At 38.6% G+C, this 72089-nt stretch overlaps 1 protein-coding gene and 1 long non-coding RNA gene across 3 annotated transcripts; one reads left to right on the plus strand and one right to left on the minus strand.

Annotated features, from left to right (window-relative positions):
* Positions 1 to 9496: 9496 nt before the first annotated feature.
* On the minus strand, positions 9497 to 21436 carry LOC143623652 (putative GABA transporter 2). Its single transcript, XM_077094504.1, has 7 exons — positions 21293 to 21436; positions 20871 to 21101; positions 19359 to 19456; positions 19081 to 19267; positions 18307 to 18437; positions 17978 to 18214; positions 9497 to 9977 (listed from the first exon to the last, which is right to left on the minus strand). The coding sequence occupies exons 1-7, from the start codon at positions 21372 to 21374 to the stop codon at positions 9588 to 9590; spliced, it is 1356 nt and encodes a 451-aa protein (XP_076950619.1). The 5' UTR covers positions 21375 to 21436; the 3' UTR covers positions 9497 to 9587.
* An 8106-nt stretch (positions 21437 to 29542) lies between these two features.
* LOC143623653 (uncharacterized) lies at positions 29543 to 30324 on the plus strand. 2 transcript variants are annotated; one of them, XR_013151935.1, is made up of 3 exons: positions 29543 to 29777; positions 29810 to 29941; positions 29975 to 30324. It is a non-coding gene; the product is annotated as an uncharacterized LOC143623653 (long non-coding RNA). The 2 variants fall into 2 exon arrangements; XR_013151936.1 differs by having other exon boundaries at positions 29810 to 29936; positions 30001 to 30324.
* Positions 30325 to 72089: the final 41765 nt, after the last annotated feature.

A 72089-nucleotide genomic window follows, 5' to 3' on the forward strand; every position in this document is an offset into this window, starting at 1 on the left:
GTTGGTCCGGACTGACGTGTGTGGTGGCCAAAATCAGGAAGAAAGGAAGTGAATGTGAGAGCAGGAGGTGGCCAATGAAACCCTATATCGTATAGTGGTAGTGGTGGTGGAAGAAAAAGGAGATGTGGATTTGAAATTCAAATGTACCGCTTCATGCTTCAAACACTTGTAACTTATGCTCAAATCATTGTAAAACTCTTATTTTTAAGAGTTTTGTGGAAATGACTCTTTTGCCCCTCTTATATGTATATGTATATATAGGGAGAGTTATGTTAAGAATACATAATTTTTTTAAAAAGCCTATGAATGGATGAGGCCCTTTAGATCAAGGTAGTTGCTAGTGTAGATCTATAATGTAATAAAAAATTGTGTAGTGTCTGATTTACATGATGTATTTTATTTCAGTCATGATATATCTTATTTTAAGGCTTCATTTTCTTTCTACAAAACTATTAATTCTTATTTAAACACTATGTTGCACGGGAACTGGAACGGGAAACGGGCACGGGTACGAGAACGGGAAACGACAAAACTCAAAAAATCAAGAAACGGGTACGGCAATAAATACATATAAAAAATAAATATATATACATAGGTAATTAATTATTAGTAACAAATAAATAAATACATAATTTTTATTTATATATAATGTCATTTAAACATTTTATGTATAAATTTATAAATTGAGGACCAAATGTAAGTTTGTAACGTCCTAAAATTTATAATGTTGAATAAAGAAAGTTATGTTAGTGATTTCGCGTTTTTAATTATTAATATCGGGTAGGAGCGGATCAGGGACTTGGATTAATTGAGATGGGTTAAATGAGAATGGGATTTAAGGGATATAAATATCCCCTAAACCCAAAAATATCTTCATTTACATCTATTCCTTCACACTTCCAAAACACACACACCCCCCCATATACAAGCCGACCGGCGGCCGAGATCCGAGGAGAGAGAGAGAGGCCGAGAGCCGTAGAGAGAGAGACCAAGATCCGAGAGAGAAGAGAGAGCGGTTGGTTGTGATTAAGCAAGGAAACAAGATCCAACAAGCTCAAAAAGGTAAGGTTCTTGAACTTTGAAGTTTAAAGATCCAAGTTTTTTAGTGTTAAGTGACCGGAAATGGTCGGGAAGCGTAGTGGGTGATATTGAACCATAGCGGGGGTGTTAAAATCGCTCGAAATGTTGGACAGAAACCAAACAGCAGGCTGTCTGGGCAACTTCGCCTTCCTCTGGGCAACTTCGCCTTCATCTGGGCAACTTCGCCTTCAGGCGATGAACTTCGCCTGCAGGCTAAGTTCGCCTGATGAACTTCGCCTGCAAGCTAAGTTCGCCTGATGACAAGTTCGCCTGAGGTTTAAGTTCGCCTGATGACAAGTTCGCCTAAGGATAACTTCGCCTGAAGCCAAGTTCGCCTAAGGATAACTTCGCCTAAAACTAAGTTCGCCTGAGGTTTAACTTCGCCTGATGACAAGTCCGCTTGAGGTTTAACTTCGCCTAAAGCCAAGTTCGTTTAGAAAATAAATTAAAAATCTAATGAAAAATGTGTTAAGACAGTTTATGGAAATAAAATTTTTCCAAGCTGACCTGGCAGCTCGACCCCAGCCAGGGGCTCTGCCCCTTGGACCCTGCTAGGGGTTGCCGCCCCTAGACCCCGCTGCCAGGGGCGCTGCCCCCGGACCCCCGTTCGTTGTGGGTCATATAAAGATAGAAATACATTATAAGTAGTGATAGTTAAATTGATATGTATACTTGTTATACAGTCAGCCGTGCACAACTGAAGAAAGGGATTACGATCAACGGAGAACGTAACCGTGTTCAGGTGAGTTTCTAGCCCCATTCCTTGTTTTGTTTTCGGGGCTGTGTGCATACTTGATGTGTTGTTAATACATTTATCCTAAGTGATAAGTGTATGCCCTATGTGATATATGTGATATGTATGAATGATTGCTTGATGGTACGTGAACGATCTTCGGATATTGCACGTACCGTCAGGTTGTAATGTTAAGTATAAGGTAAATATGATATGTATGCTCATGCGTATAAATGTGATAAAGTTAATAAAAGAAGGAAATAATGATGTATGGTTGTATGGTTACGAAAAGGGTACCGAGCCCTAATAATACTCGAGGTATGATGTATGGTTGTATGGTAACGAAGAGGGAATCGAACCCTTCTAATATTCGAAAACTAGGGACCAGACCCTTATAATATCTGTGATGATAGGGACCAGACCCTTATAATATCTGTGATGTTAGGGAATCGAACCCTTCTAATATTCGAAAACTAGGGACCAGACCCTTATAATATCTGTGATGATAGGGACCAGACCCTTATAATATCTGTGATGGTAGGGAATCGAACCCTTCTAATATTCGAAAACTAGGGACCAGACCCTTATAATATCTGTGAGGCTATAGGGCGAAAGGCTCTTTAAGAAGTATGATTATGTATGTAAGGAAAGTATGAAGGTAAGAATGAACGTATGATTATGTATGTAAAGAAAGTATGAAAGTAAAATGAAAGTAAAAGCACTTAGGTGTATATGAAAGAAAGTTAAGAGATTAAGTATGGAATATAAGAATGTATTGTATGATTATGTGATTAACTAGAACTCACTCAGCGTAGCTGACTTTTAGTATGCACGCAGGTGAGTAGGATGAGGCAACTCGCTTGAGGAGACACATGGCACTGAACAAGAATCTGGCATCTGAAGACCTATGATGTGTTAATTTTAATGCTTTAATGTGAAAGACAATAAATGTTTTGAGACAAGTTATAAATTATGTAATGTTTATTGAAAGTTTTATATTCCGCATAAATGTTTTAATTAACTCTGATATTTAGAACTGTGTTTATGAGTAAATCCAACACGAAAGTAGGGTTACCGGTAACTGGGCCTTACAAAGTTAGTCTAGATAGCGAGGGTTAAATGTTAAAATGTATAACCTAATTTAATACTCTTTATGTAAATATTAACAAAGTTTAGGGACTAAATGCAAACAGTTTAAAAATCAAGGGGTTTATTGTTTAAACCTAAACATAATTTAATACTGTTTATAAAACAGTTGCATTCTTCTTCTTCTTCTTCTTCTTCTTCTTCTTCTTCCTCCATCTTCTTCTTCTTCCTTCATCCTTTTCATTCGTTTTCCGGCGCCGAAATACTGTATGTGGCGCCGGAATTCATCGGATACGGTCTGGAAACACCCTTTAACTTCCGGAAACGTTTAATAATTGTCCCCAACGTTCAGGAAACATTTCGAAATAAGGTTTGAATTTTGGAAACGGTCAACGACCGTCCCCAAAATCACGGAAACGGTCAAGAAACGTTTCAAGGCGTCCCCGACCGCGTTTCCGTCCCCGGCGAGTTTCCGGGACGGGGTATGGCACCCTGGCGGCGTTTCCATGCATCAGAGTTTGAACATTTCTATGCACAGACACACATAAAGGGATACTAATGTGACACTCGTCAATTTCAGGTTAACTCCGTTAACTCAAACTCCGTCAATTCAAACTTAAGATCACTGGATCTATAACGCACATCTCATTACATTTAAACTAAGGTTTTAAATGACGCTTGACAACTACTACATGTGTAGTCTTTCGGGATTGCACCGAAACACAAACGAGTTGACGCAAACCATTGGTGAATAAACGAAAAACATCATAACAATAATTATGTAATAATTATGTGTTAGACTTACGTGTTATGTGATAACATTGTATGGAACGTTAACTCAAGATGCAAACAACTTAAATTAAGCTAGAAAAGTAACATTTAAAAGTTGAGGGACCTATGTGTAATATATTATTATTAATTAATATTAACAAACCCTAACTCTCTCTTCCCTCTCCCTCAAACCCGACGGCTCTCTCTCTCCCTCTCTTTGCGATCGGCAGCCAACACACACACATATATCACCTAGTTTTGATCTTGTTCTTCATAATCGGAGCATCCTACACTCGTTTCTAAGCACCTCTCACGTTTCCCTTGGTTATTTCTGCGTTTTTAAGGTATAAACATGAAACCCTAACTATTGAATATCATGTATTAAGTGTTTTATGATTGATTATTGCTAGAGGATGATTGATTATGTGTAAGTGATTGATATTGATGATCATATGTGGTTTTGAACGGTGAAAGATCATTGAATCATTGATTGTTTGTAAACCCTAGAGGTTGCTACTGATTTCTATGATTAATTATGTGTATTACATGTTTTGATTTATGTCGTATGCTTAGGATGCATGTTAGATGATTGTTTATGCTTACTGAGTTTTGACAGCAGTGATTGTTAAACTTGAACGATGTGTAACTTGTTGAATATAAAAGCAAACTGAGCTAATTATGAGTCTACAAGGTAGTACTCTGAGTCTAGTTTTCAGAAAATAATTGTTCACAACATGTAACGTATCACAAATGTGCTTGTAAGTCACACACGAGTCACAAACGAAACACGAAACGTATCTTGTGCATAGGAATTATGTGCCGGGTCTAGAGACTCGATAATAGTTTCGACTCTTAGAAAATCTCCTTGTTGTTGTAGAACGCTAGTGAGAGTTTCTGTGACGCGCATCACTTGGGTGACTTGTTTTTGGGAATTCTTCGCAAACAGTGAGTTTCACTTTCCCCTTTTAAACTTTTTAAACGCTTTTCACTTGGGGGAGATAACATACTCCGAAACGCTTTTAGATTTTGTTATGAAATTATATATCACTTGTAAAGGCTAAGTGGCAAACGAAACAATTGAAGTCCTTCACACATCGAACCGTTTAGTATTGGAAAATAGCGAGTCATTGTTGAGTAGTACTACTGGGTTTGACAAACCCCACCCAACGCTAAGCTCGATTGGAGGTCGAGTGGGTGTAATCTTGGCTAAACACATTACCATGGTCGGGATAGACCTGGTGGCAAGGCACATGATAAACAGACAGCTTCGGTGTCGAACACTTAGTAATACTTGTTGTATAGGCTAGCTACCTATTGATATATAATTGATTTAACACTATCTGGTAACGCAAAACGCTAAACGCAAAACGCTGAACGCTTTATTTTATATAAACTCGTGAACTCATCAACCTCGTGTTGACACTTTTAGTATGTTATTCTCAGGTAGCCGAGGCGGGCGCGCAGTATGGGATCATGCATTATTTGATACGCTATTGTTTATGCAAACTTGTTTTAAACTGTTATCAATTGGGTTTTAAGTCGTCCTGCGTGACGCAACATTTGTCTTATGGTTTTTACGCTTCCGCATTTATTTACACTTAAACATTTCCGTGACTTGAAAAACTTTATTTATGGTTTGATTATAACTAATGATTCCGATCCTGTTAGTTCACACCCTCTGACGGTAAAACTCCGTTAGTGGATTTGAGGGTGTGACAAATAAATAGTAACGAATCCATAAATTTATTCCAACGGGGTGACTACTTTTGCATGCCCCAACCTTAATAGAATCGGATATAAAAATTCTTGGGCAGGTTCGACGAATCGGGTCATGTTTTGGGTTGATTTGACATTCTGGTTAGGTTGAGAAATTGTCATGGAATACCCTGTTTTTCGAAATAGAAATTCAAGTTCTATCTAAAGACTTAAACCCTAAAACTATTATTTATAAAAGAGAAAATTACTGTTTGTGTCCCTGTGGTTGTAAGGAGGAGTCACAATGAGTCCCCAAAAAAATATTCAAACTGGTTGAGTTCTTGTGACTTCAAAATTAAACTATTTGAGTCCCTGCTGTTACTTAATTATGTTAGCTTCAAGGGTAGATTCGACATTTCACACACACACATATATATATATATACACATTGTCACTATGAGTCATTAAACTTTCATAATTGGTCATTTTGAGTCTCTTTCACCTTTTAACAAAAATAAATAAACTTGACCAATTTTTTTAACAAAAATAAACAAACCGAACCACATTTTCAACAAAAATTAACGAACCGAACTACTTTTTAATAAATATAAATGGACCAAACTAACTTTTTAAGGAAACTAAAGAACCGGATCATTTTTTTAGCAACTAGTTCATTTCGTTTAACAAAAATAAACGAATCAAACTTCTTTTTTTAACAAAAATAAACGAATCAAACTATCTTTCTAACAAAAATAAACGAACCAAACACGTTCGTTTAGTTTAGTAAAAATTAGTAAAAAAATTGTTCGTTTATTTACGCTAAAAGGTACTTTGATCGTTTACTTTTTTTAAAATAGTAGTCTAGTTCGTTTATTTTTATTAAAATGTAGTTCGGTTTGTAATTCTGTTAAAAAATACTTGGGTTCGTATTTATGTTAAAAAAAGTCTAGTTCGTTTTTTTTTTGTTAAAAAAATTAGTTTAGTTCCTTTTTTTTAACTTTTTTTTATTTTTGTTAAAAATAAAGTTTAATTCATTTATTTTTGGTTGATTATGATTTGGTTAGTTGATTATGGCTTGATCGATTATAGGTTGGAGGTTAATTATTTAATTTGGAGGTAATTTTTAAAGAGGGACTAAAACTGAGCAATTACTTAACCATAAGGACTCATATGGATCATAAAAAAATGGTAAATTAGTAATTTTAGATCTGACATGGACTCAAATAGTTTATTTTTGAAACTACAGAGACTCAACCAGTTCAAATATTCTTTTGGGGACTCACTGTACCTCCTCCTTAAAACCACAAGGACACAAACAGTCATTTTCTCTTTATAAAATTAACAATCAAACAAGCCTATCTAACTAATAATCCTAATTCATAGGCTAATAACCCTAAACAAATCACAAATAAAGTTACTATTAATGAACAATCAAACAGTACTTAACTACTCCCTCTGTCCCATGATAAGTGTCATATTTTGACTTTTGAAGTAATTCTTTTGCAACTTTGACCATAAATATTTTTATTCGTGTCATATAATACTTGATGAAATTATATCAATGTAAAATACATTTAAAACCCAATCCATTTATATATTTTACATCAAATATTATATAACACAAACAAAAATATTGCCGATCAAAGTTAAAAAAGAAAGACTTGAAATATCAAACTATGACACTTATAATGGGACGAAAGAAGTAATATACTAGACTAATTAACCATAAACAAATCACAATTCACAAATAAAGTAATCATTAATTGATAATGCTAATCAATTGATACTCAAATAACTATACCAACCATAAGTCCTATCCTATGCTAATCAACAGCGACAAATCACAATTGATAATTTTGAAAGAAAGTTGGTGTTTCATCAAGCAATCAAAGTATCAAACAACGAACAATTAAACGTACCCAAGGTTAGAATTTAGGAGTCTTGATCTGAGAACTCACAATAGGCAATTGCGCATGCCCCTTGAGAACTAAGTATTTTCTATTGGGCTATTAACTTGTAAGACCATGTGTAGTCATAACTCTCCATCTCCAGGCATTATGCGTCACGTGACGCCCAATCAGAGTTATGGTTTTTTACAAAAACAGGCTGTAATCATAACTCTCCACCCTCAGACATTATACGCCACGTGGCGCCCAGTCACGTTTACACTCTTTTTGCACCCACCACCGGATCCAATTATTCCGACCACCACGAAACCCATCAGATCCAATTATTCCGACCGAAATGAAAACCCACGAAACCCACTTGGAAACATTTTTTGTTTTTTTAACAATACCATCACAAAACAATCCCAATCACAAACTTCTGGTATATAAAATACTTTTATATACCCACCTCAATCACAAAACCTCAAACACAAACACAAAACAATCCCGCCGTCAACACCGTCAATCCCTCCGTCAATCCCACCCAGATCTCAATCACAAGTTCAGCGGCGATGAAGCAAATCGGAAGATCGAGAACTGAAGCAAATCGGAAGATCGAGAAACTGAAGCAAATCGGAAGATCGAGAAACAGGTTCAGCGGCGATGAAGCACAAACACAAACCACCACCGTCAATTCCACCATCGCCGGCAACCGTTAACTTCTCCGGTAATATAACGGCGACGAATCTTCTGTTCAATTCCACCATCGCCGGAAACAGGTTCAGCGGCGACGAAGCTTCTGGTCAATCTCAACGGCAATATAATGGATTTGTTTTTGATTTTTGATCCATTCTCGCGTTTTATAGAAAACGCCGGAAAAAAAAATTCCCAAAACGCCGCGGGGGGCGGTGTGCCTCCGGCGTTATAGCCCATAACGTTCGGCACAACGTGCCACTACGGACGGTCTAAGAGTTTAATGATAAACTTGTAAGTGTTTAATCAGAATTAGGCTTATAAGTTGTAGCTTATAATAGAGGTGCACAAAAAACGTGAACCTAGAACCAGACCCAAAATATAAACCCGGAATTGGTTTTTTAATACCCGAACCCTTACCCGACCCCACTTGCAAGGTACGGATAGGGTATGCATTTCGGTACTAAAACCCGAACCCGATTTGTACCTGATAATGCCCGAAAGCCCGAACCGGTTCCATACCCGCAACTGGGTTTTTCCAATACCTGAAACCGGGTACTTCAAATACCCGATGTATACCCAAAAAATACTCTTAAAAAGTGCAACATTTTAAAAAATCCAATCTATACCTGGAAAAAGCCCCAAAAACCCCACAAATAGGGTTTTTTCAATACCCGAAAATAGGGTATTCAAATACCCGGTTTTAGAGTACTCGGTTATATACTTGAACCGAACCCGATGCATATGATATGGTTTTTAGAGACAATAACCCGAACTCGACCCGGTTAATATCAATACCCGGTCATACCCGAACCCGGTTCCATACCCGAACCCGGGTATTTGAAAAACCCGATTTTTGCATCTCTAACTTATAAGGCTTTGCTTGGTTTGTGCAATTTTTAAGAATTGGAATGAATTTCAACGAAAAAATGTGTTTGGTTGGTGCAGGATTAGAATTGGAATAAATTTCAATGAACATCGTACATTCATAGGATGTCTTATCATAGATAATGAAAGGGGCGTTATGATCTTTGTTAATAAAAGGAACATCTTGGTTTCAGATGATAAGATATATGACATCATAGTACTAGATAATGAAATATAGGATGTTGTAGTCCTAGTTAATAAAACATGGAACATTGTGGTTGTAGTCATAATTAACAAAACATGGAACATTGTTGTTATATAAAAGAGTAAAAATGTAATAGACATTGATACAATTAAGCATTATACTATTTACTCAATCGTGTTCAAATGATTGTGTGCGACACTTGTAAACTTTTTTTTGAGTATATTGACGTATTTACCAACAATAATGTGTTAAGACGTATTCTTTAAGGTGTTGAAGAGTAGAACATTTAGAACAAGTAGATACTGAAGGGATGATAACTCTCTAGGTACAATAATACTCAGAATCTTATCAAAACAATAATAGACAAGTTTAATGTTATCAAAACAATAACTAATTATTAAACAAGCTAAATGATATAACTCAAAAAATCTGGTTTACTTTTATATCACATTGGTGTCGTTCTAACATATCTTGAAATCAAATTGGAATGAGTAACAAAACTTCCTACATCAAAAGGTATACAACATGCATATCCACCATGTACATAAAACATGTCTAATCTAGTTCGTCCTCAATCCACCACGTCGTCGCTAAACAACTTGAACTTACTGGCATCAAGAACCAGCTTTCTTACAGAAGAAAACGAACCCAACAAGCCTACGCCCGTGAAAACAACCATTATAAGAACATTGATCCAGTACGTGCATGAAGATCTTGATGGCTTGTAACTCATGTTGTATAGAAGCATTGGAAGGATGAAGTCCAATGGAATGAAACCTACAGCTCCGACAACACTACTAATGTCCCCAAAAAATGGTAACATCGCTGCAAAAACCCCGCAAAATATCATGTAAAGTGACCGGAGAATCATTCTTGGGATTAAGTTTCGTTTTGAGAATATCCCTTGATTCACATCTGCTGATTTTGTTTCCATGATCTCGTAAGCTACTTGAGAGTAAACCTGTTTTTACAAAACAACTTTTAAGATGTTTTAATACATAAAAACTAAAAAAAAAGTAACTAAAATCAATTTATATAAAATGAATTATATTATTATATTCTAATAATACAATAGATTAAAAGCTTAATACTTAAAAAAGAGACATTTGGCCAGGCGAATATATCAAAATAAACTTTAAATTTTAGTTTTTCAACAATAAACATGTACTTTTAATCATTTGACACGCAGACAACCTAATGATGGTTTGTAAATATATATTTGGCTGTTAAAAAAAAAAGACAATCTAGAAACGTGTCACGTGGAATCTTCAGAGAAAGAAGCCGGAGACCACAAATGTTCTGGTAAACTCTTTGCATGTACTACAAATGTTCCAACAATACGCCAACGAGTTTATAAGATAACAAAATTTCAAAATTAGAGTATACAAACATATTAGTAATCATAATTGAAGTAGCATTGAAATGTTTATATATATATGTTGTTGGAAATCAGAGATGAAAATAAACAAATAAAAGGCTTGAAATGGGACAATTTTCTGGGATTTATATTGAAACTGAAACAAGTACAATAAAGAAAATACTTGAAATGTGAAAGTGCTTTTTTACTCTACTAAAACAAATGCCTGCAACTATGCTATTTAAAGAAAACAAAATAAAACTGAATTGAGCTACTTAGTCCACGTTCCTTTCCATGTTCCCATAACTGAATACCACTTTCTTTTCCTCATTTCTCGGTCAACTCTTCTACCAGATCACACTTGGAGGCCAAGTCACATTAATTAACATATATATATCATGTACACGAACATATTGCAAATTAAGGCATCAATTAAGGGCCCAGATATCCAAGGAAAGCATGAACCATCATATATATAACATATAATATAGAAATCATTTTTTTTTCATTAACGTTAAAATCAAAGTGAAGAGGTAGGTCCCCGCAAAGCCCAGTTGGACCCACAAGACTTACCTTGAAGAGGTACGTCTACGAAAAGACCAACTGGATCCGCAGGACCCACCATGCTCAGAGAGATGAAGACCTTACACGCAGTAAGCCAGCTGTTCCCGCAGGAAAGCCTCCCTTGGTACAGTACCCTGCCTGTCCCCGCAGCTGTGGGTACAAGCCAAGAAGGAAGGCTACCCGCACTAACAGTAAGGCTACACGTATAAGACACTAACTCTTATACTTCAGTAATGTCACCTGAAAAAGGAATGAGCAGGGCGGGAATATTCCCGCCCAAAAGAGCCAGTCCGTACGTTCTAGAAGATCTTTTGTACTATACCTACCAAGGTATGGACACATAGACAAAATCTGACAAAAGCACCCCATGAACCAATCACAGGGTGACAGCTCACTGACAATAGTACGAGGAGGAGCACGCTCCTGTACAAAATGTCACTATCAGCCGCTGCCTACCCACCAACTCCCATCGTGGCACGAACGTAGCCCGTAGTTGGTGGAAAAAGAATATTATTATATACAGCTGGCCATACCTGCTTGAAAACCTACATTCGGCTATAAATACTCCAACACCTTGGAACGATATCATCATCTTCTCTCTAGCTATTTCTCTCTATATACACTTATATTCAGAGCAATCTAGTCTGATTCTCACGCCGGAGGGTGGTCACAAGGAGGAACCCCCCCTTCTCAGTGACGAGCTTACGGTGTCTGTTTTACAGGTTGAGAAGAATAGCCATCTTTGCCGGAACTAACCCTCGTGGGAAATATCTTCTTGACCCTAAGATTACCTTTAATCTGTCGGGGTCATTTAGTGTTTCTTCAATGGCGCCATCCGTGCATTAAGCTAGAACTTACTCTTCTTTTTCTTAGTTTTTTTCAAACTTCTGGAAAGATGGTTAAGGGTACTCTGATGCCAAAGCCACCGGGTAACCAAGAAACTCCGGTAACCACAACCCCAGCTACTGGGGGGAATACCGGTGAATGCACGATTGTTACGAACACTACCCCGGTTACCCAAGCCGGGGCAAGTGCAGTAAACAACCCTCTCCTGGGATTCATTGATACCCAGTTGGGGAAGCAACAGACGAGACTCCCACGACAAACACCCGAACAAATCAAAGCTTGGGCGGAGGCACGTCAGAAAAAATTCCAGGCCGAGTTGGACGAACGTTTACGTTCACTCCAACAAGCCAACGACGAATTCGGGAGTACTCGACAGAAACTCAACTTGGGTAATGAGTACGAATACCTTGATGATGAAGATTACGAAGAATCTGACAGTGATGTGAACCCACGCCATAAGGCGAAAGGGAAGCAAAACGAGTCAGACCCTCGTTCAAAGAGAACTTTCAAGGCAGCCTTTAACCCAAGGGAGAACGCGGGGGGAAACCCACGTGACTTCTCCAAAACTTTCAGACCAACTGTTGCGAATGCGGGAACGTCCAAATTTGCAAGGGACATTGCGGAAGCAATCGCTCCAAAGAGTGCCAAACAGATGTCCAACATATGCACTTACGATGGCATATCTGACCCAGATGACCACATGAACAGATTTGTAGCGGGAGCAACCGTCAGCAACTGGACGGAACCCACATGGTGCTACATGTTTCAGATGACGCTCGTCGGGGCAGCTAGAGCGTGGTTCGATCATCTACCGGTCCACCACATCTATGATTGAGCAGACTTCCAGCACAAGTTCAACCAGCACTTCAGCCAACAAAGAAAATATACTGAAGAACAATGGACGATCCTCAACTGCACCAGAGAAGAAGATGAATCTCTCCTAGACTTCATCACCCGCTTCAACTCCAAGAAACTGAGCCTCGGTACTATCAGTGAAGACCTTGTTCACGCCTCCTTCATCCAGGGCGCCGAGTACCCAGAGCTCATCCGCACATTAACGGGTAAAGACGGCATGCCACCCACATGGGATGCCATCATGACGGCAGCTAAACGCTTTGCCGAGACGGAGAAGCAACTGGGTAGAGATCTCCCTCAGAACACAAATCTCTACACTCAAAGAACAAGGGAACACAACATCCGCTCCGCCCGACAAAATAAGAAGAGGAGGGTTGGCATATGGCAGTCAAGGGTAAACTTTGACACCTTATCTAGCTCCCGCCCTCTCTTAGGCGGAAGAGACAACACACAATAGTCTAACCGAAACCCCAGGTGGACGCCACTCACCAAAAGCGTTACTGAGATATTCGCCACCGAGAAGCTACCATGGCCAAAATCTCCAATCATCCGACAGCGCCAAAACGCTGATCAAAACAAGTCCTGTGACTTTCACGGGACAAAGGGCCATACCACTGAGGAATGCACATCTTTGAAGGATGTCGTCGAGGCATTCGTCAAATATGGCAAACTCACACACCTGGTGGCATCAATCAAGAACGGGGGAAGGAAAGACAACCGATATAGAGGCAATGGGCGAAAACCAGTCGATATCAGTATTCACATGGTCCAAGGCAGCATCGGAGGAAAAAAGAGGTGGACGGTCGAGCCAAGTGCGTGGAAGGAGGCGGAAGTGCGTTTCCCACGTGTGCCAGGAGGGCCTGACAAAGAGGGTCCCATAGTCATCAAGAGCCAGTTGGGACACTACATCACTTCCCGCACTCTTGCCGATAATGGCGCCTCATCAACGGTCATGTTAGGCAGTTCTTTGACAAACTAGAAAATGAAGACAAAGAACGCCTAGAGACAGTCTACGCCTCGATGGAAGGGTTTGACGGCAGCACGAACACCCCCTGGGTATCCTATCTTTTCCCGTCACTCTCACGGATGGGAAATACTCCCGCATAGAGGAAGTGGATTTCGTCGTGATGAGGAAGCCGCACCACACGTATGACATTCTCTTTGGGAGAGATGGGATGGCAAGATTTAACGCCGTGGTGTCTTCGGTCCACGGTATGATGGGATGTCCGACAGCTGAAGGTGTCGCCATGATCACAGGCATTCCCCAGGTATGCATCGCATCTGCTTCATCTAAACCCAAACCAAAAAATGGCTAAACCAACCACCCCTGAGCCAGAAGAATGGGCCTTTAACGGCAAATATCCTGATCAAGCCGTTATCATTGGCCCAACGATCAATAACTCCACACGCACCTTACTCAAACGCTAGTTGCAAAAAAATGCCGACATCTTCGCGTGGACACCAGCTGACATGACTGGTGTACCTCGAAGTAAGGCTGAGCATAAGCTCAAGTGTGACCCGGCGTTTGCGCCGGTCATACAAAAGCGTCGCGTAATGGGTGCTGAGCAGGCTAACGCGTGTAGAACCCAAGTCAAGGAACTCCTTGACGCAGGCATCGTACTCGTTAGTAAATATCAAACATGGGTTGCAAATCCCGTCATGGTACCAAAATCCAACAAACAATGGCGCATGTGCATAGATTTTAAAGACCTAAACAAGGCATGCCCCAAGGATTGTTACCCGTTACCCGAAATTGACCTTAAGGTAGATTCATTAGCACCGTTTCGCATTAAATGCTTCCTTGATGCGTATAAAGGGTACCATCAAATCCACATGGCTGTTGGAGATCAGGATAAAACCGCTTTTCGGACGCCCGATGGCACATTTTGTTACCAAATGATGCCATTCGGACTTAAGAATGCTGGATCCACATACCAACGCCTGATGGACAAAGAGTTTCACGCCCAAATCGGGAGAAACTTGGAAGTTTACATGGATGACTTGGTCATCAAGAGCCTTGAGCCGGAGACGATGTTGAAAGACATCGAAGAAACCTTCAACACGCTCAGAAAGATAAACATGAAGCTCAATCCGAGCAAGTGTTCTTTCGGGATGGAAGAGGGGAAGTTCCTAGGAGTCATCGTTACCAAAGATGGCTTCAGAGCGAACCCCGAAAAGGTTTAAGCCATTATGAAGATGGAATCACCTACTACCATCAAACAGACTCAGACACTGAATGGACGACTAGTCGCACTTAACCGATTCTTGGCAAACCATGCGGATAGGTCGTTCCCATTCGTGTCTACATTGAGAAATTGTTTGAAGAAAACGCACTTCCGCTGGACACCAGAAGCGGAAGCAGCTTTTCAGGAGATTCGGTCACGCTTGATCGAACTCCCAACACTCACAACACCAGAAGTGGGAGAGGAATTAATCATTTACCTCTCCGCCACTGACAGAGCAACTGGGGCAGTCTTGCTAGTAGAACGAAAGGGCATCCAGATGCCCATCTACTATGTAAGCCGCGTCTTAACAGACGTTGAAACCCGGTACTCCACCCTGGAAAAATTAGTCTTAGCACTTGTACAGGCTTCACGCAGGTTAAGACGATATTTCCAAGGTCACCCAGTCACCATTCTTACCAACTTCAAACTTGCAAACGTCCTAGGCAAACCAGAGTTATCAGGGCGCCTAGCCAAATGGGCAATTGAATTGGGAGAATACGCAATAAACTACAAGCCAAGACCAGCTATAAAAGGCCAGGTCTTAGCCGACTTTATTGCAGAAGTTCCCGCTTTGCGGGAGAAAGAGTGCCAGGAAGAGGCTCAACCCTCTCCAGCACAAGACATAAACGATGTCTGGCGACTCTATACTGATGGAGCAGCCAGCATGAGGGTTCAGGCGCAGAGTTGAAACTAACTAACCCAGCAGGCCAAGAATACACTTACGCTATTCGGTTGGATTTCCCAAGTACGAATAACGAAGCGGAGTACGAAGCATTCTTGGCCGGATTAAGAATTGCGCGTAAGATGGGGGTGAAAAACTTGGAAGCCCACGTGGATTCCATGCTAGTAGCCAACCAGATAAACGAGACGTACACGGCCGTGAACGACACAATGGAAGACCAAATGGTGCGTATTAATAAACGCAAAGATATTTGTACATCATGGAGTAAAAGGTAAATGATATTGAATTTATACTTTAGTAGCAAAGCAAATATCTAAAATAAAATCTTAAGGTTGAACCAAGGGTCACAAATATTGTAATCGTGTTTCGAATTACTATTTGATTTCTTGTCTGTTAAGGTTAAACTGACAATTTCAAATCATATTTCTCAATTCTTGCTTACATATCTAATTCTTGTTAGCCATAATTTCGTTTGGACCGACACATCGAGTCTATGATAGATTGGTTTTTTGTTTATCAAGTTGAGCCAATAACTTGATTTACAATTAATAAATTACTTGATGAACAACTCGAGTCAATGATCAACTTGAAAACAAGGAATTTATTTTTTAATTAATTAGTTAGATTTGTTTTTACAGGTTAGGTTCAAATAAGAAGTTTGATTTTTCTAAAAATACTAGGAACGAGTGTATTTTAGTCTACTGTTTTAATATCAAAAACCCACTTACATTAATCTCAAAACTCACATTAATCTCAAAAACTCACTCACATCTTCACTCATCTCTTACAACCACCACCACTCCACCGTTCACCGCCACCACAACCGTCACACCCACCGGCACCACCTCACCGGAAAACAATCCCATGTGAAATTTCATCGGAAAAATCGCCGAAACATTCACCGAAAAGTCGCTAGAAATGGTCACCGTAAAAAACAAAATGGAAAACAATATGAACACACTATGAAAAAAAACACAATGGCAGAAGAACAATTGAAAACACAATTGTATAACACAATGTAAAAAACCCTATAAAAATACAATGAAAAACACAATTTGTAAAAAACCCACTAATTTTTTTTGTAGTTTTTATATAGCAATATGGTATTCATATAAAGATAAATAACACTCGTTATTATGGTGACATTGTTTATCATAAATGACGTATAAAAATTTACGGGCATTTTAAAATTATGGAGGAATTTGACATATGTCTTACATGTGGGAGAAAATAAAATCAACAAATGTGTTATTCATATTATGTCATTACCCTTGTTTCACACTTGCTTATCTCTCTAAACTAATTTCAACTATTCATGTCAAAATCAATGTACTATATTATTTTTTATCATTTTTGCAAAACCATACTTCTTATTATAACAACTATTAGTGTTTGAATATGATTGGGTTTTGTATTATATATAGTCTAACTAGGTTTTCAAGTTTAAATCTATAATATATATAAATGAAGACATAAAAATCCTACATGTCGCGATATGGTCGCTCCCCCTTTTTTGGAGTCATTAAATTTGCTTGATTTTTAAATGGAGGCTTCTCATGCATTTGATCCGAATTCATGGGTATGAGTCTTAACATACCCAGATATTCCTTAAACGGGTTATAACATCTCATTAAATAAATAATTATTCTCACCAAATTATTGATGTAAAAATCCTATAAAATAGGATATACTAAAAAATAATATATTATTTAATTAATGAAAGATATATATATGATTTAAATTAAAAAACCATATTGATAGTAAAAAAAATAAACGGGTCTTGGGTCCTATCAAACCATAAGTATATTATTAACTTTCATAAATATTATTTATAATTAAAAAACCAATTTTATAGTAAAAAAAAATAAACGGGTCTTGGGTCTCATCAAAACCATATAACTTTAAAACCGGGTTATAACATCTCATTTATTTGTGAAACAATTTATCATTAAACCATAAGTATATTATTAACTTTCATACAATATAAAAATATAAATTGGAAAAATAAATAAATATTAGAACACAAAATATTAAACAACCCCCATAATACGAGGGATACAAACTAGTTAGTATATATACCTAAACGTGGGTTATATCATAAGAATTATAATTTTAGAGTTTAGGAAAATTTATAGAGATCAAGTTTATAATCTAAATTCGTTTTTTTGTTCATCATGTTGGTTACTAAACTTCAGTTGTATTGCTTAATTTATTTTTAAGTACGGTACTATATTTATTTCCAGCTGACTAGTCAACTTTTCATGGGCCTCTATTAAATTTGGTTTTAAATAATAGCCCCCTTCTGTCACTCACTAAACAGGCCCCATGTTCCAAATTTTTGCAACCCAATTGACAGACCCACTCAATAAATACACCAAGTCAATAAACGGTAACCAATCACTTAAAACATTAAAATGGCAAGACAATTTTACCAGTCCAATGGCGAAGAGTTGAAGAAGAACGAAAATAACACCAAGCCCCAGAAGCCAAGTCGGGGCTAAGGCGGGTCCCTCGTCGGGCAATAGACTCTTGAGAATGTTTGAGCTAACTTTATTGCCAAACACGTAGTACCCCGAGACTGCAACCGTGTACAATGTTACAAAAATCACCAAGTAACACATCATAAGCCCTTTTAACATCTTCCCTGTTACGGGTGGAGCCAATGTAGCCTATATTCAAACAAATAATAATACTACTTTTACTTCAAACATATGTTGTAAACTCATAAAATGAATGTAACTTCTGAATTTGATCATCTTACTTGTATCTCAGGGACAATTCCGTTACCAAATATGGCTGCGATTATAGAGATTGATGTGAATGCACTCATAACCTCCGAAAATTTTGATGATTCTAATGAGTAATCTCTGTGAGGTGGTTTTTTCGATACCCCTGTAAATAAAATCATGTCAGAGATAGTGACGAGTTGACATAGGTTATGTTTTATATCAAACAAGTCAAAAGCCCCAAACTAATTAACAATAATATATACAAAATTCAAACAATAATTGTTTTTGGTAAAGGTGTCAATCGTGTCAGGTTGGCGGGTTGAATTGTTCAACCCAAACACGACCCGCATTTTTATTAGTGTCAAAACATCAACATTAACCCACACGCATTTAAAATCATGCAACCTGAACACGACCCTTTTAACTCATTTATCTAAACGTGTATAACGGGCGACATGTATTTTTAAGTTCTAAACTTGATAACTTGGGTTGATGGGTTGTAAAAAGATAGGTTAAATGGGTGGTCATAAATTGGTTAGTGGATTGGCCTGTTTAACTAAACAAGTTGGCGGGTTGACCTGTGTAACTAAATAGGTTGGCGGATCGACCTGTATAACTTAATGGGTTGGCAGGTCAACTTGTTTAACTAAGCGGGTTAAACATGTCAACCTGAACACAACCTCTTTTTTAAATAAGTTAAGATATGCCAGCCCAAACCCTGATTCGTTTCGTGTGATGTTGATGACCGGCCTGTTTTTGACTTGTGCCCCAACCTGCCCCTATTTGGACATGGGTGAAACTTATACCTGCAAGGATACAAGCCGAAACGACAATAATTGTGTAGGCTAAGCTCAAGAAAAGTGAAGCCAGGTTGACATGTCTAAGAGAATGAAAAGATGGTAACTGAGAAAGAACCATCATCACCACCGTCACCATTGCAATGAAGTGCCATAGACGAAGGGGCCCGTCAGGAGAAACACTTGAATACATTATCTAAACGACAATATACAAATGTCAACCAAATATTAAAAAGTGTTTTTGAGTAAGATTTAATGCTTATTTATGGGTCGAACTTTTATCATACCTGAAGGCATTCCCCTGCAAGCAAGATGGCTCCTATGCTTATGCCAGTGTTAATAGCGGTTTGAATAAAAATTACAAAATAATACATCCATCCGGCCCCTACAAAAAAACGACGAATAAACTGTCATGGTTAAACACGGCATTTCGCTTCTAGAGAAGTGGTCAACAGTCGGTTCCACAAGTCAAAATACGTAGGTTTTCGGTACAGGTCGACTAGGATTGACAACAAACAGTTTAAAATGAAGATCTTTTTTTTAAGTGAATAATTAGAATGTAAATTATGATAACAGAAATTATACAATCTTAAATAGTAAACTTTCTTTTCTGAAATAAATGATTCAAGAGAGTTTATAATTGAAAATACACTTCTTTAACTTTTAACAGATTTTCTTTTTCACTCTACCTATTTAACCTCTATAATATTGGAGAGATATAAATAACATAACCTAGATCAATGCATTCATAACTAAACAGACTGACTTGAAATTGACTCATCTAGAGTCTAACTTAACTTCTGCACCCATTAATATAGTGGGGTCGGTTACTTACTTTATTTCTTAGTTCTTACTGCTGTATGTAACATTCTTAGCAGTTCATGTAATCTTATACTATACAGTATACATAAAAAAACTGCACACATGAGAATCAAAAAAAATCGCTCCCTCCGAAATAAAGAAAAACGGTTCAAAATAGTTAGGTTTTCGTACAATTCAAATCAAATTGACCTAAAACACTTTAGACCAAAATCTTAAATTCTGTTTAGTAAACAACTTGTTACGGTACATTTAGGATTTGGGACCTTATGGTAATAGTTTAGTAGGTTCCGGTCTACGTGCAAACAGTGGCGGATCCAGAAAATTTAGCCAGGGGGTGCAAAAAAAGGTTCAACCTAGAACTCGTCAATTCAAACTACAACAAGTCAAAATAAAATGGATCGGGTCAAACCGAAACGGGTCGAGTAAAAGATTTACATTAAACAAACTATGTATAGAAACGCAAACAATTAATTTCAATAAATTTAAACAAAATACATGTTACAGGTGACTTCTACGTGATTTCATCTTTTAAAAACGGTCAATTACATATTCATTCGTAACACTTGAAAGTGCTTCTTTTCAACACTACAAATTACAAAAGCATTCAAAAAACCTTTTGGATGAGTCACTAAATTGTTTTTGGATGGGTCGCTAATTTTTTTTTTGGATGGGTCACTTGAATATTTGGATCTAATATATTACAAATTTATAAAATAAACTATCGACTTGAGTGGGTGCAAACGCTCCCCCTGGCCGAACACTGGATCCGCCCCTGCGTGCAAATAAAGAGTAACTTCCTAAACGCGTACTTAAACTTGATTACTCCTAGTCCGGGATATAACTAGCGTGTCAAATATAAATACATAAATAAAAATACTCTCTACCCGTTAGATATAAAACATAACCCAACTCAACACATTCGTAACTAAACAGATGCTACACATCTAATCACGCATAAAAAAACCGAAAGAACATACCCAATACATCCGAAGCAAGTTCCCGAAAGCGGATGTGACGTCGATCGGCCTTCTCGCAATGCTCAAGAACAAGGGACATGAGATAATAAGAGTAGAAAGTAACGACCCCCATGACCGTCAGACAAAAGAATCCAAGTCCCCATCCCAGTCCTCTGAATGCGTACGGCAGGGTCAAAATACTGGGCCCCACTATGGCAGTAGTCAGATGAAATCCAGCATGATACCATTCACCTACCGACAAAAACAAAACATATATAAAAGGTAACTAAGATTACATTAACTGAAAATTAACAGTTCCTGCTAGGAGGTCCTAGGTTCGAATCTCTGAAACGTTAAACTAATAATATACGGTGATTAGTAGGACTTACTGCGGAGTCAAAACGCCGTTAAAAAATCAAAAATTAACAGAAAGATTAATTTACCTTTTGATTCAAGGACAAAGGTGGCACCGGCATCACCCTGCCGGAATGTTTCGTTTTCCGGTGACGGAGGAGATTCCGTCATCACGAGGAAGAAGCATGTATGAACGTAATATCAAATGATAGAAGATAAAACTGATACTATAGGATGTGACATATTATTATTATTATTTTTCTTTTGTTAGTGTGAATAGGAGGACGTGTGACACCTAAAGAAAGAGACGTATTGGGCAATGAAAGCTTTGATTGAAATTTGAAAGATAGACGGCAAGTAAATTAATTCAGATCAGATTATTTAATTTCATACGATATATATGGTTGTAAAATTAAATTCCACTTTAACCTTTTCTCAAAGTCAAACCTTTTTTTTTATTATTATAATAAATATGTTGGTCAACATGCAAGATTATGATATCAACAATTTTTAATACTATTATTATAATTATTTAATGGTAAATGTTTCTCGATAATCAATACGATAAATGACCTTTTTTTTAAGGGTGAAGAACCAAAGCTAGAATTATCGGAATGAAAATGTGGTGTAAATTCAACTTCATAAACTTTTCCTAATAAGAATGTAGTTGTATGTTTTGGTTAGTTTAATTTCTTTGTAACTTTGTTTATATCGTAATCGTTGGGCTTTTTGTTACTTGTAATGTTTTGGTTACTATTTTTTGATATATTCTTTTTTTTTCCTTCTTCCTGGTTTTAATATACTAGCCTTCTAAAAAAGAGTCTGCTTTTCTTTTATTTTTTAATTTTATATTTAAAAATAATTTAGTGGTTTAATCATTTGTAAATTTGAATACAGAAATTTGTGTTTAATTTTTTTCTCTACGTTTTGAATTTTGATATATAATTTATGCAAACTAAGTTGTAATCAAATAAATTATCTTTGACTTGTAATATCCAAATGATATTTCAGGTTTGATACAACTTGGTGTTTGATAAAATTTATTTCCTAAAATAATACAAGCCAAAAACTAAAAACTACATACATATTTAAATTTCTATTTGATTTTACTAATCAATAAATAATCAATAAAAGTGAAATATATAGAAAAAAATTAAAATCAAATTTAAGTTTGTAGGAGAGAGAACCCAAAGTCCAGACCCCTACCATACTTGAAAATTAAAAGGCTACTTGGCAGACAATTGTGTAAAATCATATAATGATTTCGACCGTTATACCAAAAAAGATATATTTGGCAGACAGGTGTGAAAAATCATATAATGATTTCGTGTTAGTCAGCAAAAGGCTTTTTGGGTGGTGAAGGTAGGGACTAGCTCCAGTACCAGGCCGAACCAAACCAGTTTCGTTATCAAATTTCTTAAAAATGCAGGTGTCGGTATTGGTTAGAGTGTCAATCATATCGGGTTGACGGGTAGTTATATAGCTTTTGGGTTGACGGGTTGCGGTATTGTGATTCTTCAACCCTAACTCACCCATATTTTTACTCGTGTCGTGTTTCGGGTCAACCCATTTTACGTTCATTTACGAATATGAGTAATATCTAATGGCTTAATAATAACCTAAACAATCAATTATTCTTATTCATATAAAACATTCTAATAACTTGTGATAAATCTAATTGTTTTTGTGCATTTATCTCTTATTACCGAGTAACAAACTTAGGTTCACATACTTGGCTTTAGATAAAAACAAACAAATAGATTTAATAAGAGCATAGACGGTTGAGACTAATATAATAAAAATGTTGGGATTGAATCGTGGATAAAAATATTTTAAAAAATAATTAGTTTAACTTTTAAAAGTTAATAGATATATGAAAAATTATAAATCAAAGTATTTAACTTTAAAATTTAACACTTCTTATCTCTAAAATCGAAATATTAGATTTTCTAAAATTCTAAACGGATTAACAGGTCAACCCACTTTTTAACGGGTCGGTTCGGGTTGACCCATTTTTTAGACGGGTGGTGCCAGCTGACTCAAAACCAGTATACTTTCGTGTCGGTTTTCGAGTCGTGTCAGGAATTGACAGCCCTAGTATCGGTATAAAAAATGTTTGGTACAGTATTAGTTCGGTATGGTACCGGTACCAAAAGCAAAAATTCAGTCTAATACTAACATGATGCTATACTGTCACTATCTAGTCAAAAACAATTAAATCAAGTTCCTAATCACCTAAGCAAGTTAGGGTAAGTAGGGTATCGAACCACAAGGAGTATGTGGTGAATGTAATCGTGTAAACAATTTCTAAGATTATGAAGTATGACCGACAGTGCTGATCACTCAAGCAAATAGTTTGGTTTTTATACCGATTAAGCAATTTAACAAATTCAAGCAATTAACAAAAGCAAATCACACCCGGGTTTCAAGTAAGCAAATATATATTAATCTCATGTTCACTTAACAACTTAATTGTCAAAGATCAAATCCGATTGATTAACTAGGCAAACCTTAGGCATCAACAATCACTAACATACGACACTGGTTATCAAACAGTCTCTGCCAGTGTCACTCAACTACGGGCAATCGTATGCTTCATCATATTCAAACTAGTCAAAACAACCCTATAAGCAATTATCATAGCAACTGACAAACTAATCGTTTTAATCGAAATAAACCTAAACCGACTAAGTGCACAATAATACGAAACATCAATACTCATACATTAATCATAAACAATTACATATCATTCGTTCTTAAGACAAGAGAAAAACTGTAAAATACAACACTCTAGATCCCGGGTATGATTCGAGAAGACTAGCCGAGCATCGTCATCGATAGATCTTCAATTATGATGAGGGAGGCCCTTAGTATTGATCAATAGATTATTGATAGCCTTGGAATTCACCCATAATCGCCTAACAACTGCTGGAAGTCGTAATAACTGATTAGGGTACGTAAAATAGAAGATATAGGTCAAAACCTGATTTTTCCCGTTTTTTATGTCCATCACGATATGCGAATGACATACGCCCATCTCATCGCCTATCGAGACTATGAAAACATCATATTTGGATTCCTCTCGTCGAGAAACCCAAAATTCGTATATTTTGGGTCTCGTAACTCATTTTCTACCCCAAGATATGCTCGTTTTATTTCTTGATTGCGTTTTGTCAACCCATCTTGTTCAGTTTTAGCATCGGTTTATGATTTCTCATCCGTATTCTTCTTGAATCCTTTTAACACTTCATAAGACTTCAAATCATGCTCTGGTGTTCCCGATATATCATTTCATGCTCGTGCAGGTCTCCCATTTAGCAACTTTAACGATCAATTACCTGAAATACAAAAGTACGTATGAAGTATCAAATTTCTAACACTGTACTCAATAAAACTACATAATTAATACACTAATATATATACAAAATACCCGACCATCACAACATCGTATCGATTTCAAAAATTTAAAATGTTTATACTGAATTAATACCGAAAATAACAAATTCGATACGATTCTACAAAGACTTGGTACAATTTGCTCATCAGTGGGTGAAGAGCTAAAATTGATAGTAGGACTTAAAGTGAAATATATAACATACATTATCACCACCATCCCGTCTATGATGCCAATGGTTTTCTTTCTTTCTTTCTTACTGTAGGGGTAACACCCCCGACCGACCATCTGCAACTATGGTCAGAGCATTTTTACGAAAAGATATTAAAAGAACATCCATACTCACTAAAGACAAGATGGTCGTAGAGCAGACAAAAACTGGAAAATGGCAATTCTATCGTGCTCGGCCATTAGAGGCAATAGTACAATTGTAGATGCCATATTGTCATATATATATATTTATATATATAATATGTCTGTAACAATGCTCGAGATGTATCAATATCATCACATTTACACCTTAACTATATGTTCTTAACATCATTCTCAAATTATTCTCATAAGTCCCGCATATAATCATCCATTAAAGTTAATCTTAGTCCGATAATCAACCCGATTAAGATTTGCTTTAACATTGGCGCCATCAAGTGAACAAGCGTGAGTTTTAACTTTTACGGCAATTTTTATTGATTTTGTGGGAGAATAGAGGATCTGGTGTTATGACGTCAACAAGTGACATGCAGAACGCCGTAGTTACGATGCAGGAAGTGGAAGAAGAAATAGAGGTTGAGTGGAGGACGAAATAAGGGAAGAATTGGGAGCCGATTTTTTATGAAAGAATAAGGATTTCCTTGTAAATCTCAAAAAGCAACAAGATAGAGAAGCAACGATGTAGTATGTCCAGACGATTCTGTTCAACATGACATCGACACCGAAAAATGCTTCCATGACAAGCATGATGAAGGCAGCGGTAGCAAGAAACGAAACATCGGCGAGATCAGGTAACCCTATTCCCACAAACACTATAACCAATACTATGTTTAACACCGTTCCAACACAAACAAGCATGCAAATACCAACATTACAATAGAACATGACCTTCACACATCCAAACATCCAAATTCCCTTATCACAGTCAGCATTTCAAGCATTTTACACACCACATCCTAATTAACAATGGTCGATGGGACCACAAACAATGCATCCATTTACATGGAATTTAGGAATGAGACCAGAAACTTTCATGTCACCTTTTGCCTTCAATGAAGGTCTATTTAGTTACATAACCCCACCATCGACAACCATCCTGAGACCTCTACACATTCTAGTAACGAACGACTCAGAAACAACCATACAGTCTCTAGATCTCATAAGGCCCTATAAGTCATCATCCACTTATACCCAATCCAAGTTTATAAAGAGAATCATAGAATCCAAACTCCCAACCAAAATGAAAATGCCATCTACCATTGACAAATACGATTGCACACAAGATCTAGATGACCATATATTCTTATTTGTGGGGGAAGTAGAAGTGAAAGGTTAGTTGATGTTTGGTTGGTGCTACATGTTTACCCAAACACTAACAGGCGTGACACGAAAGTGGTTTGACAAGTTGCCAGCCGGTAGCCTAGACAACTTCAAAGACCTTCAAATAGCTAAAATGAAAATAGGTTAAACCAGTCAAGTGGGTTATATTGTTTAATCTTAAAGTTGTTTAATCATATATAACACTCACCTTATTTATAACTCTCAAGAAAAGAAAAAGTGTTTATGGTCCGCCCAATACCGTCAATATGGCTATTGCAACATTGTTTTTGAATTTTGATTCTCTTTGTAGTGAAGTAATGGTTGCAGCTATCGCGTGTGTTGCTATACTTTGGAAGTCTAGCAGTGAATTATTCAGTCCTTAACTTTGTAAGTGACGTATAACTTTATTAAACTTGTTGGCTTTTATGGGTTGAGAATATAGGCTTTAGGGTTTGGGGTTTCACAGCCAATGAAAAAACCAAAAGAAAAAATAAAAACGAAACCAAGACTAAAACCAAACCTAAACGGAACCAAAAACTGAATAAAATGAAACCGAATCGAACAAAAAAGAAACTAAAAAAACAAATAGAACTGAAACTAAGTAATCAAGTAAACTGAAATATAACTGGAAATGAAATTACAAAAAACTCAAATGACCTAAACTAGAAACAAAAGTGAAACAAAACCAACAACCAAACAAATCGAAATGAAACTATAAACCAAAGAAGACTGCAAAACAAATAAAAATTGAAACCAACCGAAACAAAACCAACAAACAAAACATTGGTACCGAAACGAGACTAAATGCTAAAAAAAACTGAAACGAAACAAAAAATCAAAACCGAATTGAAATGAAACAAAAAAAAAAAAAACTAAAACCAAAACCTAAAATAGAAAAACTGAAACCAACCCTAAACAAATTAATGTTTGTGGATGATCTTAAACAGTTTTTAAATGTTTATGAAAGTCCTGACTTTGTTGGTTACATATATGTGTCTATTTATGCATGTTGACCACAATATTTGAATTTTGATCATTAGATATAATGTTGGGATACCATACATGCCACATCCCAACCTACGACTGAATGCTGGGATGCGAATCGTTGGTTCACAACTCACAAGGTACTATCATACAATTTAATATGAAAATGTCTAATTTATTTATTAAGTTCAAAATTTCATTCAAATGCACCATGTTCAAACAAATTACAAATCCATTCAAAATAAACTAAATATCTCAAATCATAAAATTAAACACAATAGTCTTTTGTTGAATTAACTTAAGGTATCTCTAATGATTCTTTACCTTAGCTACAAACCAACTAATAACCCGCATATACGTACAAAATAATATAGGTTGTTAACATGAGGTTGAGTGAGAAAAATCACCAGTTTGATATAATAATAATATGTGAATAAAAAAGAAAAAAACGGATATTGTGAGCATAAAGTAATCAAACCATGAGCAAATAGTTGGTGTCACTTGACCATTCCTAGCGAATAGGGCTCTAGATATTATGACATTCGTATCATACTATAACGTGATTATGATGGATTTCTCCGAATGCGATAAAATAAAACAACTAAACAAACAGAAATTAGTCATTTAATCGATCAACACACAATATTCATAGTTTGCTAGTGTGTATAATATATAATATGTAAATATTAATAGGGACACATAAGTCCTCAAAACAATTTTAAACGCGCCAAAGTCAGGCGAGTTAGAGATAATAAGATTTAAACAAGAAATCAATCTCTAACGTGATGATTAAGATAACCCGAGCGAACCTAAAACTTATAGATAATGAACTAGAACTAAAACTAAGAACAACACAATTTGAATCAGGTTAATTGGATATGTAAAACTCAAGTTATGAGATTTTTAAGGTTTAAATGAGCTGGTACTGTACAGAATCTAAACTTAGATTCAGGAGTCGGGTTTTGACCAGTACACTCAAAAGTTAATGGTGAACAAAAAAGTCTTTCGGACTGAAAGCTAGTTCCGACTAGAAGATAGAGAAATTGATAAGTCAATGGTGTTTGACTAAAATACCCTTAATGGATCAGAATCAAATTGACCACCGAGACTCCCTCAATCAGAGAAATTGATTGAGGGCTTTTGTTAATTAGACGAAAACCTTCTATTTTAGTTTAGTTTTAATATTTAAGTTTTATTTATTTAGTTGATAAGTTGCTTACTTTAACTTAGCTTTAGTTGTGACTTTAGATCTTTTTACTCTCTTAGTTAGTGTGTGACCTCTATTTCTACTCCCGACCCCATTCACTACTTTCCGAACCTGAACGCCACTTTCACGAAAGAAAAAGCACTCATGCGCGTAAAGCAACCAAAACAGTTAAGGACTAACCAGAGAACCAAGAAGAACCTATGATGGCGGAGATAAACATGAGCCAATATAGCAAGCCGACACTCGACGGCTATGGAAATAGCATTTTACCACCCGAAATACTTCAATAGTTGAAATCAAATCTAGTATCATTCATATGATCGACAAGTTTGTCCAATTTCATGGACTTCTCGATGAAGATGTAAGGCCCCGTTCCCGGTAGCCCTACTTTAGCGTCGGATTTACTCATAAACACAGTTCTTACAATCAGAGTTAATTAAAACTTTCGCGGAATATAAAACTTTAACCGTTTATTACAAAACAATTAATCTTTTCTTTAAAACCATAATATAAATATCATATTTAAACATCGTCTCTTCCATCTTCAGATGCCAGTCGTTCAATCTATGTCATGTGTCATCCTCATGCTTTCTCGATAAACATATATACCTGCGTGCATACTAAAAGTCAGCTACGCTGAGTGAGTTCTAGTTAATCAGGCGACATACAATACATACACATATCTTACATACAAACATATCTTAACTTGTATAAATATCCATAAGAGGAACGTCACATAATATCAAATAAGGGAATCAGTACTACTACACGTACTAGTTTCCATAGAAGGAACAATCTATATATATATTATCCATAGAAGGAAAACTCTATATATTATCCATAAAAGGAACGCTCTATATATTATCCATAAAAGGAACACGATACTATCCATAGAAGGAACAATATACTATCCATAGAAGGAACACGATACTATCCATAGAAGGAACAATATACTATCCACAGAAGGAACATCCTATATACTTTCCATAGAAGAAACACTATACTATCCATAGAAGGAACACCCTATATACTTTTCATAGAAGGAACATTATGCATTATCCATAAAAGGAACTCTATATATTTATCCATAGGAGGAACACTGTATATAAGCTATTATTTAATATCCAAGTAAGGAACTAATCTCTCCCCTTGGCAATAAGTGCAATATCCGAAGATCGTTCACGTACCGACAAGAAACCAATCTTATCTATCACATATATCATATATGGCATACACTTACCATTTAAGGTAAGTGTATTAACTGTCACATCGAGTATGCACACAGCCCCGAAAACATAACAAGGAAGTGGGGCTAGAAACTCACCTGAATGCGGTTCCTTTCTCCGTTTATCGTGATTCCTCTCTTTAACTGTGCTCTTCTAACTGTATATAGGTTACACGTATCAATACTCGTCTTATCGTATCAGATTATTTCAACCTAGTGCTAAGTTAAACTCAGGTGAAGTTAACCTCAGGTGAAGTTAAGCTTAGGTGAAGTTAACCTCAGGTGAAGTTAAGCTTAGGTGAAGTTAACCTCAGGTGAAGTTATCAACAGGTGAAGTTAACCTTAGCGAAGTTAACCTTAGGTGAAGTTAACCTTAGGCGAAGTTAACCTTAGGTGAAGTTATCATCAGGTGAAGTTAACCTTAGGCGAAGTTAACCTTAGGTGAAGTTAAGCTTAGGTGAAGTTATCAACAGTGGCGGCGGTTTTGATTTTACTTCAGTAACACCCATGTTCAACCCGTAACCCTTAATGATGATGTTAATCAGTCTCGCGAACGTCCCCGTGGCCGTTTTAAAACAAGGTCGGCCCGAAACGCTTAAAGGTTGGACCTTTGAGTTAAAACGTTCAATACTAGTTTAAGGTTCTCTTTTAATCGAGCCACACATGATTATGGTCTCATTAGTTTCGTTTTGGTATCAATTTTACAGCTTTACGTTCCATTTACTCCCGATCTAATCTTGTTCTAAGTTTTGCGATTAAACGTTACTAAAAACATAAACTTTAAAGGGTCAAGAACATACCTTTTGTGCTCGTTTGGATCTCGTTTAACTTGTTTGCGCACTCTAGATCTTGTATATAGCTCGTGTAATAAAGATCTAATACCAACTAACGTTCGTTTGGCCTCAAGTACCTCTCGTCTCTCTCGGCCGTATATATGGTGGTGTGTGGTGTGGGTTTTGAGTGTGTAGAGATTTGTGATGGAAAATATGGATGGAAATGAAAAGGATTAGGGTTTAAGGGGTATTTATACTCCCTTAAGTCCATGGACTCAAAGCCCATCTTCCCTTTTGGTCCATAATTAATTCCCCTTAGTTAGCCTACTTATCCTTTATATTTATTATTATTATTTTCCACTAACTCAATTATTTCCGTTGACGCGATTAATTTATATAATATGATTTTAGAAATTTTGGGATGTTACAAGTCTTCCCCCCTTAAAGAGGTTTCGTCCCCAAAACCTAGCTTATTCCTTGTATATGGAAAATATCTTATATTCACGCACATCATTGAACCGTCTTTGCTTTCTGGGTTATTCTTCTTACTCCTGACTTGCAGTCATCGAGTGATGTTCATGTGCTTTAGCTATTTAAGTTAGCTTGTTCATGAGGCCCTCAATGTACTAAGTCTCGCCTTGTCCTTCGTTGTTTCCTACTTTTTAACCATATTGTCTAACATGACATTTTATTCTAACATAACAACCATGCATAGCCCAAATCATTTCGTGACTATTTCTTATCATAATTAATTTAGACAAATCTAGTGTAAACTTTAAAACAATAAAACAGATATAAAAACACATGTTAAGTCATTCATAATTCAAACATAGATTAAAACTTATGGCTATTAGCTAGCCTTCTTAAATGGTCTTTTCTAAGCAACCAGGAGAAACTGTTAATCCTCAAGCATTCCCCTCTGTCTGCGCTCCTCCCTTGGCTTCCTGCAGTCCCTTGCCAGGTGTCCCTGCCCTCCACAGTTATGACACCTATGGTGATCCTTGCATTCCCGAGAGGAATTTACTGCTTTTTCACACCTGTAGCAAACACCTAACCCCATTCAGCACTACCCCGGGCGCCTCTTTCCACATTTTTCACAAGCAGTGAACTCCTCCTGCCTTGCCTTCTTCTTAGGCGGGTTCTCTTCATCAGCTTCATTTGGTTTTAGGGCTGGGTTCCTTTTCTTCGTTTAAACTTCCTCATCTTCCACTTCCACATCATCTGCCGCCAGATCATCATAAACCACTTGTGCTAAGTCAACTGCAGAGTCAAATGTAGCAGGTTTGCTAGCCCTGACTAACGTGCGGACCTTCTAGGGTAGCCCCCTTACGTAGCACTTGATCCGTTTCGCCTCAGTGTTCACCATGTCGGGCACCAGCCTAGACATGCGGTTGAATTCAGTCGTGTACTCGCGGTGTGTCATCTTGACCGCCTTCAGATTCAGAAAGTTCATCTCGGCCCTTTCAACCTCGGCATCATCACAGAACGTTTTCATCACTAACTCCTTTAGGTCATCCCACCTCATTGACTTAATCTCATCTCGGGTCTTACTCTGTTCCACAGTTTCCCACCAGTACATAGCCTCATCTTCAAATGACTGAGTGGCCTAACCCACTGCTTGGTCGGGACCGCATTCGCTAATACGGATTTTTTTTGTCCATTGTGGTTATCCATTGGAGAGTAGCGATTGTGTCTCCCAAACCAGTCAGCTTTGGCGGGTCGCATCCTTTGAAGGACTTATAGTTGCACCCACCTCGGCCTCTTTTCCTGTCATCGACCTTCACAGACTTAACCTCACTCGAGGCCTCTCTTTCTCCTTCCCCATTCTTCCTACCATCACCACCCGCCCCTCCAGCAGATCTTTCGGGATTCAGGTTCTTCACAGCAATAACTACAGCTTGAACAATGGCTGCTTGAACTGCAGGGCTAAGTTGAACCTCTTCGTTGTTGCTTGGGTTTCTTCCAGCTGTGCTTCCTTCCTCTTCAGTGTTGGAAGCTGCTTCAACCGAAGGTTGTTGGTCACGACGAGGCCTGCCATGACGCCCGGTGCGGCCTCCTGCTCCAGCAACTGCCCTATATCCAGCCATCGTATTCTAAAAAGGAAAATACAAACGGTTTCTATTACGACGCTCATCCTACCGTTTAACACCATTGTCTAGTACGTCATTTTATCATAACATAAATATCATTTATAACCAAACTCAATATATTACATGTCATAGATAAGCATAAGTTTTAAACCCTAACACAAAACAAGTTCTTAGGCAATCATACTTAAAACGAAATTAAACTATTGTCTAAGCAATTATTCCTCCATCGAGCGTTTATCTCAGCAGTCTTCTTTGGCCTATGCTTCTATTCCTTTTGCTCCTTCCGCCTTCGTTCCTTTGCACTCTCTTGCCCTATGACCAGTTTTACCGCATTTGTAACACGCGGGCATTGCAGTGAATTCTGAAGCATAATGCCCCACCTCTCCACACTTGTAACATGCATTCGATCCAAGCCTGCACTCTCCACCATGAGCTTTACCACACTTAAGATAAGTGACGGTACCCTTACCCCATCTGCACTCACCACCGTGCATCTTTCCGCACACTTTGCATGTTTCCTTGTTTGCCCCCTTATGTGCCTTCCTTCCTGCATGCTCCCCAACATCTGCTGATCGTTTGGTTCCTTTCGCCCCTCCATTGTTACCATCAACTTTCTTACTGTCTTCCCCTGTCCCTTCAGTGGCCCTTGCATAGCTTTCCGCATACTTGTCAGGATGAAATTTCTTCGCTGCAGCAGCTACAGCGTAGGAAATAGCAAATTGAACAACATGATCCAGCTGATACCCTTCATCGCTGCTTGGTCCTTGCAGAGTTTCACTTTTCTCCCTCCTCGTGGTAGTATTTGGTTTCTTAGTAGGTTCCCGGGCAACACGTGGCCCACAAGGACGTCCAGTATGACCTCCTTTCCCAACAAACCTTCTTGCTCCAGCCATTGTATTCTAAATGGAAAACACAAACGTCATCACTCCAGGAATTATTTAGCACATGATTCGTAAGGTAAGTAGTTAATGACGTTGATCAAGTGTAATTAACTATTTGCATTACTCCTCAGGTTCTACATACTTCCCTTTATGATTTCACTTGTGCTAGTTTCTACTTTTAAACATTTAATCAATCAAACAATCAATTAATCCTATCCCTAACATACACGTATCCTCCCTTTAGCAATTTAAACTAACCTTATCATTTATTACTGCACACTTTAGCGTTACTGAGCTTGCTTGAGTGACACATGGCTATCTTGAACTGGCATCTTCTTTCGTTTATCACTTAAGTATCATTTATGTTCGAGTCTAAGCATGTAGGATGCTTAAATCTCTCGAACTTAAGCTCTGATACCAACTTGTAAGGCCCCGTTCCCGGTAGCCCTACTTTAGCGTCGGATTTACTCATAAACACAGTTCTTACAATCAGAGTTAATTAAAACTTTCGCGGAATATAAAACTTTAACCGTTTGTTACAAAACAATTACTCTTTTCTTTAAAACCATAATATAAAATATCATATTTAAACATCGTCTCTTCCATCTTCAGATGCCAGTCGTTCAATCCATGTCATGTGTCATCCTCATGCTTTCTCGATAAACATATATACCTGCGTGCATACTAAAAGTCAGCTACGCTGAGTGAGTTCTAGTTAATCAGGCGACATACAATACATACACATATCTTACATACAAACATATCTTAACTTGTACAAATATCCATAAGAGGAACGTCACATAATATCAAATAAGGGAATCGGTACTACTACCCGTACTGTATATGTTTTCCATAGAAGGAACAATCTATATATATATATTATCAATAGAAGGAACACTCTATATATTATCCATAAAAGGAACACTCTATATATTATCCATAAAAGGAACACGATACTATCCATAGAAGGAACAATATACTATCCATAGAAGGAACGCGATACTATCCATAGAAGGAACATCCTATATACTTTCCATAGAAGAAACACTATACTATCCATAGAAGGAACACCCTATATACTTTCCATAGAAGTAACATTATACATTATCCATAAAAGGAACTCTATATATTTATCCATAGGAGGAGCACTGTATATAAGCTATTATTTAATATCCAAGTAAGGAACTAATCTCTCCCCTTGGCAATACGTGCAATATTCGAAGATCGTTCACGTGCCGACAAGAAACCAATCTTATCTATCACATATATCATATATGGCATACACTGACCATTTAAGGTAAGTGTATTAACTGTCACATCGAGTATGCACACAACCCCGAAAGCATACAAGGAAGTGGGGCTAGAAACTCACCTGAATGCAGTTCCTTTCTCCGTTTATCGTGATTCCTCTCTTTAACTGTGCTCTGCTAACTGTATATAGGTTACACGTATCAATACTCGTCCTATCGTATCAGATTATTTCAACCTAGTGCTAAGTTAAACTCAGGTGAAGTTAAGCTTAGGTGAAGTTAACCTCAGGTGAAGTTAAGCTTAGGTGAAGTTAACCTCAGGTGAAGTTATCAACAGGTGAAGTTAACCTTAGCGAAGTTAACCTTAGGTGAAGTTAACCTTAGGCGAATTTAACCTTAGGTGAAGTTATCAACAGGTGAAGTTAACCTTAGGCGAAGTTAACCTTAGGTGAAGTTAAGCTTAGGTGAAGTTATCAACAGTGGCGGCGGTTTTGATTTTACTTCAGTAACACCCATGTTCAACCCGTAACCCTTAATGATGATGTTAATCAGTTTCGCGAACGTCCCCGTGGCCGTTTTTAAACAAGGTTCGGCCTGAAACGCTTAAAGGTTGGACCTTTGAGTTAAAACTGTCACACCCGTACTCAGGGCCTAGGCTTGTGACCATAAGTTGGTACCTGTTTTGTAAATATGTCAGAGTTTATGGGTTAATTTTAGCGGAAGACTTTTTGGTCGAATATAATATTAATTTACATTGAAAATTTACTCGGGAATTAAACACCCGAGTATTGGTTTACAAAAGATATGTTTTCATAATACAAGGATTCTTAGTTATCAAAAACGGAGCCATCCGATATGCGCGTCTATCTTCATTATTACTCCAATCCTTGCTAATGCTACTAGTACTAATTACCTGCAAATGGGTGTGAAAAATACGTCAGCTATATGCTGGTGAACACGTATGACCCAATAAAATATTTTGAATGACATTATAATACAAACGTAGTTTTCTTGACAATCTCAGCGGAAGCATTTCTACTTCCGGTATATGTACCACTGCCCTACACACACAACGGTATTCCCTGAGCCAAACGACCCTGATCTGAGAACTGGTCGTGACCGTTTAAAGCTCGTGGCTTCATTGCCATGGGTTGATTGATTTGAGCTTTTAACAATTATGTTTGGATCCATACACATGCATACTCGGTCTGAGTTGCTATTATTTTCTACTTTGTATATATAACGTTTTAGAGATTTCATTATCTCATATAAACATTGATTGACTCGTTAAGACAAACACATATTCGTCTCATTGAGTATAAACATATTTTGACTGATAAAAGGTTGACGTATTCACCTGTACTGTCGGTGTTGGAAAACCTTGATTGATTGATTGATTGATTGACTGTGAATGATACCTAACCTATATACAAATAGGTTCGTATGAATGTTTTGATTGATGTTAAGCTATGATTGTAAGCTTAACCTTGATATCGTTTATCTTTTATTGTGATTGAAAACATTTAGTTTTATATGACGTTTGATATAGCATATCATATTAGAGGTTACCACGTTGGGTAAGTTTCTCCAGGAAAGTAACGGGTCCCTCGGTTGATTGGGATTTATGCGAATACTTTCCTTAGGCAAGAAACAGACTAATAATGGTATTTCTCGACACGCCCGTCAAAATATATCTTTCATTTAATATTACTACATCATGAAGTAACGTTTGTGAAAACATGATTGTGATGGTAATGTTTGTAAAATATGATCAAGGTTAAAGGCCATAGCCTCGATTGATAGTCTAAGATATACTTCAAATAACTTAAACGTAACCCCTACCTTAATTCTGATGCTTAGATTGCTAATAAGAAAAAGGCAGGACTTGATCTACTTGCTTATGTGATTGCTAGCTTGATTATAACCTCGTTTCTTGCACGGAAATCAAGAAAACAACACTTCGGCTCGTCACGGCTATCGGGCACGCTTCCCTAAGTTAAGTGTGTTTTATAGAAAGTGAAAAATGGGATGAATGGGGCTTGTGCTCGTAGCCTCCCCTTTTATAGCCGAATCTGGACCCCATCGGGATACGCGATGGGTCCTTTATGGCCTGTCGCGTAGCGCGATGCCGCCACGTCAAAGCCGCCTTACCAGCGTGTGACACGTGGCCTGTCACGTTGCGCCACGTGTCATCCTGACACGACACGTGTCCGGCTGACTCAGCAACCCCATCGTGGTACGCGATGGGTTGTGTGATGCTATTGTCGCGTAGCGCGATGGGAGGATAATTTCAGAATTTACATTTTTGGTCCCTGTACTTTCTAAGTTAGTATTTTTAAGCCCAAATTGAGAGGGTTAGGTACGTGGTATAAATACCCCTTAAACCCTAATTCTTTTCATTTCCATCCATATTTTCCATCACAAATCTCTACACACTCAAAACCCACACCACACACCACCATATATACGGCCGAGAGAGACGAGAGGGACTTGAGGCCAAACGAACGTTAGTTGGTATTAGATCTTTATTACACGAGCTATATACAAGATCTAGAGTGCGCAAACAAGTTAAACGAGATCCAAATGAGCACTAAAGTTATATTCTTGACCCTTTAAAGTTTATGATTTTAGTAACGTTTAATCGCGAAACTTAGAACAAGATTAGATCGGGAGTAAATGGAACGTAAAACTGTAAACTTGATACCAAAACGAAACTAATGAGACCATAATCATGTGCGGCTCGATTAAAAGAGAACCTTAAACTAGTGTTGAACCACCTCAGGTGAGGTTATCAACAGGTGAAGTTAACCTTAGGCGAAGTTAACCTCAGGCGAAGTTAACCATAGGTGAAGTTAAGCTTAGGTGAAGTTATCAACAGTGGCGGCGGTTTTGATTTTACTTCAGTAACACCCATGTTCAACCCGTAACCCTTAATGATGATGTTAATCAGTCTCGCAACGTCCCCATGGCTGTTTTTAAACAAGGTTCGGCCCGAAACGCTTAAAGGTTGGACCTTTGAGTTAAAACGTTTAATACTAGTTTAAGGTTCTCTTTTAATCGAGCCGCACTTGATTATGGTCTCATTAGTTTCGTTTTGGTATCAAGTTTATAGCTTTACGTTCGATTTACTCCCGATCTAATCTGGTTCTAAGTTTCGCGATTAAACGTTACTAAAAACATAAACTTTAAAGGGTCAAGAACATACCTTTTGTGCTTGTTTGGATCTCGTTTAACTTGTTTGCGCACTTTAGATCTTGTATATAGCTCGTGTAATAAAGATCTAATAGCAACTAACATTCGTTTGGCCTCAAGTCCCTCTCGTCTCTCTCGGCCGTATATATGGTGGTGTGTGGTGTGGGTTTTGAGTGTGTAGAGATTTGTGATGGAAAATATGGATGGAAATGAAAAGGATTAGGGTTTAAGGGGTATTTATACTCCCTTAAGCCCATGGACTCAAAGCCCATCTTCCTTTTGGTCCATAATTAATTCCCCTTAGTTAGCCTACTTATCCTTTATATTTATTATTATTATTATTATTATTATCCACTAACTCAATTATTTCCGTTGACGCGATTAATTTATATAATATAATTTTAGAAATTTTAGGATGTTACAGAAGACCTATTGTCTCATATTTCCCGATCACTTCGAATATGTGGAACTTTCAAAATCCAAAATTGTTGAGGATCAAGTTAGAATTTGACTATTCCCTTTCTCGTTTCGAGGCAATGCCTTGGAATGGCTTGTGTCTTTACCATCCGGTGCCATCACCACTTGGGATAAGATGGTAGAGAAATTCCTTATAAAATACTTTCCACCCAACAAAACTACCAAGTATCGCGCCAACATCACCAGAATCAAATTAACTACCGAGACTCCCTCAATCAGAGAAATTGATGGAGGGCTTTTGTTAATTAGATGAAAACCTACAATTTTAGTTTAGTTTTAATATTTAAGTTTTATTTATCTAGTTGATAAGATGCTTACTTTATCTTAGCTTTAGTTGTGTCTTTAGATTTTTTTTACTCTCTTAGCTATTGTATGACCTCTATTTCTACTCCCGACCTCATTCACTACTTTTCGAACCTGAACGCCATTTTCACGAAAGAAAAATCACTCCGGCGCGTAAAGCAACCAAAACAGTTAAGGACAAACCGGAGGACGGTCGATCGACCGAGGAGAACCAAGAAGAACTTATGATGGCAGAGCTAAAAAAGAGCCAATATAGCAAGCCGACACTCGATGGCTATGGCAGTAGCGTTGTACCACCCGAAATACTTCAATAGTTGAAATCAAATCTAGTATCATTCATATGATCGAAAATTTTGTCCAATTTCATGGACTTCTCGATGACAACCCCTTGTCTCATATTTCTCGATTCCTTCGAATATGTGGAACTTTCAAAATCCAAAATTGCTGATGATCAAGTTAGAATTTGACTATTCCTTTTCTCATTTCGAGGCAAAGCCTTGGAATGGATTGTATCTTTACCATCTGGTGCCATCACCACTTGGGATAAGATGATAGAGCAATTCCTTATAAAATACTTTCCACCAAACAAAACTGCCAAGTATCGCGCCAACATCACCGGATTCTAGACAAATGAAGACGATTCACTACACGCAACATGGAAGAGATACAGGAACCTTCTTTGATGATTCCCGCACCATGAACTGACTAAGTGGCTTCAAACCCAATCCTTCTTCGACACTCAAACTAGTCAAAACAAACAAGCAATCGGTCAGGTCGCTGGTGGAGATCTCGGAACCAAATCATCGATTGAGGCATTCGAGATCTTAGAAAAAGTTTCCAGGAAAAGCGTTGCCTACAATCCACCTCGATCAACCTCATCACACAAAGGCATACACCATGACTACAATAGTACCTTTATCTATGCACAATTCAAGGCTCTCTCGAAGACATTTGAACAACTTCAGTTTGAGCTGGTCAAATCAAAGGTAAAGTTTGACAGGTGTGGGGGAGATCATAAGGTCAAATACTGCCAAAGTATGACTCTCGAAGAATGTGACTTTGTAGGCTGACAGAATAGCATGTATGGCAACACCTACAACCCTGATTGGAGAAATCATCTAAACTTTAGCTAGAGGGATGAAGCCAACAATCAAGCTTCAATCAAAACCAACGCTCTCAACCTAAACCTCCATACCATAACCAAGGTTCAAGTACAAGCCAACAACTGAATGGACGATCTAAAGTGGAGACTCTTCTGATACAACTCATAGAAAGTTCTGAAGCCTCAAACCAATTGACCGAAGAACGATTCTTAAAGATTGAAAACCAAGTAGTTCAGTTAGCCCAATTACTTTATGAGAGACAACATGGTGGACTCACTAGTAACACCATTACCAATCCCAATGCTCAAGCCAATGACATAACCCTAAGAAGTGACATAACTTCCATAAACAATTCACCAGTCACACATATCCAATCTTGAAGATGAGACTGAGGTTCTTGACAAACTCGACAACCAACCTATTCCAAAACATGTCAAAGAACCTGTGAAACCATATGTTCCACCAGTTCCATATCCAGCTTGCCTAAAGCAGGAAAAATGGAGGCACAATACGGCAAATTCGTAGAAATCTTTAAGCAATTGCATATTAATCTTCCATTTATAGAAGCCATTTCCCAAATGCCAAAATATGCAAAGTTTTTGAAAGACGTTATATCCAACAGAAGGGAGCTAAAAGAATTATCTCACGTGGTACTCAATGAAGAATTCTCCGTCATTCTCCAAAATAAGCTTTCAAAGAATATGACTGATCCAAGAAGTTACACTATCCCCTGTTTGATAGGAAACCTGTATATCAGAAATGCTTTAGCCGAACTAGGAGCTAGCATCAACTTAATGCCTTATACAGCTTTCGCCAAATTAGGACTTGAAGAACCTACTCCAACTCATATGAGCATTCAGCTAGCCCATAGATCAGTGAAATACCCAAGAGGTAAGTTGAAAACATGTAGTCAAAATCGATAAGTTTGTCTTTCCAGTTAACTTCGTTATTCTGGACATGGATGAAGACACTTTTGTACCCTTTATATTAGGAAGACCATTCTTAGCTACCGCTAGAGAACTCTTCTTAACTGCTGCTAGGAAGACCATTGTCAATCAGTTTATTGCATATCCCGTACCTGAAGTGTAGTCACAATTTTCTTAAATTGTTTTACAACCAAATTAATTTCCATACCGCTTGACATTCTCTGTCCGTTTAGTTTAATAAATAATAAGTTATGAGTCAAACTTGCATATTCCATTAATTCCATATTGATTCGATACCTTACTTGCCATTGCTAGTAAAGGTATTTTATAAATATTGTTGATTGAGTTTTCGACATTGATCAAAATGGCGCCGTTTATGAGGAATCAATGCGTAAAGTGTTAGTTTAGTGTGTTTGTTTGCTTTTAGTTTTTTGTAGTTTAATTCTTTTTATCTGTTTTACGAAGGGTGTTCATGTTTTTGTGTGTGTAGTAATATGTCAGATTTACGCATACAAGATTCAAAAAGAAAAGAGCCGCTCCAGTTTATCCAGAGACTGAGACAATAACGAAGAGAAACTGAGCATCTCAAATAACATGTTTGATCCGAAACCTAGAAGTCGAATCATCAAAACCAAAAGCCGCAAATATGAATCAACATGGTGATCAAGACCCACCCGTAAACCAACCCAAAAACCAATACCAACCACTAACTCAAGAATACCCAATCCCATAGAATGATCCACCACCACCACCCGCTCAAAACAAAAACCAAAACAAAGCAAAAAAGGGTGGTGAACATATTCAGAGACATCCTGTTAACCTCAACAATGATCCTTTGGCCTACCAGAACTTTGAGCCTCACATTACCAAGCCAAATATTTTATCAAGAGCATAACAGTAACAACCGGACAAGTCATGGGGTGATAATCACTCGGACAGATCAGCTTCGCAAAATCGGCCAGGGCCGTTGGAGTTAAGAGAAGATAGAAATTTGGGTAATCAGAATGAACGGATTGAAGACTAGAACGTTAGAATAAACGGGATGATTTTAATAGGGATGAATAGGAAGAAGAGTATGAAGATGAACATGTAGATTATTACCCATAGATTCAATAACCACAAAATAATCAAGCACATCCTCAATAAAACCAGAACCTGTACCAGTATAATCATCAGCGGCGTGCACCCAGACAACCGGTGAACAGAGTGCCACATGGCAACATTTTGATTATGATGATGGGGTCCCGCAAGCTTATACCCCAACACCAGTTCGTGGAGTTCAGAATCACTTTATTCCATAAGTGGCAGCTAACCTCCTTCCAATAATTGTCCCGGTAAGAAATGGCAGAACTTTTTCAATGAGTCAATCTAGTTTGACCGGGTTACCTACTTTTCATGGGAAAGCGAGTGAAGAACCGTATCTCCATTTGAGTGAATTTAATTAAATATGTGCCACTATTTCAAGCCAGGGGTTCACAACTGACGAGGTTATACTAGTGGTCTTTCAGTTCAGCTTAAAGGATTTAGAAAAGAAATGGTTCTTGTCATTACCATCAGCCAACATTTATACACGATACATGAACTACATAGATATAGTTCGCGAGTATTTGTTTGATTGCGATAAAAGGGGATTAATACTTGAATTGAAATAACACAAGGTTGTCACTCGATAATCATTTTTATATAGCCAATCCTAATTCCCTTCCAATAAATCTCGATTGCCTATGGCACTAAGAACTGATGGTCAAAAACACGAATTGAACTATACTAACAATTACTAATCAAACTCACATTAACCATAGCAATATAATCACAAGATCAAGCTACTATCCCACAAATAACATAAACAAAACAAACATTCAATGGAAAACCTTACGATTCGAGAGAGAACACAAAGGAAATTAGCCACACATAATCTAGTTCATCATCACATCAATTTCAAGGTTCATACGAATCAAAGACATACATCGAAAGTTAGAAATCACCCAAATATGTTTTGTGCTTCCAAAATCGCCTCTCGAGAAACCCAATAGAAAGATAGTGGTTAGATGTGACATTCGTCAATTTCGGGTCTTGTTTGCATTCGTTTTTGTAAACTTTTATTATGTAAACCGACCCGTTTTGTAAACCGAAACCTGGGATATAATCAAAATTATGGATTTTATGTTACAATATTTTTTTACACTTGTTGGGTCTTGAAAACATTCATTTCGGTCTTTAAAACGCGTAAAAATCACTTAAAACAAACTTTAGGGGCCAAAACTGCCACTTTTGAAACTTGGGTTATATCAGTCACCACACCATCGCGATACGCGGTGGGGGAGACCTCATGCCCGTCGCGTATAGCGACCACCATCAGGTGCAGGCTGCGTAATTTTGTTGTTTTGTGTTTGTTTTTTACCCTCTTTACATGAAAATACTTGATATTATCACCCATATTTAACCCAACTCATTCCCCTATATATAAACCATCATTTCCATCCATTAATCCCTGCTACAACTCCAAATTCTCAAACATCAAAGTTCCAAGGTTGTTTTCTTAGTGTTCTTGAGTGTTTGACTTCCAAAAGTCAAACTGAGTTAAATATTTCATTCTAATTTGTTTATCTAACCTTATTAATACTTGTTTATGGTGGCGCAACATATATATAATATAATACCCCTTGTTACCTTTGGTAGTTGCTTCTCCGGTTCCGATCGGTTAAGTTTCGGACCTCGTAAGGCAAGGCTTCATGGAGGAATTCGTGTCCTTGATATATATATATATATACACACTTATATAACTTGTTTATACATAATGGTCATGCTTAACTTCTGCTCATTTTAGTTTATTTACAAGTTCTACGATTAAGGGATCTAAGAGTCTATGCTTCGGTTTAATCGTAAATAGCTCTAGACCGGAAACCAAACTTTTTCTTACTAGCTTTGTTAAAATAGTTGTTTTAAACATGTTTAATGCTATATTTGAGTTTCTAAAATCATTTTTACAAGTTCTTTGATATTGGGCATGTGGAATCATTTATGAACTTATTGTGAGATGGAAACCGTACCAAAACCGAACTTTTGTTTAAAGACTTTTTTGTTAACTTTTTGGTTGTAAAACTTAAGTTTCTTCATTTATAAATTATTATACAAGTTCTTGGATACTTGGGCATGTGGAGACCATCAACGAACTATTTGAGAGATGGAAACCAAACCAAACCGAACTAAACCGATTCTTACTCGCTTAAAACACACAAGAGTGTTTTTAGCTATCAAGACTTGCATATTTCTTTAAAAGTAGCTTACAAACTGATTTTAATTATGTTCTTAAGTACTTGGAATTGTTGGATCTAACTTGATCTCATACCATAGTTTGGACCGACAAAATGAACACTCGCTTAACGTACGTTGTTAGTTCTAAAACAGTAGAACTACATACTTCATTAAGTCTTAATAAGTTTTATTGAGTTATCTCATAACATTCAATATTTTGGAAAATTGACTTTGGGTTTGACCAATTATCAAGACCCGAATCGACAACCCGAACACTCGTTAAATACCCGTTTTAGTATCTTTATCCCAAAGGAACTTGCATTTTAGCATTATTCCCACCTTATTACTTAACATAGGTTAAGTAAATATTAAGGTTAGATACTTTAACCCGGTTTCGAGCAAACTTGCATTTTAAAGGGTTATTAAATAGTTACATTTTAAACCTTGAACTTTAATTGTTTACATTTCGCAACATTATTTTATTGAAAGATCTTCAAGACAACCTTTCTAAATCCAAGACTTTCTTTTGTTTAGGTTTCATACGTTAAATTCGTCGTCCCGGCAAATCTCCAAATTATCATCTTTCATGTTTATTACTTGAACGTGAGTACTTTCATACCCCATTTTCCATCTTTTGTTTTGGGGGTTGTGACATTCGTCAAATTCGAGTCTCGCGTTGTTTTCGTTTTGTAAACTTTTATTACGTAAACCCGACTTAACATTCTTTTGAACCTTAATTAATTATTATATAATATCATTATATACCTCGATCATCAATAAATCGATGTTTGTAATATTATAGTGTCGCTAAGAAAAACACAAGGGGTTCAAAATGATTTTGGTAAAGTCGTTAAACGTTTTAAAAACCTTTAAACTCGTATTTAAACTTGATTGAAACTCAAGGGATGGTTTTCGAAAATATATAATACATATATATCCAACCCAAAACCCTAACCCTACCCATAAAAACCCAGCCTCCATCTCTTTCTCCTTCCCTCTTTCGGCGCCGATTTCCATCGACCCGATTCCGGCCGCTTCGTTATTCTCCGACCACCGTGGCTTCAACCACCGTGGCTCCGACCACCTCCTTTCCACCATAGTCGACCCCTGCTACTCCGACCTCATCCTTCTCTTCTCCGGCCCGTTTTTCCGGCAACCGACCCCAACCCAACTCCGGCCACTATATGCTTCACCTCCGACGCCGATCTCCGACAAGATCCGACATCCCCTTGTGTTTTAAACCCCTAGCCGCCCCAAACCCTTTTCCCTTTCGTTTTCATGCGTCGGCCACCAACTCCGGCCACCCACGTTTTTCCGGCCGTCTTTGGCTTCGGCGACGGCCCTTACAACCGCCGACTCCCGACTCGATCTCAGATCTACCAACCCTCCCCCATGTCCAGCCGTAAGCCTCAATAATAGGTAAACTAGTTTCAGATCTTGGTTCGTTTTGTTGTCATAATCGAGTTCACGATCTTAAATATTGTTATCCGAACCGGATTTAGTTTGATCGATTTGAGTTTTAGGGTTGGTTGAAATGAATTTGGGGAAGAATGGTTTTGTCAACAAATTTAAACAAATCTGGTTTGGTTAGTTAAGAAGGAATACACCCGGGTTACTAACCTCTTTAGAATCGGTCTTGGATTTATATATAAAAAATATAAATGTTATATTATTATTTTAGATTTAATTCATATTATTACTATTATATATTACTATTACTATTATTATCATTAGATATATATATATATATATATATATATATATATATATATATATATATATATATATATACAAGTTCTTGGATACTTGGGCATATGGAGACCATCAATGAACTATTTGAGAGATGGAAACTAAACCAAACCGAACCAACCGATTCTTACTCTCTTAAGACACATAAGTGTGTTTTTAGCTATCAAGACTTGTATATTTCTTTAGAAATAGTTTACAAACTGATTTTAATTATTTTCTTAAGTACTTGGAATTGTTGGATCCAACTTGATCTCATAACATAGTTTGGACCGGTAAACCGAACAATCGCTTAACGTACGATGTTAGTTATAAAACAATAGAACTACATACTTGGTTAAGTCTTAATAAGTTTTATTGAGTTATCTCATAACATTCAACATTTTGGAAAGTTGACTTTCGGTTTGACCAATTATCAAGACCCGAACCAACAACTCGAACACTCGTTAAAGACCCGTTTTAGTATCTTTATCCCAAAGGAACTTGCATTTTAGCGTTCTTCCCACCTTATTACTTAACATAGTTTAAGTAAATATTAAGGTTAGATATTTTAACCCGGTTTCGATCAAACTTGCATTTTAAAGGGTTATTATTTATAAATTCTTAAATAATTACATTTTAAACCTTGAACTTTAATTGTTTACATTTCGCATCATTTATTTTATTGAAAGATCTTCAAGACAACCTTTCAACTATGGGTTATCCTCTAATGCACATGTCACATCCCCACACTTAATCGTTTCTTGCCCCCAAGCAACACCTCAAAAAAATGACATCTTTTTTTCTTTTTATACACCCTCATATTCATCTCTTTTTGCCCAAAACTTATCCCGTTTTCTTTATAATCTTTTCGCATGCCTCCGGTTAGCCGCCATCCACGTAAGAACTCCAACCGACGTTTGGCTGCTTTCGTCGTCAAGAAAACAGCCGCGGAGATTCTCGAACTTATAACCGAAATCCAAGCTACCCAACCCGCACCTGCACCCGTTGAACCCAAACCTGCATCCTATTTGTACAAGCAATTTACTTGTACCAACCGTCCGAGTTCCTTGGAACAAATTGCGCGACTACCTTATTGCAATGGTTCGAATCGATTGAGAGTGTGTTTAGACATAGCGAATGCCCCGAAGAGAAAAAGACAAATTTCGCTTCAGGCATGTTTAAAAAGACCGCTCTAACATGGTGGGGTAGTGTTATGCACCTCCAAGGTTCGGATGCGGCTATGGATCTTCCATGGGCCGATCTCAAGGCGCTTATGATGAAGAAATTATGTCCCAAACACGAGCTCCAAAAGCTTGAGGAAGAATTTTGGAACCTAAAACAAGAAAGTGGTGATAACGCCGCTTATTCACTCCGTTTCCACGAGTTGAGCATTCTCGTCCCTCATTTGGTTACCCCGACCGAGCGCGAGCTTTACAAATACAATGGGGGTTTACCAATGCAAATCCGTGACTCTATTATGAGTAGCAAACCCATGAACGTTGAGGACGCCATCACATTAGCCGGTGCGCTATCGGAAAATCATGTGAAGGCGGATACTCTAACCCTCAAGAAATCAAGTGAGAAAGCCAAGCCCGAGCCCGCACTGCAAGCCAAGGTTGAGCCCCGTGTCACAAGCCATTAACTACTCCAACTCATCCCGTCACAACAACAACAACAACATCAACAACAAGAAACCTAAATCCAACTACCGAAACTTTGTCGTTACCCAACCTCAACAACAAACTCAAACTCCACCACAAAACCGAAGACCCTATACCGGTACCGCCCCGTTATGCAACACTTGCCAACTTCACCACCCATCAGACATGCCTTGTCGCCATTGTACCATTTGTAACCGACTTGGTCACCTCCACACCACATGCCGATCACCCAACGAACCCAACCTAACCAACCAAGAACCTTTCCCCAAAATGCCCAAAACCGATATGCACCCTCCCCACAAAACCAACCACAACAACCCCGAGCTTGCTTCAATTATGGAGATCTTAAACCTTAAGTGACTATATGATGTGTGTGCGCGTATGGTATAAAATATGTGATGGATGGGATGATTTGCTTTTGCACAAGATTGGGTTTTAAATTTATAAAAGTGATTTCTACAAAGACTAAACACACACAAAATAGGCAAGTGTACCTATCGTATATGTAAAATAGTATTGGTGAGAACCAAGTATTGATCCGTGGACACAAATGTTTCTAATAATAAACCGTTGTTTTACTTTAATTGGATGTTTTAATCTTCTTGGGGTTAATTTTTGAACCATTTATAAAATATAAATACTTATATATAATATATAGTTGACCAAGACAAGAGATTCTAAACGAGTTGTTCAATTATGTGAAGGTTACCATCTAAGATCAAGAATCCACTCCATTTTAGCATTAATAATTAATATTTGGACATGTGATAAACTTTCCATAACAATATATGATAGATAGCTCCTTAAACCTTAAGTGAGCATCTTTGGCACTAAGGAGATAGCATGCGCATTTTAAAGTCCATCATTTCCTTATGTCATGCTATATCAATGATGTCAATTTAAGTTGGCAAATAGTTTCGTAAAGTAGAAAGATTAGGATTGACTTCGATTCCTCAAATACCAATTCTAACAACTTCTGGTGGTTGTAGTTCATCACACAACCTCCCCTTGGTTGATTTATGTAGGTTATAATTACACATTCCGTTAACATATGATTTCTTTAACTAAAATGATATCCTAAGCAAAGCTATTTTCGGAATACCAAGACTTAGAAAAATACACCATAACTTATATCTCATCATTTCTAAGTACAATATAAGGATCCATGTTTCGTTAATGTATCAAAGTATTTCTATCTTTCAAGAACATGAATCGATCAAGAACTATTGCCAATAGAAGTGACAACCACCAACTTTGAATTAGTGATTTAAGATGGTGAAACAGTTCTCATCAAAAGATAATTGTAATATAACCATGTACTTTACTTGATTACACCACATGTCTTGATTAATTATCAAGTAAAATAAAGCTTCTTCATAGATTTTAGATGGTAAAAGGAGTTTAGCTCATAGTAAGCATCATGATAAACATTAAAATGAATGATGATAACAAATACATGATTAAACTTAGAACAATCTAACCAAATGTAGATGAATCTTCCTTCTTAATGATGGTAATGATGGTTGATGATGATGGTTGATGGTGATGATCTCCAAGCCCTCAAACTCTTCACTAGATCTTCAATATGAGTGTTAGTGTGTGTTTTTATAAGAGAGAACCGGATAGAATTCTTTTCAAGGCACACCAAATGAGTGCAACATGAGCCACTATTTATAGGCAATCTGGAGAGTGAGGCACGGCCCCGTGGTTTTTAGTGACATGTGCTAATTCTTTTTTTTGTCTTTTCTGTGTTCACGTCCACGACCCCATGGTTGGTAGGCACGGCCCCATGCTTTTGATTCCAGATTTTGTCTTTTCTTGTGTTCAGAAGCATGGGGGCGTGTTTCTTGAGGCATGGAGGCGTGTTTCTTTGTTTTCTTGTGTTTTCTTCTGTTTTTTTTCGTCTTTTTGCTTGTTTCTTCGTTTGGGGCTCGGTTTTATCTAAAATTATGTTTTATTATGATAAGTAGCTTTTTATGCTATGTTATTTGATAGAAATTGCAGTTTTTAGAGATTATTTGATGCCGAAAAGATGATAAGTAGCTTTTTATGCTATGTATATTTCTATGTACATCAAACATCCCCACATTTAAACATTGCTTGTCCTCAAGCAATCTTGTTATTAATATCCTCTAAAAATAGCAAGCTTAGATTATAACCATCTCTTAAGTGAGCTCCAAGAGAATGATAGAAAATAACCAATTTTTATGTTAGTGATAAATAAGAAGGAACTTTTGTTTTTATGAGCTTCCGTTTATGCAAAACGTCACGTTCTCACAATGTTCACTCACACTCGGTTTTATATCTGATCATACATGTGATGTAAGTATCTGAACGTGAACGCTCTAGTCAAAATGCAACATGTGATAAATAAGCTTGTAACAAGTTCAAATCTCCACCTTTTAAAGGGTTGCATAGATCAGAAGGTATAATGGATTGGTTTTGTGTGAGTAGGGATTTGGTATTTTGTGGTGGTTCAAGGGTTTAAGTTAATGAGGATGGTAAATACAATTTCCACTGATTGTCGGGAGTCTTGAGATGTCTTCAATGGTTAGCTCCTTTTCTCCGAATTTGTTTTTATATATACCTAATGACTCTTTTAAGGTCAGATCGTCAAGACTAGTTTTATCGAGGATGTGGATCAGTTCTTCCTCAATCCTGTTTTGAATATAACTTCCAACTCTAATAGATCGTTCGGCTTTGAGCCTAATAGCCCCCACCCTCATTAGTTTGGTATATTCATGCTGAGACTGAGTTTGACTTTTTCTTCATCTTCCTTCGTGGGACCAGTTGCCGCAACCTACGCATCCTTCATATTTTTTTGCTCTTCTCTTCATTGCGTTTTTGAAAATTCCACAAAATGGTGGCCTTTGTTCATCTTGGTGCCACTTTTTCCTCACCTCATTGCTAAAGAGAAAGATTCTCTCCCTAAGTTCTGGAGGCAACCTAGGTTTTGTGAATTGTATGCAGCAAAGGAAATTGAAATCGAAAGAATGCATTTCCAGTTCTTTAGGGTCTGCCGGTAAAAGACCAGTGTTGTATTTTACCGGTGAGAGGGATAAAATGATAGGTTTATGGTTAAGTAATTTTGGCAATGGGTTTGATGGAATTGTGTCAATATTGCCTTATTCCTTATACAACGCTTCGTGCGGTCTTGAAATGAATAATTGCAACAAGTTCTAAATCACACGAAACATATGGATCACTCGAAGCTTCCGATAAAATTATTTATATGGCATGAGGTTTATCTCACAGTAACAAAGGAATTAGGTATTAACGCCATATTTTGCATAAATTTATTCTCAATATCACAAAACTTCTTTTTACTTTTTCACTTTTTTGTAATGATTGGTTATTCGCAAAAATTTTCTTGGTTTTCTCTTTAGGTTTTAAAATAATCTTTATTTGCTGCAAAAATATTTGTAGATTTAGAGAATTTTTATAATTATTTGAACAAGCAATTTGGTCAAGTAATTCCCCTCCTCACACTTGAATCTCACATTGTCCTCAATGTGAAAAGATTCATGAAAAGATAAAAATTCTAATTGAGTGTTATGGGTTAAAATGGAGAGTTACTTCCCTACGGGTTAACGAAATTTCGACAGAGCGTCCCCTTTTTATCGTCCGTTTTCCTGTTTTTGTAAGTGTATAATAAACAACCACAAACAACCACAAACAACCAAGCATAAACTGCTGAAAATTGGGTATGGAATCATCCATCCCTTGCCCTATCGGGCTATATTAGTACCTACCATAATGTCTTTGGCACCCACGGCCATAAAAGTATCCAAACCAACCAACAAACAAACAAACAAGTACGACCGAAAGTAAATTGTTTAAAACACACATAATAATGTCATAAGATACTACCAACCCCATGCCCGTGCCCTACCAACCAGTGTCGCCAGTCATCAGTTACCCGTTTTTGGGTCAAATGGTCCCCACTGCATGTCCATGCGATAGCCCAATCGTTCAATCTCTCGCCTCGTTTCTTCATACTCGGCTGCTCGCTGTGCATCGAAGGTAGCCATCTGCTCTGTGATCTTGTTAAATGAGGCGCTAGTGTTAGTTGAGAATTGATCGATAAGTCCATATGTACCCTCCAAAGAGTATCGGCTGTCATGTGACGAGCTAGGGCCAGCCCCTGATGAAGATGGGCCTCCTCTCTGACGGTAAGTTTGGCGGCGGCTTTGTCTGGGTGGTGATTCTCGTCTTTCGGGCATATACTGTATCATCACCTCAGGCGGGTCTTCCGGTTCCCAAACCGGGTTGTACTTATCACAAAACCTCCACACATTCGGGCTGATTTGCTGAACCATTTGCATGCTTTCACTTTAATCAAAGTTGAAAGCTATCGGGTCTGGCCTTCGAGTTCCTTCTGTATCCACATCATAAGCCTCATAAAGGTTACGGATTCAAGGACCACCGAAGATCGGGGTATTTCCTTGAGCACTTGCATTTGTCGTGAAGAGTTTGCAGAATAGCATTGTGATATTGCATGCTATTTCGTTTTTCATGCAGTATAATGCCCAAAGATCCTTCAGGTTGACAACCCCTTCACTCTGACCTCGAGCTGTGACGGTGTGACTGAGCAAACGGTGGATGTACCTCATGAGTGGGCCACGCAGCGCTGTGCTTTTTGAAACGCTTGGTTTATACTTTGTTGTACCATAACTCAAATGTTCCCAAGCCTCTGCCCTTGTGTCACCTGCTTCAGCTTCATCATCATCACCTTCATCTGTAAATGTTGTTTTGGCGTCAAACCAGATGTCCGAGTCGGTTTCCTCGGTTGTGTAAATTCCCAGATCAATTCCTAGTTGGGTGATAGAAGATGTACGCCATGTACCCCCACATAGAAACTCGATTTCCTCTTCATCCCACATGTCAAACTTCTTCTTTTTTTATATTGAACGAGGCCAAGAATACCTTTGTCAGTTCTGTCACTGCTTCCCCCGTTTGACCAAAAACCCGTCTCCATGGTCTTCTCGCAATATTCTCATAAAGGTTCCATTGGTTGACGTGTCTCAGAGTGTTTTCACATGCATAGAGGTTAGCTTCTGGATACCTGTTGTTAAGATAAGTTAATCTAGTATTTGCTTGTCGGTCCCTTGTTTTGTGGTTTGAGAAGACTAGAAATGCATGAACATCTTCTCCATACTCGGCCATATGAAATTTACACCCGAATTAGTCAAAATTCGTAAAAAAATTTCAATTTGCTGGAACAGAGAGCAAAGCACGGCGACGTGCTTTCAGAAGCACGACCCCGTGCTGTTGCTTCTGGTTCATTTTCCTTTGATTTTTGACTTTTTTTTGACCACGATTTGTGTTGTTTTGGGAACGGCTCGTGTTTTTAATACTGATTTCTACCTTACTCAGACTCGAACCCTCGTTTCTAACCGGTTATATCAATTAGGTTTAATGGTGTGTCGGGTATTTATGCTAACACCCAAAACCCGAATTGTCTCTTTCAATTAAATCCTAACCATCACACACTCAACAATTTATTCATCTTATACTAGCAAAATAACCCATATCCTTTTCGGGTTTTGAGCGATTTTAGGGTTAAACTAAATCTAGAATGATGAATTTGAACAATGCAATTGTTAGATTAACATACCTCAGGTTTTGAATTAAAGATTTGAGGAAGAAATTAGCAAACTATTGGATGGTCGGCGGTTTTCGTAGTGAATGTTTGGGTTGGTGGTTGAAAAAAGTTACTTTATTATTTAAAACTCGTAACTGTACTGGGACCAAAAACACGGCGCCGTTTTTTTAGAAGCACGGTATGGTGCTGCGTAATGCAGACAATATTCTTTTGAATTTTTGTTTATTTTTGAGCTGGTTCGTTTTTAACAGGTTTTATTTTCTGCTTAGTTTAACATGGTAATTAGAAATCCTAAACTTCATAAAACATAAAACTAAAGACATAATTAAACATAGATAAAATGAAAAGTACAACAACAACTCTCGAATCCTAACACATAGTACTTAGCGGGAACAACTTCAACATGAAACAAATTCAGAACTTCAACGACCACTACTTCCGAACAAGTCCTGGATGTGTGGTGGTGCTCGTTTGGCTTCCAAAAGCTCGTCAAGCTTTTTGTTGAGCGTAACGATTTCTCGGTTGAGAAAGTTAAGTTTGGAAGTCACATCTTTGTGGTGGCCATCCACAACATGGAAGTTTTCGAACCTAAGTTGGTCGACTTTGTTAATTAACTTGTCTGCTCGAGCTTCGGTTTGAATGTTGCTCTCAACTTGATCTCTTATGATGCATTGGAGTCTCATGACCTCCTCCTCAAGGTATGAGGAGGATTCATGTTGTTTCCCCTTTCTCACTGGCCTCTATTCAACCCTTTTTCCTTCCATTTAGGTAAGTTGTGTTTTGTGTGAATGGAATAATGAGTTTATGCATGCATTATATAGAGACTGGAAAGTTGAACACGTCACCGTGCCTTCAGAAGCACGGCCCCATGCTGCTAGAGAAATAAATGTTTCTAAGTTAGAGAATTGTACGGAGTCAGCGCGTATCATGCTGAAGATTCTGGGGTGACCACGGCCTCGTGCTTTGGAAAGCACGGCCCGTGCTTTTTGTCACGGTGAATTTCTTTGCAATTTTCAGCAAGATGCAAGATCTGGATTTCTTAGAATGACGTTTATTATGATAATTTAGAAGTTTGGTCATCTAAAAATTACTTTTCATTAAAATTAAGAGAAAAATTCCTAGAACAATTATGGAATAAGCCCGGTTTTCCTAGAAATAGAAAATATTCGGGTTAAGCCCGAAGTCCTAACACATTGTGCTTAATGCACTTGTTTACACATAAAAACATAAAGTTAAGTTTCCTAGATTTCCCCGAAAGGCTCTCCTCCTCCGAATGGTCCTGGTGGTGGAAAATACGTGAAACCGAGAACTTGAAACTGGAGTTGTTCATTGATGTCTCGGAGTTCCATTTTCATGTTTTCCACTGATTCGATGAGTTGAACGAGACGCATCTCAGCAAGGAGATTCATTTCGGTGAGTTCTTTGACGTGTTTTTGAAGTTTCAAGATGAGCTCAGTTTTGGAAACATGGCGGGCATCGTTTCTTGGGTGTCGGGAAACGGGTATCGCTTCACTCATCTCAGTTGGCATGTTGAATTTTCAGAGGTTATTGGTTTGGTTTTGGTTGATGCAAGTAATGCAATGACACAAGGTGCCTTTTTAGCCAACCAGCAAGCCAAGCACGACCCCATGCTTTTGGAAGCACGGCCCCGTGTTTTTGCTCTGACAATTCTGTTACAAACCAGTCTAACTGAGATTTTTGCAGCGAAGATGCCGGTCCGCAATTTTTGGCACATGACCGTGCTTTTGAGATAACGTCCCTGTGGTTTTCAATAATTTATTTATTATTATTATTATAATTATTATTATTGTTATTATTATTATTATTATTATTGGTTAATTATTTACAAGGCCTAGTTTTGTAAAGGTCTTGTCCAAACATTGTTTCTTTGATTTCTTATTCAGGGAGTTGGAGGGTTAATACCTCCAGAACTTCTTCAAGTGGACCGTCGATATATGGTTTCAATCGATGTCCATTTACTTTGAACTTTTGGCCATTTGAGTTTGAAATTTCGGTTGTCCCACAATCAAAAAGTGATTCAACTATGTATGGACCTGTCCATCGAGATTTCAATTTTCCTGGGAAAAGGCGTAAACGAGCGTTGTAACAGTACACGATCGCTAGTTTGATTTTTTTTCCTTTTAAATGGGCGTCGTGTAGGCGCTTAGTCTTTTCCTTGTAAGACCTGGAATTTTCGTAGGCCAATGTCCTCAGTTCCTCGAGCTCACGAATTTGATCTTTCCGGTTTACTCCGGCGGACGTTAGATCAAAGTTCACTGCTCTGAGGGCCCAGTAGGCTTTGTGTTTTAATTCTACTGGTAGATGGCATGTCTTCCCGTAAACGAGCTTGAAGGGTGTTGTTCCTATGGGGGATTTGTAGGCCGTCCTGAGGGCCCACAAAGCGTCATCTAACTTTTCTGCCCAATTTTTGCGATTCATTCCTACAGTTCTTTCTAAAATCCTCTTAATTCCTCGATTTGAGACCTCTACTTGCCCACTAGTCTGAGGGTGATATGGCGTTGCCAGTCGGTGGTGAATCACATATCGTGCTAAGACTTTGTCCACTAGAGTGTTACAGAAGTGGGTACCTCTGTCGCTGATTAGGGCCTTTGGAGTGCCAAATCATGAAAATAACATTTTCAGAAATCTTACAACCACTTGAGTAACGTTAGTGGGAAGAGCTTGTGCTTCTACCCATTTAGATACGTAATCAACTACTACAAGGATGTATTTATTTCCGAATGAGTTAGGAAACGGGCCCATGAAATCTATTCCACATACATCAAAGATCTCACAAATTTGAATGCCCTTTTGAGCCATCTCATTTTTCGATGAGATGTTCCCGGCTCTTTGACAAGCATCGCATGCTTGGATCAAAGTATGTGTATCCTTGTATATGGTGGGCCAGAAAAATCATGCATCAAACACTTTCCTGACCGTAGTGGCGGTACCATGGTGTCCACCAGTTGGTCCTTCATGACAGTGTTTGAGAATGTCTAAGGCCTCCTTGCCTGCTACGCACCTACGAATAACTTGATCCGCTCCTATCCTAAACACGTATGGATCTTCCCAGAAATAAAACTTAAGATTGGTGAAGAATTTCTTCCGCTGTTGATGAGTAAGCCCTTTTCTTAGGATTCTACAAGCTAGGTAATTTGCGAAGTCGGCATGCCAAGGACTTTCGTCTTTTTTCTCTATGACTGCTTGAATGCGCATGAGAATTTCATGTGGGAAATTATCGTTGATAATTTCTTTGTGAAGTTCTTTAGGAGTTGGACATTCTAAGCGCGAAAGGTGGTATGCAGCGACATTCTCTGCTCCCTTTTTGTCTTGACTTCAATGTCAAATTCTTGGAGTAATAGGATCCATCGGATGAGTCTGGGTTTGGCATCTTGTTTGTTGAAGAGGTAACGTATTGCGGCATGGTCGGTGTAAACTATGGTTTTGGAAAGAACTAGATAGGATCTAAATTTTTCAAAGGCAAATACTACTGCCAGTGACTCTTTTTCTGTTGTGGTGTAGTTTTCTTGTGCATCATTCAGAGTTTTACTGGCATAGTAAATTGGGTGAAAGTGTTTTTCTTTGCGTTGTCCGAGTACGGCTCCAACTGCAAAGTCACTTGCATCGCACATGATTTCGAATGGAAGGGTCCAATCGGGTGTAGTCATGATTGGTGCGTTGACAAGTTTGTCTTTTAATGCGTTGAATGATTCAACACATTCTTCAGAGAAGATGAATGGTGCGTCTTTTTCCAGAAGTTTAGTCATAGGTCTAGAGATTTTTGAAAACTTTTATGAAACGACGGTAGAAACCTGCGTGACCTAGAAAACTTCTAATGGCTTTGACTGATATGGTTTCTATTTTGGCTCTATCAACTTCTAGTCCGTTTTGAGAAATCTTGTGACCGAGAACAATGCCTTCCTTTACCATAAAGTGGCATATTTCCCAGTTGAGCACTAGATTCACTTCTTCACACCTAGCTAACATTTTGTCTAGGTTTTTCAGACGATGATCGAAGGAGTCTCCGAAGACTGAGAAGTCGTCCATGAAGACTTCCATAGAGTTTTCGATCATTTTATGAAAGATAGCCACCATGCAACATTGGAAGGTGGCCGGAGCATTACATAGTCCAAATGGCATTCTTCGGTAGGCGAAGGTTCCGTATGGACATGTAAAAGTGGTTTTCTCCTGATCCTCAAGAGCAATGGGAATTTGGAAATATCCGGAGAATCCGTCAAGAAAACAGTAGAACATTTTCCCAGATAATTGCTCAAGCATTTGATCGATGAAGGGAAGTGGAAAATGATATTTTCTTGTGGCGTCATTAAGCTTCCAGTTATCAATGCAAACTCGCAAGCCTGTAATGGCTTTCATGGGTATTAACTCGTCATTCTCGTTCATTACAACAGTCATTCCTCCCTTCTTGGGTACTACTTGAACGGGACTAACCCAAGGTGAATCTGAGATTGGGTAGATTCATCCGGCATCAAGTAGTTTGATTACTTATTTCTTCACCACATCTTGAATGTTGGGATTGAGACGTCTATGATGTTGGACCACGAGTTTGTATTCTTCCTCCATGAGAATTTTGTGAGTACAAAAAGAAGGACTGATGCCCTTGATATCCATGATCTTCCATGCAATAGCCTTCTTATGATTTTTAAGAACCATAAGAAGTTCGTCTTTCTCTTCTTTAGAAAGGTGAGATGAAATCATTACTGGGAGTTGAGAATCTTTTTCTAGAAATGCATATTCTAGATGTTTTGGTAGTTCTTTTAACTCTAAGGCTGGTGGTTCTTCGATTGACGGTTTTGATTTTTCATTGTTTTCGGTGATTTCATATATCACTTCTGATACTTCGTGGTAGTCATTATTGAGATTTTCATTTTCTAAAATGGGTTTGTTGAGTGTTTTGTCTAAGACTTGTGTTTCTAGTGGTGTATTGATGAAGGAATCTCGCATATAGCAACTTACGATGGAATCTATGATGTCAACACAGTATATTATATCATCGTGCTGTTGCGGATATTGCATAGATTTTCCTATGTCAAAAGTGATTGCCTCGTCATTGCGGTGGCTAAAAAAGGGTCTTCCTAAAATCAGAGGTACACTTTTGTCTTCCTCCATTTCTAGAATTACAAAATCTACTGGGAAAACAAACTTGTCAATTTTGACAAGCATGTTTTCAACAATGCCCCGAGGATATTTAACATATCGGTCAGCTAATTGAATGCTCATGCGGGTGGCTTTGGTTCTCATATCCCTAGTTTTACAAAAACCGCATAAGGCATTAATATAATACTAGCTCCTAGGTCAGCCAAGGCATTGCTAACAGACAAGTTTCCTATAAGACGAGGGATAGTAAAGCTCCCTGGATCGGTCATCTTCGTTGGCAGCTTGCTTTGGAGGACGGCTGAACATTCTTCACTTAAGGTGACATGCGAGAGCTCCTCCAGCTTTCTTTTGTTTGTCAGCACTTCTTTGAGAAACTTGGCATATTTGGGCATCTGAGCGATGGCTTCGACAAAAGGGATGTTGATATGGAGTTGCTTAAAGAGTTCTAAAAACTTCCCATACTGTGCTTCCAATCGTTCCTGCTTCAGTCTTCCAGGGAATGGAATGGGTGGAACATAAGTTCGGACTGGCTCCTTGGGCTGTACTGGGCTTGTTGGGGTCAGCCTCTCATGTGTTTCATCAGGAGACTTTTTCTCCATAACTGGTTCTGAAGTTGGTGAGACAACAGTGGTCGTACCGCTTCTGAGTGTAACGGTGTTAGCTGTTGCATTCGGGTTGGTGATTGTGTTGCTTGGAACAGCGCCAGGTGGTCTTTCGGATAATTGTCGGGCAATTTGTCCGATTTGAGTTACTAGGTTCTGAAGTGATGCTTGTTGACTTTTGAGATCGGCTTCATGTTTTAGTAGTACTCAGCTGAAATCAACAGCTCTTGAGGCGGCTTTCTTCTCTGCTTCATTTGTTTTGGTCATGAGTTGGATTAGCATTTCTTCGATCTTAGAGTAGCCTAGGTTTTGATGGCTACTAGAACTTTGATCTTGAAATTTAGGTTTAGGCTAAAAGGGTTGATTCATCGGTCTCTTTTCGAATCCGGGTAAAGTTTGAATGTTACCTCCGTCTTTCCAGCTGAAATGCGGGTGGTTTCTCCATCCTGGATTGTAGTTATTTCTGAAAGCGTTGTTCTGTCGAGCGATGAAATCGACTTCTTCCATGGCCATGATGAGTTGTTTACAGTCACTCGTCTTATGATTTCCTCCACAAGTGTCACAGGTGAGTCTGGTTTTTGATAGCTCGGCTTGAAGTTGTTCGAATTTTTTAGAAAGGGCTTCAAGCTGTGCTGTGAGAAAAGGTTTGGAATCAACGTGGTGTATTCCTTTATGGGTAGGTTTAGATCTTTGTGGGTTGTAATCGAAACTCTTCTTTGTGGCCTTTTCAAGGACTTCACATGCTTCGTTAGGTGATTTGGATCCCAGGTCTCCACCAGCGATCTGGTCGATGGCCTGTTTGTTTTATCGGATTGCGCGTCAAAGAAAGGTTGAACTTGTAACCATACGCTCAGTCCATGATGTGGGCATATTCTTTGAAGACTTTTGTATCTTTCCCATGCTGCGTGTAGCGATTCATCATCATCGGTCCGGAATCCGGTAATGCTGGCTCGGTATTTCGTAGTTTTATTGGGCGGAAAATATTTGAGGAGAAATTGTTCAACGAACCAGAAAAAATAGATTCTATCCATTCTAGGGCTTGGCCCCTTATAGAGAAAGGAAAGAGTTTGAGTTTGATTTGATCGTCTGAACAGTTTTGGATTTTAAAGGTTCCGCAGATTCGTAAGAATCGAGATGATGTGTAGTGAAACACACTTACTTTCCGTATCATTTTTATCATGTTTTAATTGCTTTTTAGTGTAATTATTAAGTTTTATGGTTTGTTTATGCTTGATTTTACAAATATAATTGTTTACTTGTAGGTTGTGAAGTTTGGTGGAAAAAAGAGTTAAATTGAAGAGTTTAGGGGCCTAATTGTGCAACTTTCAAACTTATAAGTCAAGGCCCGACCCAAGCCCACTTCTTACAAGCCTTTTATAATATTATATTTAATTAATAACAAGGATAATCAGCCATTATTCAGCTACAAATCCCGAAATCCAGCTGCAAAACCCGAAAATAAAAACCCTAACTCCAACTACAACTTCCGATCGCAACCAGCAGCCAAAGAAAAGAAAGAAAAAAAGAGAAGAAGGAGGCGGCTGAGGGGCTGTGACGGCTGGAGATCAAGGAGGACATCAAGGAGGATCTTGGTACAGTAGCTAGGCTTCTTATACATCATAAATCTCAGCCATAAACCCTAAGTAATTGATCTTAAACTTTGGTTATTGTTCAAGAACCCTAACTTTTATGATTTGGTCTTTTGATTTGAATTGTTTTGCAATTGATTGATAGATTGACTTATAATTGATTGTGTTTGGATCTTGAATGAGTTTTATCATGTTTATATTGATGTTTATGATGTTTACTTTGATTGTTTGTGGCTGTCCAAAAGTGATGAGTAGCTAAACTTGTTTGTTCTACCTAGGATAGATGATTGTTGAATGGTTTTAACTTGTTTAATGGATTGTTAATGTTCAAGACTTAAATTATTGATGTAAAGTTTAACTAAACCATGAATTAGATTGTGTGTGATGGCTGTGTTTTATTTGTTATTACTTATAATCCTCTTGCATTAGTTAATTGAATTGGTTTTGATTAATTGATTGCTTGTTAAGCTCTTTACTTGGTGTTTTGGGTTTATTTGCGGGAAGTACAACCGTAGGGATAAGTGGGTAATATATCATCTAAAATCAGTTAAAATACACCTTCTTTGAGACCGAGAGGTGATAAGAAGTAATATTGTCTCATTGCTTTTACTTGTTAGAACTAAGACCGCGCGAGAGCGGGTTTTTGTCTTGTCAAGTTTGAGTGTTTATGTGCAATTAGTTGGTTTAATTTGGGTTATGTTAAATTGTTCCTCTATCCTTGGTTGCGTAGTATTCGTTTCCATTAGGCTAGTGTGTCGGTGAGACCGAGAGGTGAGTCGTCATTTGAACACGTTAATAATTGTTTTTCCGGTTTGTTCTTTAAAATCAATTAAAACAAGTTAGAGTTTGTTAGAGAGACTGAGAGGTAATTTGACTTTCTTAAACAAGTTTTGGTTGTGTCATCTTTTATAACCGGTGTCTTGAATATTTTCAATCCGTTGTCTTGTTATTTCTATCAACATGATTCATTCCTAGGTAGACGTTTTTATCACTGCAATCAAAGTTTTCTAAAAGTATTTTGTTAACAGTTTTCTTTCAATTAAGTTAAGTAGTTTAATAAATCTTAAATATTCTAAAATCATTTAAATATTATTTTGGTGAGTCTTAGTTAGAGTTTAGTGATTAAAAACGTTTTCACGTGTCTTCGAGTTCGATATCCGGACTTTCCTTATCTGTGCTATACACGATCGGTACACTTGCCGTTTGTGTGAACTAGGATAGATTGTTTGGTTTTTAAAGCTTAATTGTGATTCGTTCTTTATTTATATTATACATTTTCACACATCACGAGATATGTGAGAAAGAGGGTCTTCGTCGAGGAGACCATGAAATTGAACTGGATTTTCCACCATATGAATGGTGCTTGATTTGATTTCGAAATTTTCGGTGATTTCGGGTGGACCCACTCCATTGCCGTAGCCTTCAAGAGTTGGCTTGGCATACTGGCTCATGTTCGGCTCATTGTTCTGGTCCGCCATCATTTCTTCGGTTTGATTTTCTCCTGATGTGGTTGCGTATACTAATTCGTCTTTGATTGCTTCGGCGGTTTCTGCTGTCCGTTTACGTGCTCGTCGACGAAAGAGTCGTTCCAGTTCAGAAATTTGAGAAACAAGCTCAGGCCCAAGAGTAGAGGACATTTTCACACATCAAGTTTTTGGCGCCTTTGCCGTGGAAACGGTTAGAGGCGTATTAAGAACGACTCGAGTTAAGATTTGCCTTGTTTACTACTTGTCTTTCTTTTTTGTTTTGTTTGTTAGTTTAAAATAGTTTAGCTAATTAATATTTCTTTTATTTATATTAATAGTTGTATGCGACGTACTCGATCTCTAGGACCACCAGAAGTTGAAGGATTTCCCGAACCATAGAGAGAGCTTCTTGAGAGACGTCGTACAAAACCGTCTTCCAGTTCATCTACATCCGTTGGTAATACGTTTTCTTCACCTACTTTTTCTGAACTCGTCAATAGGGATAGAATTATGGGCGACGCGAATCCACTACCGAGGAGGACAGTTGCAGACCGGGCCCGTCCGGTCGATGCTGGCGCGAGATCCAGCATTGCTCCACCAGCTATAGGAGTTCAAACGACTTGGCAGATTCCATCTAACGTTCTGAACACGATTGCTCATTCTGCTTAGTTTCACGGGTTGCTCCACGAGAACCTGCATTCTCATCTCACTCGTATTGCACGTATCTGCGACATGTTTCATCTTGCCGGCGTATCCGAAGACGCCATAAAACTCTGAATCTTTCCGTTCTCACTCGTTGATCATGCGAGTCTGTGGCTTGAGTCCCTCCCACAGGGATCCATTGCTACTTGGGCTGCCATGCAGACCCAATTTCTTGAAAAATACGATCCTCCGGCTAAGGCCGCTCGTTTGCGTAACCAGATTCATTCTTTCCAGATGGAGGACACCGAGAGCTTCTACGAGGCGTGGGAAAGGTTCAAAAATCTACTTGCTTTATGTCCAAACCACGGCCTACAAGACTGGGCGGTTTTCGAGAAGTTCTACAACGGAGTGACGTACGCAACTCAGAGTATGCTCGACACAGCTGCAGGAGGTAACCTACTGACAACGAAGATACGGATGAGTGCATTGCCTTGTTTAACGGTTTAGCTATGAGTGGATACCAGCGACCACCAGTTAAGAGCACCAAAACCGTCGATTCCCTATCATGCGGCATGCATTCGGTCGACAACAGCACCGCATTGGCGGCACAAGTTGAAGCGTTAGCAAAGATCGTGAAGGACTTGCATGTGAAAAGTAAGTTATGCGAGATCTGCAGAGGAAGACACGATACCGTTCAGTGTCCCGTAGGTTTCCAGGAGGAGGCAGTCGACTTCGTTAATAATCCAAACCGAAATCAACATTCTTTCAATTCTTATAATTCGGGGTGGAGAGGTAACCAAAACTCAAACTGGAGGAACGGAAATCAGTCCGGCTTCCAGCAACGTCAGAGCCTATTCCAGGATTCCGGTGAGGGACCGAGTAGTGGGGAGAAGAAGCCCACGTTAGAGGAGATGATGGCACAGCAGACACAGATGCTGTCGCAACTCATGACTCGAGAGGACTCCTGTCAGAAAGAAACTCAAGAGAAATTCCGGGAGCACGAGTCATTCATGAGAAATCAAGGAGCGTCAATTCAAAATCTTGAGCGTCAGATGGGAGAGATAGCAAGTCGTCTAAATGAGAGGTCGCCAGGTACACTTCCAAGTAACACTGAACAAAATCCGAAGGCGTTTGCGAAGGCTGTGACGACAAGGAGCAGTGCGGGGGCACGTAGCGAGCCCGTGATTCAAAAGGCGACGAGAGGAGTCGTTAGCGAGCCTGCGGTAGATGTGGAGGAGCAGGTAAACGAGGAGATTCAGTTGGAGTCTCCACCGGCCGAGGTGCATCAGAGGCACAGCCCAGGAAGTACAGCACAGGCCGAGAACCAACCATCACCCAGCACACCACCGAGAGTCTACAAACCTAGACTCCCATTTCCCGGGAGAGTCCGTAGGGATAGAGACGAGGAGCAAAACTCCAAATTTCTTGATCTTCTGAAGCAACTTCATCTTAATATTCCTTTCCTTGAGGCACTTATGCAAATTCCCAAATACACAAAGTTTCTTAAGAATATTCTTTCGAACAAAGAGAAGTTAGCCGAAGTCTCTTCCATTCCTCTGAGTGCTGGTTGCTCTGCAGTCTTGTAGAGAAAGTTACCAGAAAAGATGTCCGAACCTGGGAGTTTAACAATTCCCTGCATCTTGAGTGATAAAACGGTCGTCCATGCGCTGGCAGATCTTGGTGCCGATATTAATCTCATGCCGTATTCCGTGTATCGCAAGTTGGGTCTAGGCGAACCGAGGCCTACCCGTATGAGTATCCAGCTTGCTGATCGTTCTGTGAAATACCCCCGAGGGGTGGTCGAGAACATGCTTGTTCGTGTCGACAAGTTCATCTTCCCGGTGGACTTTGTCATCCTGGACATGAACGATGACGATAGTGTCCCACTCATCTTGGGCCGACCATTCATTGCCACTGCACAGGCATTGATCGATGTCTGCGAGGGTAAATTAATCTTAAGAGTTGGGGATGAGAACGTCACTTTTGACGTTCGACAGTCACTAAAACACCCCAAGTCTGCTGATGACTCCTTATACTTCATTGATACCATCATGGAGCATGTCGGGGAGTTTTTCAGCGAAATTTGTGGAGGATCTGCCTCCGACACCCAGATTCTCGATAGGGAGATTCCGGAGATTGAAATGGTTGCCGTAACAAATCAGTCCTTAAATGACGACACCGAGTCGCATACCCCTGAATCTGGTGTGTCTGCTGAGATCGTACGAGACGATCCGATAGACCGACCTTCGGTCGAGAGTCCTCCTCTTTCCTTAGAGCTTAAGGATTTACCTTCCCACCTTGAATATGCTTTTTTAGATGAAGAGAGGAAGCTTCCGGTTATCATTGCATCTGCGTTGACCGAGGTCGAGAAGGAGAAGTTGTTGAGGGTGCTACGAGAGCACAAGGAGGCTATTGCTTGGAAGATTATCGACATCAAAGGTATCAACCCTTCGTTCTGCACTCATAAAATCCTCATGAAGGAAAATTTCAAAACTGTCGTCCAGCCGCAACAGCGGCTTAATCCGAAAATGCAAGAGGTCGTAAAGAAGGAGATCATTAAACTCCTTGATGCGGGGATCATTTTCCCCATTTCTGATAGTGCTTGGGTGAGTCCAGTCCAAGTGGTTCCTAAAAAGGGTGGCATGACTGTCGTCACCAACGAGAGGAACGAGCTTATTCCCACGAGGACTGTGACGGGATGGCGAGTCTGCATTGACTATCACCGATTAAATGATGCCACCAGGAAAGACCACTTTCCTCTCCCATTCATTGATCAGATGTTAGAGCGTTTAGCAGTTCAGCAGTACTACTGCTTCCTAGATGGTTTCTCCTGGTACTCCCAGGTTCCGATAGCTCCCGAAGACCAGGAGAAAACCACTTTCACCTGCCCTTACGGAACGTATGCTTACAAACGTATGCCGTTCGGACTTTGTAACGCTCCGGCCACATTCCAAAGGTGTATGGTGGCCATTTTCCATGATATGATCGAGGACTCCGTGGAGGTCTTCATGGACGATTTTTCCGTATTTGGGAGTTCCTTCGATCATTGTTTATCAAATCTCGAGAGGATGATGTCCCGCTGCGTTGACACCAACCCAGTCCTTAACTGGGAAAAATGTCATTTCATGGTTCGCGAGGGCATTGTTCTAGATCATCGAATCTCAAGTGCGGGGATAGAGGTTGACCAGGCAAAGGTCGAGACCATTTCTAATCTTCCCCCGCCTACTTCTCTGAGATCAGTTCGTAGCTTCCTAGGTCATGCTGGGTTCTACCGCCGGTTCATCAAAGATTTTTCTAAAATCGTGAGACCCATGACCAAACTTCTGGAGAAGGATGCTCCATTTATTTTTTCTGAGCAGTGTATCGAGGCGTTTGATCTTCTAAAAGACAAACTAGTTAACGCCCCGATCATGGTTGCTCCCGACTGGTCGTTACCATTCGAGTTGATGTGTGACGCAAGCGACTTCGCAGTCGGAGCGGTTCTTGGACAACGGAAGGATAAACATTTCCATCCGATCTATTATGCGAGCCAGACCTTAAATAGCGCACAGGAAAGCTATACCACCACCGAAAAAGAGCTTTTAGCTGTGGTGTTCGCTTTCGACAAATTTAGGTCCTACCTGGTTTTGTCCAAAACGATTGTTTATACGGATCATGCCGCTATTAGATATCTTTTCAGCAAGCAGGATGCTAAGCCTCGTCTTATCCGATGGATCCTGTTGCTGCAAGAGTTCGATATAGAGATCCGTGATAAAAAGGCGGCCGAGAATGTGGCGGCTGATCATCTTTCACGACTAGAGGGAGTTGATTTAGGAGACTCGGGAGTTAGGATCGACGATCGTTTTCCGACAGAGAGTCTGATGATCGTTACTGCACAAGAGGAAGGTTTTCCATGGTTTGCTGATTTCGCGAACTATCTTGCTGACGGATACCTCCCAAAGATGCCTTACCAGCAAAAGAAGAAATTCTTTGCTGACATCAAATTTTACCTTTGGGACAATCCATATCTTTTCCCCATTGGTGCTGATCAGCTTATTAGGAGGTGTGTAGATGTCAAGGAAGGATGGCAAATTTTGAGCCATTGTCATGTGGGACCGACTGGAGGTCACCACGGTGTGAGTTCTACGGCAAAGAAAGTCTTTGATTCTAGTTTTTACTGGCCGTCTATCTTTAAGGATGCTCACCTGTTCGTTAAGAGTTGCGATCGTTGCCAGCGTGTCGGCAATATTTCTTCGCGAAACGAAATGCCCCAGAATTCCATTCAAGTTTGTGAGGTTTTTGATATATGGGGTATTGATTTCATGGGACCGTTTCCATCCTCGCGTGGAAACAAATACATACTCGTGGCCGTCGATTACGTGTCTAAATGGGTTGAGGCCAAAGCTCTACCCACCAATGATGCCCGAGTGGTAGTCCGTTTTCTAAAAAATCTATTTGCTCGTTTTGGAGTCCCGAAAGCCTTGATCAGTGATCGAGGTACTCACTTCTGCAACTCGCAGATGGAGAAGGCGTTGAAGCGTTATGGGGTCACCCATCGGCTTGCGACCGCCTACCACCCACAGACTAGTGGGCAAGTAGAAGTGAGTAATAGGGGAATCAAACGTATTCTCGAGAAAACGGTTGGTTCAAATCGTCGGGATTGGTCCGACAAATTAGATGACGCTCTATGGGCCTTCCGTACAGCCTACAAGACTCCGACTGGTTCCACACCATTTCGGATGATTTATGGGAAGGCCTGTCATCTTCCTGTTGAATTAGAACACCGTGCTTCATGGGCTCTTCAAAGGGTTAATCTGCCGCAGAGGGTAATCGTTTCCATCAATTACACGAATTAGAGGAGCTCCGGGATCACGCATATGCACAATCATTTCGGTATAAGGAGCATACGAAGGAACTGCATGACAGGAAATTGAAGGGTACTAAGCAATTCAAGTGTGGGGATAAGGTTTTACTGTATAATTCACGATTGAGGTTATTCCCGGGAAAGTTGAAATCCCGATGGTCGGGACCGTTCACGGTCACTGAGGTTTTCCCGTATGGCACGATTGAGATACAAGACCGAAGCGGGAAGTTTAAGGTGAACGGCCATAGATTGAAGCACTACATTGGAGAGCCGATAACGGATCAGACAGTCGAGGTGTTCTACCTTGACTCATTCACCGAGGAATAGTCGTGATGGATGCATCACTCGGGAGACAGCCCGAGTTGTAGAGTTTTTATTATGATTCCCTTTACTTTTTGTTTTTATTTGTTTTATTTCTATTTATAAAAAAATAAAAATACAAAAAAAAATATTTAATAAAAAAAAATTCAAAAAAATTAAAAAAAATTCAAAAACACAAAAATATGTTTATTTCTTATGTTTCTGTTTCTGTTTTGTACGCCGCTACATGCGAGCGAGTTTGAGTTGTTACAGGTATTATTATGCGCATAGTAGCTTTGATGGCGTTTTGGAACTGGTTCACCCGAGGTTGCGGCCGCGAATGAAATGCTATACGGTCGTTCGTTTGAGTCATACACAGCTGATGAAGAATCTGCATCTATACCATGGGAGTAACCCGTTCTCTATTTTAATTTCTGTTCTTTCAAGTTTTAGTTTTATGCTTTACGTTTTATTTTTATTTTATTTCTTTTCCTTGTTCTCATCGTGGACGATTTCGTTCTAAGTGTGGGGATGGGAATTTATTTTACTTAGTTGTAGAAAAAATATAATAATAATAATAATAATAATAATAATAATAAAAAATTAAAAAATTTAAAAAAATAAAAAGTTTTCACTTGTTTTTCGTTTTCGTACGTTGTTAAATAATAAAAAAAAGAAAAAAGAAAAAATGTCCCTTTTTTAGTTTCTTTTGCGTTAAAGTCGGAGATGATGATTTTATTCGGAAATCGGTTTTTCAAACTACTAATAATATGAGATAAATAAAAGAAAACGCACTTAACTTGGGATGTGTCGGTAGGCTCAGCCTTGAAAATGAAAGGGCAAATTTGATAGAACGGCTAAACCGAAATCTTTTGTGGGTAAAGCGTGTTGGTGCATGTTTTGTGACCGTCGCTATGCAATTCTGTTCAGCGTTGTGGAAGTACGAAGTTAGAGCAACTTCGCCTACAGGCCCAAGCCCGCGAAGTTTATATATATATATATGTGTGTCGTGTTTAGGGTTAGTAATCCAGAAAAGTTAGAGTGCGTTTTGTGTAGTTCAATTGTCTAGAGAGAAACCGAGAGGGAGAGTCGTGTGGGACGGCCCGAGGTAGAGCTCACCTCGGGTCGGTCGTGTTTCTGTTTATGTTCGGTATGTAACGTGTTTGGTTATTATATAAAAGATCTGCAGATGTGTTTATCCCGTTCGTGTGTTTGTTCGTGTGTTTGTATGTGTGTAATCGTGTTCTTCGTCTTCTACACCAATAAACGAGTCTAGGAGGATTCCGCACTCCTAGACCTCGTGCGGATCTCGTATCGATCGGCGACTCCCCGGGGGGACTTACAAGTGGTATCAGAGCCTTAGGCTCTTATGCTATGGTTCGAGATCTGCGTTTTGGTGTTTCTGGCACGTTTCTGATGCGTTTCTGGCCGATCAGCGCCGCAGGCGAAGTTATTGGGTTCAGGCGAAGTTGTCGCTTAAATTTAGGGTTTAGGCGAAGATATAAGGTTAAGCGAAGTTATTCACAACTTCGCCTACCTCACAAGTTCGCTTATCCCAGGCGAAGTTATTGCCAGGCGAAATTGACTTTAGGCGAAGTTGACTTTAGGCGAAGTTAAAAAAAAAAAAAAAAAAAAAAAGTGTTTGGAGTTTTCGTCTGAATGGCCAGGTGTACACGATTATTGTGAGACCGAAGACGTTGTTCCGTCAACGAGTGAAACTTGTTATCTCTTGGTCTTACGTGTGAACAAATACGTGTCAACTCTGGATATGGAGTTGAGGTTGTGAATGGGATATTGATTGATACTGGATTTGACACATATTTGGGTGTTTGTGGGCAATGAAATTGTTGTTGTTCGAGGTTGACCAACTGAAGAAAGTCAAATTGAACTGAAGGTTTTCGTCATTACTGGATTGCGGTCAGAGCATATTATTTATGTTATTTTCAAGGCGTTCGAGAATTGGATCCTGAAACGTGATGCTTATTTATTAGAGTGAAAATTCTGGAACAAGTTGGATTTAATCGGGAATTAAAGTGTTTATGTTCTTGATCGTTATCCCTGGTGATTGAAGATGCTTCGGATTAATTAATGGTCGTGTGTGTTAGATTCTGTCAAGGTGGTTTTGTGATGAAATTGATCACTTGATGTTGAGTAGTTGAAGATTAAACCTTATCGTATGCCGACTTGTTGGTGAAGTTGTGGAGGGAGCCCAACTTCACGTGTTGGTGAAGTTAGAAGAACTTCACGTGTTGTGAAGTCAGAAAGACTCACGTGATTGGTTGAGATGATTAATTAGGCACGGGGATGCATGCATTTCAAAGACCTCAATCTATATAGTCGGAGAAGCTTACACTGAAGGGGAGATCGGATATGGAAGACGCTGGGTGATTGGTAGATTTGTGAAGCTACAAGACAGTTTCAGACATGGCTGGTTGAAGAACAAACAGAAGATCATCAGTTAAGAGGGAGTCTGTTGGTGCATGTTTTGTAACAGATGATCTTTTGTGTTTGTTAGAATTGAGAGCAACGGTCAAAGGGGAGTCTGTTGGTGCATGTTTTGTGACCGTCGCTATGCAATTCTGTTCAGCGTTATGGAAGTACGAAGTTAGAGCAACTTCGCCATAGGCGAAGTTGTAACAACTTCTGCCATAGGCGAAGTTAGAACAACTTCGCCATAGGCGAAGTTGTAACAACTTCGCCTACAGGCCCAAGCCCGCGAAGTTTATATATATATGTGTGTGTCGTGTTTAGGGTTAGTAATCCAGAAAAGTTAGAGTGTGTTTTGTGTAGTTCAGTTGTCTAGAGAGAAACCGAGAGGGAGAGTCGTGTGGGACGGCCCGAGGTAGAGCTCACCTCGGGTCGGCCGTGTTTCTGTTTATGTTCGGTATGTAACGTGTTTGGTTATTATATAAAAGATCTGCAGATGTGTTTATCCCGTTCGTGTGTTTGTTCGTGTGTTTGTATGTGTGTAATCGTGTTCTTCGTCTTCTCCACCAATAAACGAGTCTAGGAGGATTCCGCACTCCTAGACCTCGTGCGGATCTCGTATCGATCGGCGACTCCCCGGGGGGACTTACAAAGCGTTTTGTCCGTGGAAAATAAGCAATGAAAGGTCGGGCCATACTTAAGCCTCAAATTTTGGTATGAAAAAAAAGTGGAAATATCATGAGTTTTTAAAAAATCTGAATACGTTATCATATGATGCTTGGGTAGGTTTAACGTTAGAGTATGCCGTGTAGCCTGTGATATAAATCTTAAAATGCTAGCTTAGTGTTTTACACCTCATCGGCGTATGGTTTTATAACCTTAAATCCTGTATTGATGGGATGCTTCGGGTCCGGAGACCATGGGTCTGTATGCAATCTATTTAGCTGGGTATGCACAATTCCTAAGTGGGGTTGTGTATATTTAAAATAAAGCCAAAGAGCAAACCCTTATAAGTCTATAAACATGATCAAAACAGTACGAAAGTACAAATACACTACAGACTTGATCATCCACGCTGTTAGTCATGTGGGGTCCCCTTGCTCGCGTCTCATTACCATTAAGAAACGGACCACAAGGGACACGCTACATGTAAGCCCTACAGATAAAATTTTGCATACTCACCTATGGTGAAGGATTTGGGGTATTGCTTGATAACGGGGGTATGTCATGTTGTGGGGAGCACTGGCTATAAATAATTGAACCTTAATCATATCTAATGGCTGCTTGGTAGACTTTGATGCTTAAGCTTAGGTGGATAAACAATACCCTTGATCGTCTTAACTATTCATAAATATTGAGCAACCAAGTTTTAATTCTGCTAATTTTGAGGTTTAAGTCAAGTTGGGGTGGTCTGGTCCGGTAAAAGAAGAAAATAAGCGGGTCTTAATTGTGTAAACCACTAAGTAATATTATTGTCGGATCTTATTTATCCCGGTAAAGATTAAGGCATGGGTTTAGGTGGACAACAATATCGATGATCGCGGTTTTTGCGTTTTTCTGAGCTTTAAAATATTACCTATATGTTTGATTTAACTTTGATTTTCCGATTCTGATCCAACTGCATTAGACTTTTTCAGGGACGAAAAAGGTTTAAGTGTGGGGATGTTTGATGTGTAGTGAAACACACTTACTTTCCGTATCATTTTTATCATGTTTTAATTGCTTTTTAGTGTAATTATTAAGTTTTATGGTTTGTTTATGCTTGATTTTACAAATATAATTGTTTACTTGTAGGTTGTGAAGTTTGGTGGAAAAAAGAGTTAAATTGAAGAGTTTAGGGGCATAATTGTGCAACTTTCAAACTTATAAGTCACGGCCCGACCCAAGCCCACTTCTTAAAAGCCTTTTATAATATTATATTTAATTAATAACAAGGATAATCAGCCATTATTCAGCTACAAATCCCGAAATCCAGCTGCAAAACCCGAAAATAAAAACCCTAACTCCAACTACAACTTCCGATCGCAACCAGCAGCCAAAGAAAAGAAAGAAAAAAAGAGAAGAAGGAGGCGGCTGAGGGGCTGTGACGGCTGGAGATCAAGGAGGACATCAAGGAGGATCTTGGTACAGTAGCTAGGCTTCTTATACATCATAAATCTCAGCCATAAACCCTAAGTAATTGATCTTAAACTTTGGTTATTGTTCAAGAACCCTAACTTTTATGATTTGGTCTTTTGATTTGAATTGTTTTGCAATTGATTGATAGATTGACTTATAATTGATTGTGTTTGGATCTTGAATGAGTTTTATCATGTTTA

This window comes from Bidens hawaiensis, unplaced genomic scaffold (assembly GCF_021521415.1).
Source record: "Bidens hawaiensis isolate Kalapana, Puna unplaced genomic scaffold, B.hawaiensis_p1.1 tig00003510_1, whole genome shotgun sequence".
NCBI lineage: Eukaryota > Viridiplantae > Streptophyta > Magnoliopsida > Asterales > Asteraceae > Bidens > Bidens hawaiensis.

Bases quoted from the DNA above. Each gene is read 5' to 3' on its own strand.
- LOC143623652 (XM_077094504.1), bottom strand. From the start codon at position 21,374: ATGACGGAATCTCCTCCGTCACCGGAAAACGAAACATTCCGGCAGGGT. The intron at 19,268-19,358 runs GTATGATAAAAG...ATTGTCGTTTAG, and splicing joins TTGCAGGGGAATGCCTTCAG to ATAATGTATTCAAGTGTTTC. The intron at 9,978-17,977 runs GTAAAATTGTCT...TTGTAAAAACAG, and splicing joins AACTCTTCGCCATTGGACTG to GTTTACTCTCAAGTAGCTTA.